Source organism: Arvicola amphibius, chromosome 2 (assembly GCF_903992535.2).
Source record: "Arvicola amphibius chromosome 2, mArvAmp1.2, whole genome shotgun sequence".
Taxonomy (NCBI): Eukaryota; Metazoa; Chordata; class Mammalia; order Rodentia; family Cricetidae; genus Arvicola; species Arvicola amphibius.
Window position 1 is genome coordinate 177542592 of NC_052048.2, and position 67551 is coordinate 177610142.

A 67551-nucleotide genomic window follows, 5' to 3' on the forward strand; every position below is an offset into this window, starting at 1 on the left:
CAGGTGGCCGTTAGAAGCCAGGCTCCTAGCCCATCCTCGAGAGGCCCCGCAGGAGCTCTGGCCCCTTTCCCTCCGCCAGCTGTGCAGCCTGGCATGGAGTCGTACCCAGGAGGGCCTACTGCGCATGCAGCTGCCCAAGGGACTGGATGCATGACTCATTCTCCCGCTTGCTAATCAGTCCCCTGTCCTCTGCCTGGCTTCTCTCACAGCCTGCCGGCCCCTGCAGGAAAGCATGCCCATCTGACACCTACCGCGTGCCCTCAGCTCTCCTGGCCCATTCATCTGCCCTTCTGGCGGCATCTACGCTGTGCAGTCTCCGTGCCCAGCCTGTCTCCTGCTGTTCTTTCTTGTCTTTCCAGGGTATAGTGTGCCCTGTCCCATCCAGTTCCTTCAGGGTGAATCTACCCAGCAAGCAGGCTGTGCTAAACCAGGAAGCCTTCAAGTAGCCTTTCCAACCACCTCAGCACACGGGACAGGATGCCCAGCCTGGAAACATCTTTGGAGTGAATAGCAGAGTGTAGTGGTCAGCACCTACCTTCTCAGTTCTTCCCACGACTCCTCTCAAGGGAAACAAGGACTAGAACAATCTAACCCAAGCTGGCAATGGAGACCCTGAGAATATCAGATGACATCCATGATGGGGTGCCACGAAGCCAGCCGGGTGGGAAGGAAGGGAAAGAGGAAGCCCCCTCGGCTGGTTCCTGGCAGATAGGCCCTGGATGGCCGCACCCAGCAAGGGCGCTCCACACCTTCTGGGCTTCTGCAGAATGAGGCAGTTGATCAGCTTGAGCTCCAACCATTCTAAGCTTTCAGAGTCATGACAAGAAGGGGGAATTCTCACGGAAAAGCTGGAGCACTGAGAAAAGCCAACACTACTTGTGTGTTTTCCTTCATAAATATGAACAGAGCCTGTCTTTTAAAAAATATTTATTTATTATGTATGCAATGTTCTGTCTGTGTATGTCTGCAGGCCAGAAGAGGGCACCAGACCTCATTACCGATGGTTGTGAGCCACCATGTGGCTGCTGGGAATTGAACTCAGGACCTTTGGAAGAGCAGGCAATGCTCTTAACCACTGAGCCATCTCTCCAGCCCCCAGAGCCTGTCTTAGGACACAGATTTGGCTTCACAGGCCTGCAACTTGGGCAGGCTTATGGGACCCTGCCCTTGGGAAGAGCTTGGCTTGGTTTAATGCTCCTCTGTGGCTGTCTTGATGGTCTACAAGGAGCTCCACTTAAAACTTTGCTCAAGACCTGTGAATTACACAACTGATGTAGCTCAGAATACTTAGACAATTGGTCAACAGGAAACACTATGGACACACGTGCAGTTGACCTCTGAATGACAAAATCCTCAGACGTTTCCTCACTTCCAGTGCCCAAAGAAAGAGAGTGAGCTGCTTAGCAAAGTGCTCGGTGAGAACGACATCTTTCAGCTGGGCTGACCAATCCTACATCCACAGCAGTTCATCAACGCTGGAAATGAGGCACCGTCAAAGCTCTATGCACACATTCAGACACATCTCTTAGTGACAGACTGCTATGCCATATTATATCCATCCATAGTGCCAGGGGTTAGCAGCTGGCCATGGCATGACCATGGAAAACTGAAACATTTCCCAGACTCCCTTGCAGCTAGATGTGTCCATGGGATAAAGTGCTGATCAATAGGATGTGTGTGGAAGTAACTGTTACCACTGATACTTTAAGAAACAGCTGATGTGTTCCTCTCTTGTTTTGTTTATTGAGACAGGGTTTCCCTGTATAGCCCTGGCCATGCTAGAACTAGCTCTGTAGACCAGGCTGGCCTCGAACTCGGAGTTTCACCGACCTCAAACTCAAGAAATCCACTTGGCACTGCCTCCTAAGTGCTGGTATTAAGACGTGTGCCACCACCACCTGGTGTGCTCATTTTCTTTGGGGTTGTAGTTTATTCTCGTATATCTGTATACAATTTGTGTGCTGTGCCCAGGGAAGCCAGAAGAGAGCACTGAGTCTCCTGGAACTGGAGCTACAGAACGCTGTGAGCCATCATGTGGGTGCTAGGAACCAAATCTAGACCCTCTGCAAGAAGAAATGCTTTTAATCACTGAGAGTTCTCTCTCCAGCCCCTTGGGTTGTAGTTTTGACTTCTACTATAGCAGAAAAGTTTTAAACCCTTGGATTACAAAGTCAGAAAAAAAATATTGTTCACCTTATTGAACGTTCCACAGTAGAAATTTATAGAGGGGATTAGCAGTAGATAACTGCTGTCTAACTCCCGATTCCTCCAACAGAAAGGGAAGGTCGGTGCACCATTTCTGTGCGGGAGAAACACAAGGAAGCAGGTGAGTCCCCTCGTGTGTGGACAACAGCAGAGTGGGTAAGGATATACTGCAAGATAGGACTCTATTGCAGGAGGGCAAGGAACGGAATTGTGTTAGGGACACCTTGTTGCTGTGACTCAAGACCCTACAGGAGAGGAGAGGTTTACTCTTACAGCTTGATGACCTGATCTGTCCTGGGAGGAAGGCCTGGCCGTGGGAATGTGAGGCAGCTGTTTGCTCCCATTTCAACAGAAACGAGACAGGAAGCACGGCGGAGTTGTAAACCTCCCAGCCTATGCTGGCCCCATCTCCTCCCATAACAGTGTCATCCTCTGTGGTTATATACACACGGGGTGCTGCCCTTTATATTCAAACCCCAGCAGTTATGGAGAGGCAACATCTGGACAGATCTTACTATAGACAGGAAAGAGTACCACTGGCTGCCACCCCAGCTCCAGGGAACCTGAACGCCCCCTTCTGGCCTTTGTGGGTACCTGCAATCCGTACTTACCCACCCACAGAAATGTGAACATGTACACACATTATTTAACTTTTTGTCTCTTTTTTTTAATCAAATATCTCTTCATTAAATAGCAGTTTATTTGATTAGTTTGTGGAAACATTTTACAGCAAACTATTAATTAAAAATAAATTTTATTTTTGCTTCTAATTTTTTGTCTCTTTATATTCCATAAAACATTACAGAAAAGCTTGTTTCAATAAAGACTATCATTTTAGCAACTCTGCCACTAATGAATTTCTGAATAAATTTTAAGAGCAAATACCGTCTTTAAATTTCTTTTTCTTTTCACAAAAACAGAACTATTAAAAATGAAGGCAAATTTAAAAAAATAAAAAGAAATTTTAAAAATGATGGACAAATTAGTTAAAAATTTAAAGCATTCTTTTCAACTTTTAACTTTATAATAGATTACAAGATTCTTACGAAACAAATATAACATTTGTTTCAGTATATGTCCTTAAAAGATAGACTTATAAGTATATAAACAACTACATAATAAAGAACTTCCAAATATATCCTGTAAGAATTTTTTTCTTGTTTTTTTTCAAGACAGGGTTTCTCTGTAGCTTTAGAGCCTGTTCTGGAACTCACTTGGTAGACCAGGCTGCCCTCGAACTCACAGAGGGCCACTTGCCTCTGCCTCCCGAGTGCTGGAATTAAAGGTGTGCACCACCACCGCCTGCGTCTGTAAGAAATTCCAAGGCTGGACCTTGGTAGCACATGTCTTTAATTCCAGCACACGGGAGGCAGAGGCAGGTGGATCTCTGAGTTCTAGTTCAGCCTCATCTACAAGGTGAGTTCCAGGACAGTAAATGTTACACAGAAAAACCCTGTCTTGTAAAATAAAACCAACCAACCAACCAAACAAACAAAAACCCCCATTTTTTTAAAAAATAAAATGAGTTCTTCTAAAAAGTAATATACGCCGGGTGGTGGTGGTGCAAGTCTTTAATCCCAGCACTTGCGAGGCAGAGGCAGGAGAATCTTTGTGAGTTCAAGGCCAGCCTGGTCTACAGAGTGAGTTCCAGGATTGGTTCCATAGCTACAGAGAAACCAAGAAAAAAAAGTAATATACATTTGACAAGCACTTAAAATAATGAACACCAACAGTCCTCTAGATTCTTACCTGAACAAGTGAGTTTAAACTTGTATATTCTCTATTAACTAAAGGTGTCTTAGTTAGGGTTTCTATTGCTGTGAAGAGACACATGGCAACTCTTACAAAGGAAAATGTTTGAGTTGGCTTACTTATAGTTCCTAGGTTCAGTCTGTTATCATCATGGAGGGACATGGCGGCGTGCAGGCAGACATGGTGCTGGAGAGATAGCTGAGAGTCCTACATCTTGCAGGCAACAGGAAATGGTTTGAGGGTCACACTGAGCAAAGTTTGAGCGAGAGACCTCAAAGCCTGCCCCCCAGGGACACACTTCCTCCAACACGGCCACACTTCCTATTAACACCACTCCCTAGGAGCTTATGGGGCCAATTCCATTCAAACTACTACAATGTGCATGGTTTCAGAGAATTAGCTACTTCTGTCCAGCCCCTCCTCAACCTACAGTCTTTTCAAAGCTGCAGGAGTACTAACAAGGGGTCACTCTATACTTAGGAGAACCACCACAGCCATTCAAACTACTACAATGTGCATGGTTTCAGAGAATTAGCTACTTCTGTCCAGCCCCTCCTCAACCTACAGTCTTTTCAAAGCTGCAGGAGTACTAACAAGGGGTCACTCTATACTTAGGAGAACCACCACAGCATCTCTAGGGGAAATATGAGCGGACTCACTGCAACTTACTGACTCGGTACTGCACACTAGGATGGGTTTTTGTTAATGGTTACACTACTTGAGGTTAAGAAAGTATCTTTGGGGCTGGAGAGATGGTTCAGAGGTTAAGAGCACTGGCTGCTCTTCCAGAGGGCCTGAGTTCAATTCCCAGCAACCACATGGTGACTCACAACCATATATGGAGAGATCTGGCGCCCTCTTCTGTCAAGGAGGTGTCCAGGCAGGCAGAACTCTACAGAGAAATTTATCTTTTTTAAAAATAAAAACCATCTTCAGTCCTTTTTTCATCCTTAGCACCTAGCATAAATTACCTTAATATTGGGTGGATTAATAGTGAATAAATGCATATTGTGGCTGGGACCGGAGGCACAGGACTATAATCCCAGCTACTTAGGAGGGTGAGGCAGAATTATGAATTCAGGGTCAGGTTGTAGCAATTTAGCAAGACTCTCCGATTTTAAAAGGGTGTGGTGGGGCACTGGTACGGCAGTTGGTGAATGGTTCTTGTCAAGCATGTGCAAGCCTGAGCTGGATTCCCAGTGATACAAAAATAAAAGTTAATAACACAATAAACCCACACAATGAACACTTTTAGATCCAACTACTTTTGTGTTGATTATATTCTTAGAATAAATTTCCCTGCTATCAATGAATCATATTTGGCATTGCATATTACAGCAGATTGTATTTTCCAAAGACAGCCACGCAGATGTCCATGTGCCTATGTTTTTGGTGAGTAAAATCTACCATCTAGGTTACCTACTTGTAACGCGGGGCATTCTTCTCCGCGGTGTTGTAGGTTGGTAGAGGGCTATGCCCTTCCCCTTGAAGCTTTGTTCCTGCCTTGGCAGAAACAGCAGAAGAAATGCTGGAACTTCCAGGGCTTTGAAGTTCCTGTCTCCCTTGCCTTCTTTTCTCAAGGCACTGTCTTTGGATTTCAGCCAGCACACTATGAGGAAGACCAAGTAGCACACAGAGGCTGGGTGTGGGTACTCTGCGAATGTCCTTCCTGTGACAATCCTCGGTAATGGGCACCAACTGCTGGACCCCGAGTGCACAGCCTATGCTCGTCTTCCAAGCCCAGACACTGTGGTGCAGACAGAACCTGTCCCCACTTAGTCTGCACCCCCGACGCTGGGAGAAGTGAAGAACAGTCAGGGTTCGACTGGAACACACGCAGGTCCACTTTTGTACTGGCTACAGTCACCAGCCGTAGAGGAGTGTGACAGATTCCCCGTGAGTCCATCCTTCTCCCCAGATCAAACTTGACATCTGCACTCCTTGAGGGGGAATCAATCATTTATTGTTGCTCCCAGTTCTTAGCAGAGTCTCTAGTTGGCACTAGGTGTGGGTGTGTTCGTGTATTTGATCAAAGTACCAGTGTCTGTAAGATTATGGCCGGGTCACACTGGACTTGGTTTCTCCAATCAAAGAAAGCATCTCAGAAAGCCAGTATCTGGTGTCTACATGTGCCATGGTGTGTGCACACACACACACACAACACAGATAAAAGTCATTTAAAAAGTGTCAGTGAGGGAGCTGTGCAGATGTCCGTTTCATGACCCTCCTAGGACAGATGCTCTAGTCTCATTCAGGGCACATGATCACGGTGTCCTGGACCGGATGAGAGCGTCCTCATCCTCACTGCATCTTCCCCCACCTAGCACTGACTGAGATGGCACTCGAGATGCTGAGCCCAGGGACCCACAGCTCCAGATGGCCTTGTTCTTCACAGCCATCTGCGGACCTTTCACTACTGAATCCATTCTCCTATCATCCAGTGAAGTGGTAGAGGGGGTGGAGCCCTCCAGCCTATCCTACGGATCTGGATTCAGCTTCTCTCCTCAACCACCCTGGTCACTGTGGCATCCTCTGTGGCCTTCAGCACAGAGGTGCATTCACAGCACACAAAGCTCAGTCAACGGTTTATATAGCCCAGTTATTAACTCAGCAGATACTTACCGAGCACCTCACATGCATTTGGTCTAAGACTTCCAAGGACTCTGTCTATGGGAGACCGATTTTCCTCCATTTGTTCAAGGAATGCCTGCCAGGAGGGTCATGAAAGACACCTGCAGACCCTACGCTGACAAGTTTTGGAAATGACATTTATTCGTGTGTATGTGGGCACACACACCATTGCACACGTGGGCAGAGGACGACTTGCAGGAGTCAGGTCTCTTCCACCATGTTGGGCCTGGGGTTGAACTCAGTTGGTCAGGCTTGGTGGCAAACACCTTTACCCATTGAGCCATCCCACCTTCCCCCCACTGACATTAAACAGCCCTGGCAGTGGGTGCGCTGGGAGGGAAACCGATGTAATGAGCTCAGATACAGCACTGGGTTCAAATGAATGAGCTGCTGGCTACACAGAAACATCTGTCAGCATCCATCAAAGGACCGTGTTAGGACATGGTTTTTCCTCCTAGTTTGATCCAAGCCACTCAGCACAGAGAGATCTGAGCACTGCTTTAAGGTCCTTCACTCCAGGAATCCCTAAGACAGCATCCAAAAGCCGTTCATTAAGAAGCTGTGGAGAAGGCTGACCTGAAGGGAGTCCATTGTGCTGAGCTGACTGGGAAGGACGGTCAACTCATGAGGGCAGCCATGCAAACCCTCCTCAAAGCCCCAGCTCTGGGGCCCATGGCTTCAGGTCTCCCCCTAGTGAGCAGGACATGTCCAGCCATGAGGTGGTCGGGTGATACCCTTCCCGTAAAACACACAAGGGGCCTTTCTTTGTAGCTGGAGACTCAGCCAAAACCATCAGAGCTGTTCTCGAGCCATTTATTGAGAAAGTTGTGCCTGGTTGCTGCCCTCACCGGGCCAGACTGCCACCTTCTAACTTTCCCCTGTGGGAAACAGCTTATGAAAGCAGTCTGATTCGGGGCTGTTGTTTTTTCCTTCTAGTTTAGAAGCGGAAGGAAAGGGGCCATTTCCTTGGTACGCCAGAAAGCTCAGCCTGGGCAGCCAGGGCTGGGTGTGTAAGGAGAGCGGAGGGCGGAAAGGCTGGGAGTGCAGTGGAGGTGGGATGTGAGCCACCAACGCCACTAAAGATGTACGCCCCAGTAAGTCCAACACAAGAGTTGTTTTCCAATACCAAGAGAGCTGATTTGGGTACTTTGAAAGACTCTGCCCTTCTCCTTACTAAAAGCACTGTCGGCTCCTTCACTTCTAGTCTACCTTACAATCAGAAATCAGTGTGGAGCCAGGCACGGTGACGTACACCTGTCTGCAATCCCAGCACCATAGGGGCCAAGGCTCCTGGATTTCACGAGTTTATAGTAAACATGGACTACACAGTGACACTGTGCTTTTAAAAAAGGCAGTCGGTGATGGCACACGCCTTTAATCCCAGCACTTGAGAGGCAGAGGCAGGCGGATCTCTGAATTTGTGGCCAGCCTGGGATACTGAATGAGTTCCAGGACAGCCAGGGCTAGGCAGAGAAACCCTGTCTTGAAAAACAAAAAACAAACAATTGCTTTGCTGCAACAGTATTCGTTCGTTCTGGCAAGTGTCTCTCCTAAGGAGATTCTGGAATATTCACTTTGGTTTTAGGGGCAGGGCTCAACTTATTTACTTATGGAGACAGGGTCTGTCTGTGGAGAATGAGCTGGTTTCAGCCTGCCTGCATAGCACTGGAATTAAAGGCATGGGACACCACGTGAGTGGCAGGAAGTATCTGTGGGGTCAATCCTAACCTTGGTGGTGGACTTGGGCCACTCCCACCTTGCATGGGCCTCTTCTTCCTGACTCCATGGGATCCATCACAAACCCTCATTCATTCAGGGTAGAAAAAAAATAGAATTACTGATATCTACTGAGACCCAGCTCACGCCTGATAATGTATCTGGTTATTCTACAGACTTGGTGGGCAGCTTACTCGGCAGTCAGTGGGGCCCTGGTTGTGCCTTCCCACCCTAGGTGGTCAGACAAGACAGGCCTCCCAGAAGCCTTCCTTCCAGAGAGCCTGCTAATGTTCAGATTCTGACACAGGCCAGCCAGACTCTGCTAGGTCCTCACTGCTGTCTTCTCGGGGACAGAGTGCTGCTGTGGCCACATCCCAGGCTGCTGAGGAAGCCTGCACAGCACATGGACTTGGTCCTGGGGCATCACTAACTGACTTACTTTCTCAGCAGTGCTGTGTAGCAGATACGGGTCTGGGAATACTTCTGCATTAGGAAAGCCTGTGTCTGATTGGCTTTCCTGGGGTACCTCTAGCCATAAAAGGTATCCCTGAACAGTGTCCCCAGCTCCTACTTGTCACCCACAGTCCTTGTGTGAAGAAAGCCATTCAGCCATTTCCAAATCTGTTGGTAGAAAAGCTGATTGCCGAAGGACACGGGTCTCAGTTTCTAGAGGAAAATGTTGGTTAGCTGGCATGGTTAGGACCGGATCCAAACAGGTTTAGTCAGAGTGAGTCTCACGGGGGGGGGGGGGGGGGGGGGGGAAGGGGCTTGTAACAGGAACATTCCCAAAGAGCGCAGAGGAAGGGATGAGCAGAGACAGTCAAAAGAATGGCACAGGAGGAAGCAGGAAACAGCCTACACTGGCTAGAGATATGGGGACAGAAGGCCCAGCTGGGGCCAGATTGTGGAGGGCTTTAAATGTCAGGCTAAGAAATTTATCAAGGGAATGAAACGATCAAACAGGTGCTTCAGGAGGATAAATTTGAAGCGAATGTGCAGGATGAACAGGAAAATCTGGAATCATGGCAACAATTAAAAAGCTATGAGATTAATTAGGCCGCCGCAGCAGCCCTGGGTGAGTTAATAAGGGTGTAAATGAAAGGAGTGTGGCAGAAACGGAAGGGACAGCTGCAAGACACATTGTGAACAAAGGACGGGTAAGGTCTGCTGCCTGATTGGACCGGGGACCCAGGGAGCTCCAGCGTCACAGTTGTAGGCTTGGGCGACTGGTGGTACGATGGGCAGAGAGAAGGGTGTTCAAAGACGTGCCTGGAGTCAGATGCAGGGCCACAGGGTGCCAACCGCAGATGCCTGACCGGAGCTCAGGAGAGAGGTAGTACATATTAACGAATTTGGGAATCAGGCTGAGCAATGACGCGTGAAGCTGTAGAATGAACATGCTCACCGAGGAGACTGTCCAGTGGAGCAGAGGACCAAAGGCTGCCTGCCTTCTGTGGCTGTCACACAGGAGGGTCCGTTACTGCAAAGCCACAGTGAGAAAGGCCACTCTGCCGACCTTTTTGCCATTCAAATATCAGCTTGAAGAATATATTAGTTTGAGAAAACCAAGTAACGTAGCACATTTGTCTCAGTGGAAACTAAATTATGAATGCCTTTAGCATGCTCTAAAACAAATTTGGTTTAAGTAAAGGCTGGTATTGATAAAGAAAAGATAAATGTCACCGTGAACATCATCTAGATTCATGGATCTGAGTTAAGCAATAAAAAGGAACACGTGACACATATCCTAGGGCTAACATTTGATTTGCGGTATTAGTAGATATTGACTCATTTTAATACAAGAAATTGCTATATCGGAGGCTGGGGATATAGCTCGGTGGTACAATGTTAGATGTACCCTGGGTTCAATTCCTAGTAATAAAAACAAAAACCCAAACAGAACAAAAAAATGATGTTATATTTGCAGCACATTTTCTGTATAATAAATTCAAACTATTTCATCAGTGCAGATAATTATTTTATTGTTTTACCTTTATGCAAGGTTATTACTATGTAGCCTGGTTGGCCTTGAACTAATGATCCTCCCACCTCATTCTCATGCGCAGTTGAGGTTCCCGGCCTATCCCACCATGTCTTTACCAAATCTGTTTATTTATAAAGAAGTTGCTATAAGAACTTTACAGCAACCCACACTAAGTATATAGACAACTTTTCTTTTTACACAGTCAAGTATTCTTACATGCATTTATTATATGATATATTTTGATGGTTACCATACAAACAAGGCTGGTGGTATTTGATGCACTGTTAATTCTCTGGGGCTTTTAGTACAGTCTATGCAGTTGTACCCTCTATAGCATAGGAACCGATTCCACGGTATTCAAAATCACAGATTTAAATTGTAACATGTCCTTATATTTATTTAGTGAGTTAAGTGACATGTTCTTTTGTTTTTTTAGGTATGAAATTTTTTTTCTAAATTCTTCTTTCTGTCCCATACCAGATGGCTCTTGACATGAGACAGAAACTCTGAATTTTTTTCTTTCTTTTTTTAAGTTTATTTAAACTTTTTTTCCAAGTGATATGTTCTTAAATGGGGTATTAGCACCTATTGAGAGCTATTGACAGTGCCTTTCTTTTGAAAATCACCTTTTAAGCTTACGGTCAACCTTCTTAACTTAAAAAAAAAATTTCAAACCATACAAAATGGGATGCACACATCACTTGTCTAAACACAGGTGATGGAAGCAATCTTTAAAGACACATGCGACTATTAATTAGTTCATATGCACCTAAGACAAGATGGAGCACCAATACGCTATACTCCACCTAAAAACCAGACATGGGAAGGCTATACCATTGGGATCTCAGAGAAGGGAGTGGTAGGATGCCTAATGATGCCCTACAGGGACTCAGGTTCAGGCCCCAGCACACAGACATACAGAGACAGACAGACAGACACCCACACCCACGCACACATGCCCTCTTCCCACAGTGGGCAGGAAAGAGGTGCTAATCAAAGCAGTAACAGTTTTCTTGATGTCCTTAGTCATTTAACTAAAGTTTAATTTTATCAGCTAAATTTAATGCAAGTGTGACCTTTCAAGACCAATATTATCAAATCTCTTTTAATATTAAAAAAAAAATCCAACAGGGGTCTGGGGAGAAGGCTCAGCAGGATTAAGTACTACATCACTTAGAAATTAATTTCATTTCAGCTTTAGGCCGACTTGTAGAACACTGGGGAAATACAGAGACACAACAAAGAAAGCTAGCAAGGTTCATTTTGAGTACTTACACTACTATACAACAATGAAATAGTTAGTGATGGTGAAGGATGAAGGGTCGATTCTCACTGGAGTTACAATGGAGAGGATGCACTAGGTCACACCAGGGTTGGGGTTTTAGAGTCATCCAATGGAATTACTATTTTGTGGGGTAGAAAACACAGGTGCTGTTATATCATAAGAAGCTTCCTGAGAGCGAGTGCGTTCTTGTTACATCTAACAAGTCTGCAGAGCACACATCCTATTTCAGAAGAGGCGCTTACTCGTAGATGTTGGGCTCCAACTTCTTCCAGGACAAATAAAACCAAAGTCCAAATGTTTGAGATTAAATGATGGACTACTCTCCAAAAATCCATAAAATATTCACACCAGAGAGCCCAAGATTAACTCTCCTACAAAGAAAGAAAGAAAGAAAGAAAGAAAGAAAGAAAGAAAGAAAAAAAGAAAAAAGCTTTAGTTGAATTGCTTGTGCAAGTATCTAAGGTCTGGTTCTAGTAAGAACACTGTCTAACGAGACCAGCTGAAGTGACTCAGCAGCAGAGCCAGCCACACAGCTCAGCAGGGGAGTTCAAGTACTGGTGACGATTCTAGGAACTGTTTAAAAGATATGTTTAGAAACAATAGGTTTATAGGGTGCTGAAAATTAATTTTTCAGTCAATGGTGGCGGCGCACACATTTAATCCCAGCACTTGGGAGGCAGAAGAGGCAGAGATCTCTGAGTTCGAGGCCACCCTGGTCTACAGCACTAGTTCTAGGACAACCAGAGCTACACAGAGAAACCATGTCCCCCCAAGTCCCCCCAAAACAAAAAACCCACAATCCTCCTGCCTCAGTTTCCAATGCTGGGATTATAGGTATATACCACCACAGCTGGCCTTAACTATCTGCTACGTTTTTTTTTTTTTTTTAAAAAAAAGCATTTAAAAGGATTTATTGTTTTATTTTTAAAGATTTTATTTTTATTTTATGTGCATTGGTGCTCTGTCTGTATGTTGTGTGAGGGTGACAGATTCCCCCAGAACTAGAGTTACAGACAGTCGTGAGCTGCCATGTGGGTGCTGGGAATTGAACCTGGGTCCTCTGAAGAGCAGCCAGTGTTCTTAACCACTGACCCACCTCTCCAGCCCCTCACTGTTTTATTTCTGTGTGTATGTACATTATGTTTCCTGAAGCATGATGAGCTGCCTGGTGTGGATGCTGGGAAGTCAACTTGGGTCCTGTGGAAAAGCAGCAAGTAATTTTAATTTCCAAGCTGGCTGAAAAATATTAATACTTTTAAAGAATTTTTTTCTTGATTAAAAAAATAAACCACGAGGGAGGATGAAGAGATGGCTCAGTGGGTAAAGACCTTTTTGTAACCATGAAGCCTAGAGGTCAGATCCTCAGCACTCCCGCAACTGCCAACTGGGCATGGCAGCTTGTCTGCAATCCCAGTGTGGGCACGGGAAACCTGGGCAAGTTGGCTAGCCAGCCCATCCAAATGTTGAACTCTAGGTTCAAGCGGGAAACCCCAATATACTGGATAGAATGTTGGGGGAAGATATACAGAATCAACTTCTGGTCTCTACACACACCCACATACATATACATGTGAACACACACACTGAAACATGCACACATACCACACATACATACACAGGTTAACAAACAAGAAATAAAAAAAATAAAAATGAAGATTTAGGGGCCGAGGGTGTACCTCAGTGGTAAAGAAATTGCCTACCTCGGTTCAATACCCAGCACACACACAAACACATACAAATAAAAAGAGATAAGCATTTTTAAACTATACAAGTTCTTTTTGGCCTTAAATTACTGCTCAATAAAGTTCTTGAGGGTTTTTTTTCTTTTTTTTTTCAAGACAGGATTTCACTGTGTAGCTCTGGTTGTCCTAGAAGTCACAGAAATCTGTCTGCCTCTGCTTCTTGAGTGCTGGGATTAAAGGTGTGTGCCACCACAGCCCAGTGAAGTTCTTTTTATGCATGCTATTAAAATCAATCAATTACTACATCAAAATAGTAATATGGATATTTAGAGGAAAATAAAAATTTCAGAGTGCAACAGAACACACCCAATGTTTTCTGCTGTCCATGAGTGTGTTCAAGGGTACACACATTCCCTCCCCCAACACACACCAATTTAAACTCCAGACTGGGAAACTGGGCATGATGGTGCTCTCCTGGAACTCTGGACGGAGGTGGAAACAGGAAGACGGTAAATTCAGGGACAGTGTGTGGAAAGTGAGGCATGGACTAAAACAAAACAAAACAAAACAAAAAAAAAACCCCAAAAATCTCTTCTAAAACATTAAGAAGTCCATGCTAGAGTCAGAAGATACTGAGCACGAACGAAGCTCTGGTTCACTGCGCAGCACTGCCAAATGTCCCAACGACCTAAGTCCTCACAAGCTAAAAGCTCAGCAGGTATTTAATATTTTCAATTTAATTCATCACATGCAAATAGTCTTTCAGGAGTCAAGCACAGTAGCACACACCTTTAATCCCAGTACTCTGGAGCCAGAGGACCTCTGAGCTCAAAGGCAGGACATCCAGGGCTACACAGAGAAACCCTGTCTCAAACAAACAAACCTCCAGCCTTTCAGAAACACTAAGTAGAATCAATGATTTTTTTCTTATTTAAATTTTAACTTTTTCCTGGGTCTGAGTGACGTAGGATATCCTTCTGTACACTACAAAATGTGTTGCTTTTGGACTGGAGAGATGGCTCAGAGGCTAAGAACACTGGCTGTCCTCCCAGAGGTCCTGAGTTCAATTCCCAGCAACCACATTGTGGCTCACAACCATCTGTAATGAGATCTGGTGCCCTCTTCTGGCCTGCAAACATACATGCAGACAGACACTGTGTACATAATAATAAATAAATCTTAAATTTAAAAAAAAATGTGCTGCTTTTATTGGCTGATGAATAGAACTGTTTTGGCCTATGGCAGGGCAGAATATAGCCAGGTGGGAAGGCCAAACTGAATACAGGGAGAAAGAAGGGAAAGTTGAGAGGGACGCCAGCCAGTTGCCTAAGGAGCAACATGCCAACAGACCAGTAATGCACGGCCACATGGCAATACTTAGAGTAATAGAAATGGGTTAATTTAAATGTAAGAGCTAGCTAGTAATAAATCTGAGCCATCAGCCAAACTTTTTTTTTTTTTAATTTTTTTTTTATTTTTTTGGTTTTTTGAGACAGGGTTTCCCTGTAGTTTCTAGAGCCTGTCCTGGAACTAGCTCTTGTAGACCAGGCTGGCCTCGAACTCAGAGATCCTCCTGCCTCTGCCTCCCGAGTGCTGGGATTAAAGGTGTGCGCCACCACCGTTTTATAATTAATATTAAGCCCCTGAGTAGTTATTTGGGGGGCAGGAGAGAAACTTCCGGTTACATCTAAATGTTGTGCCTGCATGTATGTATGTGTATTGTGTGCATGCCTACTGTCTGTGGAAGCCAGAACAAGGTGTCATATCCCCAGGAACTGGAGTTAGACAGCTATGAGCTACCATGGAGGCTCTGGAAATTTAACCAGGGCTCTTAATAACTGAGCCATCTCCAGTTTCAACAACGATTTTGTATATTAACAATACACTTGCTGCAAATTACATATCCCAATCTATATATGCACACACACACATATATATATATTTACAATGAAACCTTATGAGAAATTTTAGAAAAAAATATGTACCTACTGATACTGACAAATGCCTATGACACATCATAAAATTAAAAGTCAGCTCAAACAGGATAAGTTTGGGTGTAATTCATTTTTAAACAAGGTGAAAGATACAAACTCATTCCTCAGAGTTGTCTGGATAGTGAAAACCTGGCACTCTGGGCACTTTGTGCAGATCAATGGAGAGGCTGAATAGGAAGGTATTTTCATTTTCTGGTGTATACTGTTATGTCATTCAAGTATTTCTATATTAAACAAGCATTATTTTTGCAATTGAAAAATAATGAAAAACCTTCTTAGTTTAGATGCTTTCCGCAATGATTTTCCTTTTTAATCTTCCTTATATTGAAAAATACGATGCAAGAAATGAATAAGGGCTGGTGAGATGGCTGGGGGAAGGTAGCTGCCGCCAAGCCTGATGACCTGAATTTAACCCCCGACTGCCGTGGTAGTAGTGAACTGACTCCTGCAGCTTGTCTCTGACCTCCATGCGTGTGTCTTGGCGTCTGTACTCTCCTCCCCACGACAAACAAACGTCAGAAAAGTCAAGGCAGAGAACTGTCTCTGTCTATGAGCTTCTGCTGACATCTGTTGAATCTTTTACCTGTAACAAACACGTCTGGGACAGAGCTTTGCCTTCACTAAGGCAGTGCATTCCACAAGAGGAAGAGCGTGATGCCATGTGCACACACCGCTTCACACCAGTAGACACCCAGTGTGTGAACAGCATACAACTCATGTCAGCAGATAACTACCTCTTTCAGTGAAACCTGATACTCGATTTGCCTTTTAGGGTGATTCAGTTCACAAGTCATGCCCTCAGTATTGGTGGCACATGTACCCACGGCTACAGTGCTGGCAGCACACTCTGACATGCCCACCAGAGTGGAACCAGCCACAGATGTCCTCTGAAGCAAGTACTTCCCTTGACATTTCATTATTTTTAGGTGCTTTTTATGACAGCTGGGCCCCCAGAAGCTCTCAAATTATACATTACCAGATTTCCTCAGCCCTGGGAGTGGCCCGCTTATTTCAAACAGTATTTGAAATACGGAATCACTGAATCATAGACATGACAACATGGTAATTCTGAATTTGTAAATAATGTGAGCTTCATTACTGATTTCATAAACAACTTCAACAGACTATTTTTCATCCCAATTAGCAATATTTGGAATAGGTACAGACTAGGCCCTTTGGAAGTATACAGACTTTGTGGAATGCTTTGTATCTAAAATGGAATGGTTTGGAAAGCAGACTCCAAGTTTCTGCTTTTATACTGTCAAGTGGCAAGAGTCTGATTTTTATCCTATTTCAGGGGACATACTGAAAAGTTGACCGGATGGTCTTTAGTTGACTTTACTGACAGGAAAATGGAAGTTCTGAAGCCTGAATGGACGAGACTCTGATCTAGAGTTCCGCCCACAATCTTTTGGTATATGTGTTACCTCCTGCAGAATCTTAACACAGAAAGAAAAACTCTTAACTAAGTTAAGTACTTAACCTTAAAATCATAAATACCTACCCAAGCATTCCTGACTCTTTGGTCTTTATGATGTAAAGGAACATCAACAATGTGTGAAACATGTTATTTCTGCCCTAGAATCAAGACAAAAACAGTATAAATCTTACTACAAAGATTCAGTCATGTAGGCAAATGCAGCTCTTACCGTTTACACCCAGCAGTTTAGAATTTTACATAATTCAGAGTTTTATTCATTCAACACACAACGCCTACTGCGAAGAGACAGAAAACATCATGGAACAGAGTTGAACATGGAGTAGGAAAGGCAGAAGTGTGAGGGGAAGCCGGACGCTAGAGGAACACAGAGCAGCCTCTAACCTAGACTGGAGAGGCAGAAAATGGCTTCCTAAAAGCAAGAATGTAAAACAGACGTTGACAGACTGGTGGGGCGGGAGAGGGCCACACATGCAGAACCAAAGCCATGGTGAAGTGTGGAAAGAAGAAAACATTTCTGACGTTGATGGGTCACACATAAGACATGCTCTGTCCCCCAAGGGAACAGTCACAGGAGTGTCAGGATTATCAAGAGTTTGTGAAGTGATTTTACTGGTAATGCAGTCGGGCAATCTTTGCCAGTTCTGAAACCCAACTGTTACACCTAACTGTTGGGCTACAAAACCCCTCTGTTGATGTATCAGATATTACTTGCCTTTGGGTGTTTGCGTAGGAATCTGAGGATATATGAATTTTATAAGATAGTATTTCTCTATTATACAAAAATAAGGGGTTGGCATGGGGGAGCAACAGGAACCTCTGTGGCTCAAAATACTTATGCATTTACAAAAGTAAAATTAAACCAGAAAGAAATGAAATTATTATGTCTGCTAGGAACTAATGGAGAACTCATTGTATAATTATAGTCAACAGTTCTGTATGGAGGAGCCTGCCTGAAGTCCTAGTAATCAGGAAGCCGAGGCACGCAGGCCTGAGCACTGGAAGCCAGTCTGAGCTACATGTTGAGATCAGCTCCCCCTCCCCCGGCAACTAGAAATCAACAAAAAGAAATTGCAGCCAATGTAAAATTTCTTAGTAAAGATGCTGGTTAAGAAAAAAAATCTCAAAGGTCTGAGGCCAGCTTTGTCTCAAGGACAGACAGAACTGCTACACAGAGAAGCACTGTCTTGAAAACCTAAGAGAAAAACAAAATAAAACAAAACAAAACCCCACCAAAACAAAACGAACCAGAAAGCTAGGAAGGTGCACATCTTCACTCTCTGAGTTTGAGGCCAACTGGGTCTACAAAATTGAGTTCTAGGACAACCAGACACTCTCTCAAACAAAACACAACACAAAGCCCCAAATGAAGCGTCCAGAAGGTAACCTGACAAGATGCTAACAGCAGCAGCTTCTCCATGAGTGGTTTTCTTTATACTCCCAAATTAAACACTACTGTGTTCACGGCACACAGAACACAAGACCATGTGCTGTCTCATACAGGTAATCACAGCTCTTGCGAAGAGGGTGCAGGATCACCAAAAACTTTAGGCCAGCCTGGGTTATAAAGTGAGACCTTGCCTCAAAAACAAAAAACCAAACCCAGAATCAATTTTTAAATGTTATCAAAATGCCATCATGACAAGCTCGTTAGGGTTGGGAATGCAGTTCAATAGTAGAGTATTGCCCAGTATACATGAGGTCCTGAGATCAACCCTAGAATTGAAAACAAGAAATACCTTTGGAAGATTGTAGACATGTCGCTGATAGATTAGCTCATAATGTGGAGGGTTGACAGCACTCTGATAAATACAAAACACATTTTCATTCGTAACATCTGTAAAGAAAATATGACATGTTAAAAAACTAAGCCATAGCCGAGCAGTGGTGGCGCATTACTTTAATCCCAGCACTCGGGAGGCAGAGGCTGCTGGATCTCTGTGAGTTCGAGGCCAGCCTGGTCTACAAGAGCTAGTTCCAGGACAGCCAAGGGTACACAGAGAAACCGCGTCAGAAAAACAAAACCAACAAACAAAACCCCAAATAAACCCCCCCCCCAAACAAAGTAAAAACCCCACAACATAAACCATAAAGGTATTTCAGGTGACAATCTCAACATGTTCTTTTTGGAGTTAGTACCTGGTTTATTTGGCGTCTGAACGAAGTGCTGGGAAGTAAATGTTTTCCCGTCAGGGTACTTGGGGTGTGGAGGCAACCTGGAGTCCAGGTAGGTGCAAAACACATGCAGGATGATCTGAGGAGAGAAAACAGTCACTCAAAGTTAGAACGGCAACCCAGCACAGAAACACAGCTTTAAAAAGGCCTGTACTTATAAAAATTATTATTTTTGTTTCATTTTGTTTTTTTAAGACAGGGTTTCTCTGTGTAGCCCTGGCTGTCCTAGAACTCTCTCTGTAGACCAGGCTGTGCTCAAATTCACAGAGATCTGCCTGCCTTTGCCTCCCAAGTGCTGGGATTAAAGGCATACGTTACCACCACCTGGTTAAAAAAATTTATACATAAAAAAAAGAAATGAACTTAAATCACAAAAGAATTTAGTGTGTTGATAAGGCGAAGTTTATAGTTCAAACAATCTACTCCAGGGCTGTATGTGTCCAGTGGATAGAGCACCTGCCCTGGCTGAAATCTTCAGCAGCCCCCTCAAAAATTTCAATATATTTGCATATGGGGTGGGACAATTTAAACACCAAACTTACTTCGTCTTCATTTTTGTTTTTTTTAGAGCAATCAAAAGCAGAACATTCCTCCTCCCTCACCCTCGTATGCATGCTTGAGATGCGTGCATGTGTGTGAATGTGCATTTCAAGACTCTACCTGGAGTGGCAAGCATAGGCAAATGTTCTGTCACAGGTCTGTACCCCTAGCCCTTTTTTATTTTGATATAAAGTCTCATTAAGCTATTCCGGCTGGCCTTGATCTCACTCCGTAGCAGTTCAGGCAGGCCTTGAACCGAACTTGCAATCCTTCTGCCTCAGGCTTTTAAGTAGTAGGGATTATAGATCTACACTTGACCTGGCTCCTTATTTTCTGTTACTTAGAGAATTTGCAACCATGCAGTTGCCAGCAAAACCAAGAAAATCTGCATATATTTAATTCTCAATTGAATATAAACATCAAAAATTAATTTTCATGTAAATAATACAAAAAATAACACAATTTTGAAAAACACAAACTTTAAAGCTCTTTGATTTACTAAGTGTGATGGTAGCAATCTTTCCTAAAGTAATAATTCCATATAAGAAAGAATGTGTTGGGGCTGGAGAGATGGCTCAGTGGTTAAGAGCACTGACTGTTCTTCCAGAGGTCCTGAGTTCAATTCCCAGCAACAACATGGTGGCTCACAGCCATCTGTAATAAGATCTGATGCCCTCTTCTGTCCTACAAGGACACATGCAAGCAGAATACTGTATACATAATGAATACATAAATCTAAAAAAAAAAAAGAAAGAAAGAATGGGTCAGTCAGGTGGTGGTGGTGCATACCTTTAATCAATACTTGGGAGGCAAGAGAGAGGCAGGTGGATCTCAGTGAGTTTGAGCCAGCCTGGTCTACAAAGAGAGTTCCAGGACAGTCAGGAATGTTACACAGAGAAACCCTGTCTTGAACCCCCCCGCCACAAAAAAAGAAAGAAAGAAAGAAAGAAAGAAAGAAAGAAAGAAAGAAAGAAAGAAAGAAAGAAAAGATGTCATAATATTCTTTGCTACATTATTTAACAAATTCTTTTCCATCACCACTTTATCATCTTTTAAGTCCAATACAGAACAATTAAACAATGGTACCTAATCATGAAAAATGCCTAAATAGCAGAGCAAAGAGGGGAACAGAAGTGTTCCTGCAGCCATGTTTAGGAACTTGAAATATTAGCACCACTTGGCCAAACAAAGTCTTCACAGTGGATGGGCACGATGCTGATGGTACTTAGTTTTAAATCCTTTCTAACTAATATTTGTAAGGGAAAAATAAAACCATGTTAATATAATAACAAATTTATCAGGCTAAAAAATAATGAAAGACGTACGGCAGAATCAGTGGGCAGGTCTGTATCCCACTTGCGTCCTTTGAAGTCTCCACCTCTGTTCCATCGGAACGAACTCATACAGCCTCCCTGGGAAAGTTCTGTGCAACAAAAGCCAAGATTAAGATGCTTAAGACATATTAAAAACAAAAAAAAGAAAGAAAAAAACAAGCCAAAAAAGAAAAGAAGCCAGTGGATCACAGTAGAAAAAGTACAGTTAAACACCACTACATAGAATCAACTGATACTCTGGAGTCTTCATCGCTGCAGTTAGAATGTCGTGCATGGCTGCTGACATAGATGCTCTTAGTGTGTGAGAACTGCACTGTGGGTGTGTAAAGCCATGAGTTTCATTGCAGCTGGTGCGTGATGGTGCATGTTGGGAGGCAGAGGCAGGTGGATCTCTGAGTTTGAAGCTAGCCTGATCTACAGAGTGAGCTGCACAAGAGCCAGGATAACAGAGAAATCCTGTCTTGAAAAAAAACAAAACAAAACAAAAACCAAACAAACAAAAAGGGCATTCACTGCATTTCATTTCTTATATCAATGATACCTCATACACATATTTTCAATTTATATGTAAAAATACTATCAATAAGCCAAGATTACCAAAATATTTGAATGTGAATTTATAGAAAATACATGGATATATTCACAAGCCCCAACTGTATAAGACAATAATCTAGCTCTTACAACAAATACCTTGCAAAGATTTAAAAAAGGATGGACAGGAAAACTACAACTTAAAAGAAACAGATTAGTTTATCATAATACATGATAGTATTTGAATCCTGCTTCAAACAAACGATATTTAAAATATGAGCTGGTAGGATATTTAAACACACACTGGATATTTCATAAAATAAGGGAAATATCACAAATATGTCAGCTAATATGTGCTAACCCCATGGTAGCACTGTATAACACTTTATGTTTTAGAGATACATTAGGAAAATATTATAGGGGGCTGGAGAGATGGTTCAGTGGTTAATAGCACCAGCAGCCCTTCCAGGACCTGGGTTCAATTCCCAGCACCCACATGGCAGCTCACAACTGTCTATAATTCCAGTTCCAGGGTATTCGACACCCTCATACAGATATTCATGCAGGCAAAACACCACTGCACATGAAAATAAAGAAACCATTCAAAAAAAACCCACACACACACACACGTTACAGATGAACTGACAACTGAAACGAGAAGTTTTACAATCAGATGCTGGCACGAGACAGAAGGAAGGAAACAGCTGGGGTAATACAGGGCAGGGAGGCCTGAGCAGACAGATGTGTAGTGCGGGGCTGTGGGCTGCTTTCCTGCAGCCCTGCTCCTGATCGCCGGGCTAGCTTGTGCCCCAAAATAATTACACAGAAACTGTATTCTTTTAAATACTGCCTGGCCCATTATTTTCAGCCTCTTACTCACATCTTGACTAACCCATATCTAATAATCTGTGTAACACCACAAAGTGGTGCCTTACCAGGTAGATTCTAGCGTGTGTCCATCTTGGGCTGGAGCTTCATCGCATCTGGCATCTCTGAGGAGAGGCAGGGCAGTCTGTCTAACTTAGGAGAGGCGTAGCATCTGACTGAGCCATCTACCTCACTTCCTTCTTCCTGTTCTGTCTACTCCGCCCACCTAAGGGCTGGCCAATCAAATGGGCCAGGCAGTTTCTTTATTAGCCAATGGGAATCCTCCATCACAGATGTTCTGAACTGGGTGATATTTATGTTTTAGGAGGTTGTAGCTGTGTGATTTTTTTAAAGACTTATTTATTTTATGTATATACAGTGTTCTGTCTGCACGTACACCTGCACACTGGAAGAGGGCGCCAGATCTTGTTACAGATGGCTGTGAGCCACCATGTGGTTCCTGGGAATTGAACTCAGGACCTATGAAAGAGCAACCAGTGCTCTTAACTGCTAAGCCATCTCTCCAGCCTTCCCTGATTCCACTTTTTTTTTTGAGGTGCTGGGCACTGAGTAGGCAATCCAGGTAAGTGCTAAATCACCAACTTTCATCTAGAGTTCCATGTATGCTTGAAATTCTCCTTATGCGTTAAGCTCTAGACAGTCATGAAAAAAAATGCTTATTCCTAAATCTGAATCCAAGCACGGGTTAAAGCAGAGGACTCTAACACTTTCCAGTTAAAATGCATGAAAATTTTGAATACTGAAATACTATTTTTAAAACTTGCTTTAATGCCGGGCGGTGGTGGTGCACGCCTTTAATCCCAGCACTTGGGAGGCAGAGGCAGGTGGATCTCTGTGAGTTTGAGACCAGCCTGGTCTACGAGAGCTAGTTCCAGGACAGGCTCCAAAGCCACAGAGAAACCCTGCCTCGAAAAACCAAAACCAAAACAACAACAACAACATAAAACAAACAAACTTGCTTTAACAAAGAAACATTTTACAGTCTGTCCCAATGAAACTAACCCTAACTTTATGAATTGTTCTTTAAGTAGAGAGGCACAATGAAGGGAGCGTATGGGCGAGCTTGGGAGGTTGACCTTCCCGATTCCAGGTCAGTCTCCTCAGATCCCATCTCCCCCAGTCCTAAGCACATAACAGAAACCAGAAATTAAATACAAAAGTGACAAGATTCAGACCGGCACGCTGGTGTCACAGGGACTGTCACTGTGGCTCCCAGTTCTCGGGCTGGTGTCACAGGGACTGTCACTGTGGCTCCCAGTTCTCGGCAGGCTTAGGAGCGGAAAAGGAGCCTAGCCTGTTCAACTCATATTAAGTTTCTTACACAGGATAAAATGATTAAACTCTTAGGGATAGTCTTTTGACAGTTCTTAGTGTATTATAGACGACTGAAAAGTTCTTCAAGTACAAGCCTTCATTAGCCCAACTTAAATACACTTATAAAATACAGGACCATGATTATATTTTTTACTTTCTTTTTTCAAAATAATGTCTTTCCTTGTTATCTTTCATTACAAAAGCCCTAATGTTATAAAAGAGCTTTCATTTTTCCTCTTCAAATCAAGTTACCTTTGATTCTCTCAAACAAGTACTCCTGATTTGGTGTTAGGTCTAAATACTGCACAATTGCATTCAGAGTTGGAATGAGAGGAGCTTTGACCAGGGCAGCTTGCTTCAGGCTGGTAACACTCGCCTCTGTTAAAACACAAAGAACACAGATTACTTATCACAGAGACTCTCAATAAACTTCAAAGTTTTCTCTTGCCTGTTTTCAAATAGCTGGTTCCTCACTGCCTTTGAGGTCCTACACAAGTGGGCGATGTCTTCCTTCACATTCGAGCTCACAGCTCCTGCCCAGCACAAAGATGACTACTCCGATGCTGTCTTTCTGTCCTAGCTCTGTCTTCTACCCTGCCCGTCTGTCTCATCTATTAGGAAGAAAGCTCGACCAAGGCAAGGGCTTCTGTCATTTTCTGCAGTGCTCTACTGTATCAATGCCTATAATCGTACCCGGCACATTGTAGGTGCTCAATATTTGTTTTTTTTTTTTTTTTTATTTTTTATTTTTTGAGACAGGGTTTCTCTGTGGTTTTGGAGCCTGTCCTAGAACTTGCTCTTGTACACCAGGCTGGCCACAGAGATCCACCTGCCTCTGCCTCCCGAGTGCTGGGATTAAAGGTGTGCGCCACCACCGCCTGACTCTCAATATTTGTTAAAAGAACAAAGAAGAGCAATAATTTATCTTTTTAAAAAAGATTTATTTTATGATTTTTTTTTTTATAAGTATGAATGTCTTGCCTACATGTATATTGGTGTATCACATATATACCTGGTGCCTTCTAAGGTCAGAAGAGGGATGTCAGGCCCTCAGGAACTGGGTTACATTTGGTTGTAAGCTGCCATATAGGTGATAGGAACTGAGCCTGGGTCCTCTGACCACTGGACCATCTTTCCGGCGTGTCTGTGTGTAATGAGCACAAGAGTGCAGGAGCCATGGAAACCACTCCTGGGGCTGGATTTACAGGCTGGTAAATGTGGGAACTGAACCTAGGTCACCTGCCAGAGCGCTGTGTGCTCTCTACTACTCAGCCCCCTCTCCAGCCAGAAAGAACATACCTTAACTTGCAGTAACTAGTTTACAGTTAAGAGGGGAAAAAAGGCAGCCTAAGCACCTAAGTAGCACCTGATGTTAGAAGGATCTTCCGCCGGGCAGTGGTGGCGCACACCTTTAATCCCAGCACTCGGGAGGCAGAGGCAGGCGGATCTCTGTGAGTTTGAGACCAGCCTGGTCTACAAAAGCTAGTTCCAGGTCAGGCTCCAAAGCTACAGAGAAACCCTGTCTTGAAAAACAAAAAAAAAAAAAAAAAAAAAAAAAAGAAAGGAAGGAAGGAAGGAAGGAAGGAAGGAAGGAAGGAAGAAAGAAAGAAAGATCTTCCAAGGGCATAGAAGATACAGCATCAACTGTCATATGCTTTTCGAAGGAAATGTATATTGAAAATCTTATTCACAGCAGCATTATTTATAGGAAATAATCCAAATGACAATCAACCAATGAATGGGTAAATAAAATGTAGAAGGTGTATTCTGATTATTAGTTGGACATACGAAGAAATAAAGAAACTGAAAAACATTATGTCAAGTGAAAGAAGCCAGTCACAAAGGACCACATAGTGACATGAACTAGCCCAGACAGCAAAGGCTGGTGCTCACACAAGGCTGAGGGAGTGTATGGAAAGGAGAGACCACTGAAGGGTGTGGGGGAGATGAAACAGTGTAAAATTAGCCGGGGGGAGGATGGTTCAAGCCAATATGGACTGTCCACTTAACAGGCAAACTGTATAGGCAAGTGTATGTTTAAGTATACCTCAAATAAATCTGCTACATTTAAAAAAACAATTACAAGCCGGGAGGAGGTGGCGCACGCCTTTAATCCCAGCACTCGGGAGGCAGAGGCAGGCAGATCTCTGTGAGTTCGAGGCCAGCCTGGTCTACAAGAGCTAGTTCCAGGACAGGCTCTAAAAAAGCTGCAGAGAAACCCTGTCTCGAAAAACCAAAAAAAAAGAAAAAAGAAAAAAAAAGAAAAAACAATTACAAGCATTTTCTTCTTCACCCGAAGATAACGAAAGCTGTCCAACAGCCCATCACAAGAAGATATTTTCCATTTAAACAGTGTACTGAAGTAAACCCAGGCAGGTCTGCTTCACATACCTCCGATCTGTAGCTCTGGACAGCCCATTCGTCTCATCTGAGTGCTGACAGACTCAATCTCCTGCACAAGAGGCACTAATATTGTCTCATTGATCCACTAGGAAGGAATGAAGAATAGCTTCTATAGTTATCATTCTAAAGAATTTCTGAAGTCATTATTTTTCCTTTTTTCCGGCAACTTTTCTGTCTTCCACTTGACTAAGAGAATCATAAAACACGGTGCGAGAGAATGCTGAGAGAGCAGATAAGCTGCCACACACAAATCAAGCTACATTCTTAAGTCACATACAATTTTTATTTCAGAAAATGTTAAACTTTCAGCTAGATATTAATTTTTTTTCTAAATTTCTGTTTTCAAGATGGACACAGTGGCTTATGCCTGTAATCTGCGTACTTGGGACGTGAGGCAGCAGAATTTTTGAGGAAGTTTGAGTCCAGCGGGCCTACATATCAAGTACCACATCAGCCAGAGCTTTATTATAAGACCTGTCTCCAAAACAAAACCCTTCTAACTGTTATCCTTGGCTAAAAGGAAACATAAGCATCAGCCTACACTTCTAGAGGTAATTATCCACACATTACCATATCACTTATACTGGTTTATAATCAGTAAGACAGTTTTCAAGCTAGGGTAACTGATTAACTCACTAGAGGCTTGCCCATACCTTAGCTGCAGATACACACCGATTTATTACATTTAAAATCAGTTTGTAAATATCACAGCGTTACCTTTAAAGATTGGGAACTTCAAATCCCCCTCTGTGGCTAGTATCAAACTATTTGGGGGTGTGAAAGGCTGCACGAAGGGAATGTCTGGGGTGTCTGTGTGACTGTTCTGTGTTTGCAGTGATCCTGACCACCACCTCTATTCCTAAGCTTTTGTTAACTACGAAAGATGAAAATGTTTCAGACGAAATACTAATTCACAATTCCTTATGAGAAGTCTGAACTAGAAAGTCTTTGAAAATTGAAAGCCCGTCCTTCCTTTTCTGTATTATATATTTTTAATTGTGTGTGCATGTCCATGAGTAGAGGCGCTTGCACAAGCCACAGGCAATGAACACCCTCAGCTGCAGTTACAGGTGACTGCGAGCTGCCTGACATGGGTCTGGGAACCGACTCAGGTGCTGTAAAAGAGCAGACGTGCTCACAACTGCTACCCATCTCTCCAGCTCCTGCAAGCCTGGGAAAAGCTAAAATACCTGACAGATCTTTTGACTTTAAATACTACATTCCAGTCTTTTGTTTGTTTGTTTTTCAAGACAGGGTTTCTCTGTAGCTTTTGGAACCTGTCCTGGAACTAGCTCTAGTAGACCAGGCTGGCCTCAAACTCACAGAGATCTGCCTGCCTCTGCCTCCCGAGTGCTGGGATTAAAAGTGTGGGCCACCACAGCCTGGCTCAGTCTTTCTTGTAACTGGAAGTGTAACAAAGTAACAGTTCCAAGGACATCCTGCCACTCATTCTTCTTAACATTATTACATGCAAACAACTTGCTACCTACTCTCTGGCTACAACAAAACCACCTAGTTAAAAGAGATACAGTACTCATCCCCGAAAATTCTGAATGAGAATGATGGTACCGGACTCAAAATATTGCATTTATTTTATTTTATTCTTGAAACAATGGCCCACTCTCTCGCCTCAGGCTCTTTAGTACATATTACATGTATGTGCCACCATACTTGGCTAGTCACCTCTTCCTCTTGATACTTGACTTAATAATGAAACATAATTCTTCTAAGGCATCCAAGGGGGTCTGTCACAGAACCTGGGACTCACAGACACTCTGAGAAGCAATGTCTCTGTGTGTGGAGGAGTCGATGTAAACATAAGAGGATTCTAGGGAGATAAGGAAATTGCATGTTTAACAGTGTCAAGTACACCAGTGTTTCTGAGGGCCGCGTTCTTGTCTCCCTCACAATTCTAGGTATATAATACACTGACAGAAAACCTTTTGGGGAAATAGAATTGAAAATTTGGGAAAGGGAAGAAGTTAAAAATCATGGTTTCTTTCTTTTCTCTAGCTACACTGATTAAACACGGAAAGGACTTCTGATCCCGAGAAAACAGCGCTGTAAGGCCACTGCTCCACCACTATACGCGCACCATTACTTTTAGTACTTAACTCCAGCAATCTCACGAAGAACCCCAGTTCATAGTTTGATACTGTCTACAACTGGCACAAGACGCAACTTAACATTTACTTCTTTCCTTTCAAAATTTCTTTAACTTAGTTTTATGTGTGTGTGTATGCATGGATGTACGTCTACCAGCATGTATGTATGTGTGACTGGTGCCCATGGAGGTCAAAAGAGGGCATCAGATCTCCTGGAACTGGAGCTATAGGTGGTTGTGAGTCACCATGGGGCACTGGGAATTGAACCTGGGTCCTTTGAAAGAGCAGCCAGAGCTCTTAAGCGCTGAGCCGTCTCTCCAGTCCACAACTTACATTTCTAAACTTGGCTGTCCACGAGTCCATGTGATCCAGAAGCTGTCTATTCATGGTCACTCTCGCCCAGACCTGTTTAAAAAAGACCCTTCAGAAACACTAATATCCATTTAATTAGCATTCAGTAATTTTCTTATTACTAACTCATGGTTGTTGTTCATGCACAAATATATCTTTAAAAGTTCTTTATTTTGGTTGGGCTAGTAGTGTTAAATGTCTCTGTGTGTTTTGCTTTCAAGTATAAAAAAAGAATAAAAAACCCCGTATCTGATATTAGACTGAAGAACAGACTGGCAAATGTATGTGTTTTAAATCCAACAGTCTGGCCACCGAGAATTTTTTAACAATTATTTATTTTTATTTTATGTGCATTGGTATTTGCCTGCATATATGTCTATGTGAGAATGTCATCTTCTGGAACTAGAGTTACAAACAGTTGTGAGCTGCCATGTAGGTGCTGGGAATTGGACCCAGGTCCTTTGGAAGAGCAGCAGTCAGCTCTTAACTGCTGAGTCATCTCTCTAGTCCCGAGAATTTCTTTTTATTTTCCTAATGATTGCAGAAAGTATTATATAGTTAGGGCATTTTAGTCAACTATGTATCATAAACTAAAAATTTCAATGACAAAAGCTATTCCACAGATAAATTTCAAATTTCTATTCCTAAGCAGTAAAAGTGAGGATCACAGGAGAAAAGTCGTCTAGAAATAAAATAGTTTTCTAGTTATCTAAAGGTCTTCGTATATTAAATCTTTTTATTTTCCCTTTACCTCTTCGGCAGCTTGCTTAGAACTGAGATCAGCTTCATCTTTGTTAGCACACGGGGCCTGAGACCTACAGGCAAGCTGATATTGAAACTTCTTTAAGGTCTGTGCATAATCCCCCACAGAACGACTGTAATTCCAGAAGGTAGGGCTGGTGGAAGGAGAGGTGGAATCGGGGCTCCCTGAAATTAAAAATTCAAAGTGTTTTAGTTCTTATAGTCATTTTATACAGCAGTAACCCAGAGACACTAGGCATCTAGGAACTAGGCCACCCGACAATACTCAAGGAACAAAAAGACAAGCACCCCCCAACAGTACTCAAGAAATGTCTCCCCTGGCCCCCAACATTGTCTTCTCTTTGAAGATCACTGGTTAGACATTAAAAAGACCATTTTGAGCACCATCAACTTAAGAGGTCTCGGAATGATGCATGGTTGCAAGTGTCTCTTTCTGCTGGGAAACTCAGCTTGTGTTATGCTCTGCGACGGTCACTGACCAGGGAAAAGCAAGTGTTTGGAAGTTCCTCTGAATGGCGCTAACGGCAGCATCTGTTAAGAAGCTTTCTGGACCACAGGCTATACGAACTGTTCTACATGGCGCCCTGCAGTGACCAGGGCTGATGAAAGCTATCCCACAATGGAAGACGCTGACATCCAGGAGACCACGCCACCAGCAGCAGCACAGCTGGACAAACGAGGCCTCACTAACGAGTGTGCTCATGAAGAGCTCATTCTTTCCGAGTCCGAGACAGGGTTTCCACCCAGCCCACCCAGAATGCACAAAACTCTCCTAAATCTGAAAGGTAAACAACAAAACCACACAAATTTCTAGTAAATGAGACCCGAAGCATAAAAATCAGCCGCAGAAGTATTATTTAGTCTCCAAGAATTTCAGATAATTGAACTGTTGGATTAACTTTGAAAAAGTGGGTTTAATTATCACTGAGGTAGCCAGGCAGTACTGGCGCACACCTTTAATCCCAGCACTTGGGAGGCAGAGGCAGGCGGATCTCTTGAGTTTTGAGGCCAGCATGGTCTACAGAGTGAGTTCCAGGTCAGCCAGGTCTACACAGAGAAGCCATCTCAAAACAAACAAACAAACAAACAAACAAACAAACAAACAAACAAACTCCAACAAAATCAAACCAAAACTGAACATCACTGATGTAGAAAAAAAAGAATTAAAAATAAAAGACTAAAACAAGCTACTCTTAAACACCAGGCATATTCATTCATAACTGGTTTTAAACATAAAGCAAAGAAAACCAGTCTAGAAATCACAATCCCAGAGAACCTAGACAACAATGAGGACCCTAAGAGAGACGTACATGGATCTAATCTACTAGGAAGTAGGAAAAGACAAGATCTCCTGAGTAAATTGGGAACATGGGAACCTTGGGAGAGGGTTGAAGTGGAGGGGAGCAGAAAAAAAAGTAGAACTCAATAAAAATCAATTAAAAAAATCAAGCATATTTGAGAAAAGCTAAACTCTGAGTCCAAAGTGACTAAAAACTGGGCTGAGTGATAAGCAAGGTTGTTTTGTCTTATTTTTTAATTTATTTTATGTACATTGGTGTGAAGATGTCAGATCCCCTGGAACTGGTGCTACAAACAGTTGAGAGCTGCTACATGGGTGCTGGGAATCAAACCTGGATCCTCTGGAAGAGCCGTCAGTGCTCCTAAAACCACTGAACCACTCTCCAGCCCTCAACAAGGTTGTTCTTATGGAAGAATGCCAGATCACTACATGTGGAAGGAACCCACGAGGAAGTCTCTACTTGCAACCATCTTTGCATTAATCCACTTTGGCAAGCCGTCTAGTGGCTCCTGCAGGAAGGGTGGCTGGGAGCCAGAAATCAAAGGGAAACTACTACTAAGGGACCTGCTTGCAACCATCATGACCAAGTGAAGCAATTCTCAATCACCACAGGCCACTGTATCACACATCTCCTAATCTAACACACAGAGACATGCCACTAAGCTGTGTTCCTACCAGAAAACACTTAAAGTTAAAACAACTGGACAAAACCCAATTCTCACACTAGCTAGGTGTCTTTAAAAGATACACATGCACACACCTTCTAGGTTAAAGACCACAAAAGAAGTGTAACTAATTGGAGCAGCCTGCATCAGTAAAAGAAAAGAGTAAGGGCCGGGCGGTGGTGGTGCACGCCTTTAATCCCAGCACTTGGGAGGCAGAGGCAGGCGGATCTCTGTGAGTTTGAGGCCAGCCTGGTCTACATGAGCTAGTTCCAGGACAGGCTCCAAAGCCACAGAGAAGCCCTGTCTCGAAAAACCAAAAAGAAAAGAGTAAGGTCTGGTTTTTTGTTTTTGAAAAAGGTCAGTTATCACTTGTAGGGCCCGGGTCTACCCCTGTTCCTGGGGTTCATCTTGAGGACAGTTTCTGGTCAGCTAACTAAGCATCCTGTTTGTTCCTGTGCTCCCTCTGCCCCGCCTGGTGATTAGCTGTAGGGCATTGTTGACTCCATCGTTGGTGTGGTAATTTCCCACCTGCCTGGGTGGAAATCCTTGAGCAGCAGTGAGGTATATAAGGATTTCCCCAAGGTTAAAAAACGGCATTCGGCTGATCTCCTTTCAAATGACCCAGGTCTCTTGTGTGTTCTTTCAATCTCCAGGCCCTTGCCCAACTCGCGTACGGTACAGTGGTGTGTGAACTGTACCGAGGGGGTAACACAAAATCGGGTGTTACAATCACTGGCTCTGGGTCAACCATATTAAAGTGTCTGAGTTACAGTGGTTTATCAAAGGTAAGAAATTCATTTTGAAGTTATAAGGGGAAATGTCCAGTTCTCAGGAGACACATGTAAAATATTGAGGGAAGAAGTATCACAAAGTCTACAACTTATTTTAAATGACTCAGCAAAAACCTTTGGGCATGTGTGAGGGAGAAACAATACGAATGTATTAATGTGTGCCTAGCTTCTCACTCCTGGGGAGCTGAGTTGTGAATATTTGTCAGCAGTGTGTTCTAAGAACTTGAAATATGATACCTAAGTACAACAGCATGCCCAACACTCAGATATGAACTTCTAAATATATTCTCTAAGAATCCAGTCCCACGGAAAGCAGAGTGGCCCCTGAGCCACCCAGGGAGAGTGCAGGATGAATCTATATTATTTTGTGGATCTAGAAAGTGAGGGGAAAGGAAGACGAGCAAAAATGCGAAAGATGAGGTACAGGTGGGTACAATGTCGAAGAAAAATGTCAAGAATATAGAAGTCTAGCTGGGCGGTGGTGGCGCACACCTTTAATCCCAGCACTCGGGAGGCAGAGGCAGGAGGATCTCTGAGTTTGAGGCCAGCCTGGTCTACAAGAGCTATTTTCAGGACAGGCTCTAGAAACTACAGGGAAACCCTGTCTCGGGAAAAAAAAAAAAAAAAAAAAGAATATAGAAGTCTTTTTTTCTGAGACAAGGTCTCACTCTGTAGCCCTAACTGTCCTGGACTGTGGAGACCAGACTGGGCTGTAACTCCCAGGGATCCACATGCCTCGATCACTAGAGAGGTGAAATTAAAGGAATGTGCCATCATATCCAGCCAAAAATAAATCTTTAAAAAACAAGTCAAGCTGGGCGGTGGTGGCGCACGCCTTTAATCCTAGCACTCGGGAGGCAGAGGCAGGCGGATCTCTGTGAGTTCGAGGCCAGCCTGGTCTACAAGAGCTAGTTCCAGGACAGGCACCAAAAGCCACAGAGAAACCCTGTCTCGAAAAAAAAAAAAAAAAAAAAAAAAAAAAAAAAAAAAAAGAAAAACAAGTCAAGCATTATGGGCCATTGATGCCAGTACCAGGGAAGCCAAGGTAAGTGGATTCCTGGGGCAGCTGGCAAACCGGCTTAACTTAGCTGCCAAGTTTCAGGCCAATAATAGAACCCATGTCAAAAAACACAAAGTGAACAGCAGCCGAGAAAGGATCACCTGAGCTGATCATATACACACACGAGTCCCCCATACAAGCGTATGGGGAAAATAAAGATGAGCTAATACAGTCACAAAGTCCCATACAAACAGGCTTGGCACTCAGGAGACCAAGTCAGAGCACTGTTATGTTTGAAGACTGCCTAGATGACATAATAAATTCCACACCAGCCTACATGACTGTATCAAAAACACAGACATAAAAATCCCCATGAGAACACAGCAATAATTTTGAAAGGAATTTTAAACAATGTTAAAAGTAGCATTAAAATTTATAACAGGATATTTACACAGCCTGAGAGCAAGAAGGTTTGCAATTTTTTTTATAAATTTATGCAGAATATTTAAATTACCTAAAGCCTAAAAACATAGCAGAGAGGTTAAAAGTATAGAAATAGACAGAGACATACCAGGCAAAGAACTAGAGACCATAATTTAGAGTACATGTTCTTTTCAATGTGTCAGAACCGTTCATACAAGAGTGACCAGAGAGCCCCCAAGCAAGTCTAAGATCAAAGAGCCTTCCCTCCACAGAGAAAGAAGAGAAAGCCCAAACGTTAACAGACATGGATCAGAATCTCTGGCCACAGCACTGCTGACTCAGGAGGAACTAAAGCTAACTAGGTCTTGTCCGGCTTGACAAGACAAGGCAACAGCAATAACACTTAAAAACATCGACAACAATCCTTCCCAACGTGAGAGAAAAAGATATAAAAGGAATGAAAAATATCTGAAAATCATAAAAGATATGTATCAATTGTTCTTTGTGCTATTCTATAATTTCCAGTACACTTCAAATACTTTGAAATTTCAAAAAAGACGGAAGTAACAAGATAATATTGATTTGTTTCTTTGACATTTGTGGCACTTGCAGGCAGAATTAAATTAAAACCCCCAGAGAGATTTCAGGCGACACAAAGAGCCATGCTCCAATAACTTGGCTTCTTCACCACGGCCACGCTTCTGCACCTAATGTGTTTTTCTGTGGAAGTTCCTGGGGGGAAAATCATTACTCAGTTCAATAACCTAATTTGGTTTCAAATAATTGACTTTGTAATAATCAAATCCACCTCAAATAGATTAAGACTTGCTAACACTGTTTCCCTAGGTAAACTATAGGCTTTAAGGAATTATTTAGAGACAAATTTTAAAATGGTACTAAAAACACAAAACGAAGCCCAGCAGCACTTTTAGGGGCAATAATGCCCCCCTCTCCCCTGCCCTGCACATCAGTCTTCCAAAAAGACTCGTGGAGAGCTATCGTTTGAATGTACTTTGCTTTACGCTGCTTGAGAACATGCACAAGCACAGTTTAGGGACATTCTACCTTTTGTGAAAGGTTTTTACATTGACCGCAGAGCTCAGGTCGGTCGTGTTTCACCTCCTAAGTTTAGCAGTAGATAGTTAGTCTACTGTCAGTTTAAGGACCATGTAAAGCAACAACACAAATATGTATGTCAGAAGGAAACAAAATGCATACCCAGCTTAACTCTGTGCTGCTTCTCCTCCTCACTTCTGAGGAAGGTGTCCAAAGTCCGCAGGTCCGTCATGTAGTCCTCTTTGTCAGCAGGTGAGTTGTAGACCGAGGGAGAGGAGCGGTAGCGAGATCTCAACCCAGTGCTCTCCACCGGGCCGACAGTGGTAGGGTATGGGGAAGGAGGAGACAGACTAAAGCTCGCCAGCTACACACAAAGAGAGGATGGGATTTACTTTCAATTGAAGTGCAAACATTTATTTTTGATTTTTAAAAGTAATATATGCAAGCTATCTCTGAAATCCTGGCACACAGAAGGTGGAGGCAAGAGGATTGAGTTTAAGACCAGCCCCTGCTACACACAGGCAATTTCAGGCCAGCCTGGCTGCATGAGACTCTATCTAAACAACAACAGTTTAAAAAAAAAAAAAAAAACCAACAGAGGCCAGGAAGATGGCTTAGCAGGTAAAGGTGCTTGCCATCCAAAGACACAAGCCTGACAACTCGAGTATGAGCCACACTAATAAAATAAAAATTATCTCGAGTAATTTTTCAGTTTTAAAATGTATCTAGAAAGAAACTGTGGTTGCATATAATTCCAGTATTTGGGAGATGGAGGCATGAGGATAAGGACTTCAAAGTTCACCATCCTCAGCTACACTGTTGAGTCTGATGCTAGCCTGAGCTACAGGAGACTGTCTATACCTCAAAAGAAAGAAAAGGAAAAAGAAACGAAAAGCCATAATATAGTCTGTTATCCCGATTGTGCTGGGATGGTTGGCTGAGAAAGGAAGATCATCATAAGTACAAGGCTTGACTGGGAAACACATGGAGATTACATAAAATAAACTTTTATGGCTGGAGAGATGGCTCAGAGGTTAAGAGAACTGCTGTTCTGGAGGCCCTGAATTCAATTCCCAGCAACCACATGATGGCTCACACCCACCTATAATGAGATCTGATGCCCAGAACACTATATACATAATAAATAAATTAAAAAAATACCTGCACATTAATTATAAAACTTTTTTAAAAATTATTTTTCATTCTTATTCTGTGGATTTAGACTGCAAGTTTTTGGCTGTTATAACTAATATTAAGAATATCACTGTACATAAAGCCTTGCTTGAATTTTTGATAATTTTAAAAATGAATTTTTATTAAATTTAGGTGGGAGGGGGTGTGTGTCTGCAGTGATGCTCATGTGGCTACAGGGCAGCTGGGTGTGCCCTGAGGACCAAACTCAAGTCCTCAGGCTTGGTGGCAAACACCTTTACCTGCTGAGCCCACTTGCCAGTCCTTTAGAGCTTTCTTTAGGGCAGACTCCTCAAACTGAAATTATTTGGCCAAAGCACAGAACCCTTAAAACTCTTATTTACATCTATTAAATCAAAGTGTTACTGTAAATCATATTCCTGTCAGAAGAGGATGGGGGATCTATTTTGGTGTACGTTCATCAATATTACTACTTTAAAGTGTTTACTTCAGAATTTCTCTCTCTTTTCATCAGATTTGTAAAACAAGCACTTTACTCACTGAGCCATTTCCCTGGCCTAGAAACTTTCAAGGCCAGCCTGGTCTATGCAGCTGGTTCCAGGTCAGCCAGGGGTATGCAGAGAAACCCTGACTCAAAACAACAACAACAACAGTCCCCAAAACACCATACTCAGGAGGGGAAAGAATACAATCAAAATATAGTCCATGTTTTTTAAAAATAAAAAGAAAAAACTATTATTTTCTTAAACAAAAAAACCAGCTGGGCGGTGGTGGCGCACGCCTTTAATCCCAGCACTCGGAAGGCAGAGGCAGGTGGATCTCTGAGAGTTCGAGGCCAGCCTGGGCTATAAGAGCTAGTTCCAGAACAGACTCCAAAGCTACAGAGAAACCCTGTCTCAACACCCCCAAAAAACAACAACAACAACAACAACAACAAAAACCAAACAAACGAAACAAAACAAAAAACCACCTGGAGCTGGAGAGACGGCTCAGTAGTTAAGAGCACTGGCTGCTCTTCCAGAGGACCTGAGTTCAATTCCCAGCAACCACATGGTGGCTCACAACTGTCTGTAACTCCAGTTCTAGGGGATCTAATTCCTTCACACAAATGTGCACATAAATTAAAAATAATACTGAGTTCCAGGACAGCTAGGGACACAGTGAAATCCTGTCTAGAATGCTAGCCTGTGGGTTATAAAGATAACTACACATTTCTCACAGTATTCAACGTCTACAAAATTTTAAAAATTCTACCATCTAACATTGGATTAAGCACAGGATTTCACTTCAAAGCAACGTTATGCAACCGGGCAGAGACAGCTGCTGCTTTCTTTGAAGCAATCTTCTCTTAACATCTCCAGTAGCTAGAGATGTTAGCCCACCACAGCGGTCAGAGCTTCTGACAGACTGCTTCTTTTCTGACACTTTTCTTGCAGCCTTACGGCTTGCAGAATTGAAATTTCAACCCAAAATTTTGCTAGTAATACCCTAAAAACTTAGAGCATCACTGACATTACTAAGGAATTTAAGTATTTCTACCCACGACACAGCAAGCATCCATACTTCAGAACCAAACTGGATGAAGATCCCTGGTTCTAGCTAAGAGGATCAGGCAGGATACAAAGTGTTAAAATTCTACAAAAAAGTGAAGTCTTCACACACGAAAAGCTTAAATAGAGAAAACATGCATAAGAGAAACCAAAGTTTCATATTATTTCAAGACTGTTGAAACTGGCTGGGGACTGTCACGCTTTATCATCTCCAGAAATGCTCACGTTAAGACGCTGTTGAAGAACTCTTGCCGAGTGACAGGAAACGCGGTCTGTTCTTGGCTCTTAACCACTGTTCCTCAGTTCCTCACTAACCAAAGGCAAAATCTGAACTCACTGGGTGATTTTAGCGCAACTCCCAATTCTAAAATAGTATCGCCGGCCAAACAAAGATCATTACCTTATTGTAACCACTGACTGGAGAGTAGGTCACAGCAGGGCTATACGAGCCACTGCCACCTGAGGACAGGCCTTGCAGCTGAGGGCTGTACCCAGTCATACAGCTGGTGGCAAACTTGGGACTGGGGCTGGGTGAACGAGATGGGCTATAACTTAACACACTCTGACCCTGGATTGAAGGGGAAGGTGGAGACGGAGGGACTTGGGTGGCTGCCAGATCCCGGGGAGGCGTAGTCTGCACAACTAGAAGGAAAAGAACATAAGTTACACATACATTATATGTTTAAATTAAAACAAAAAGTCAAAAAATTAGGTCTTATATAATTAAGGCTAGCCTTGACTTTAAGCTCTTTCTGTCTCAGTCTCTTGGGTATAAAGAGAATTATGAAAATGGATTTAAGGGCTGGGTGTGGTGGCACATGCTTTTAATCCCAACACTTGGGAGGCAGAGGCAGGTGGATCTTTGAATTTGAGGTCAGTCCAACCTGGACAGTCAGAGCTATGTAGAAATACCAAAAGAAAGTGACAGAAGGATCTGGCTATTAAATTAAATGAAACATTATCACACAAACACAACTCATCAGCTGTTTACAACCTCCACGATGTTTAAAACAGTAACACATATTTCCAAGAACTTGTATGACAGTCCACTCAATTCATACAAATAACAATGATAATCACAAGACAATTTCCTATACATTGACTAATGCTAACAGATGGCCTATGAGCTCGGATTCTACGGAAAGGGAAAACTAAGAAGCGAGGCCACTGCCTTCCCCACTGCACTCACCGGCCGTCTTCAGCCCCAACAGTGCTTGCTGTCCCGGGCTGACCACCAGACTTGTTGGTGCTACAGTATATTTAAAGTATCTCCAAAAATCAAATAAGGCGTTAAGACTGAAGAGAGATGCCAGGGCAAGTTCTGGAAGAAAACAACAACAACAACTATTATTATTATTATTATTAAAAATATTGTTTTGTTTGTGTGCAGGGAGTGACATGTGGCAGTCAGAGGACAACTTGTGCACGTTTGTTCTCTCCTTTCACTCTATTGGTTCTGGGGAATCAAACTTAGGTCATAATGCCTGCTGGGAGTGGCTTTACCTGATTAAGAACCTCTCCAGCTCCAAATTATTATTAATTATTATTTGGTTTTTCAAGACAGGGTTTCTCTGTGTTGTTCAAGCTCCAAATTATTATTTATTTATTTAGGCTTTTGAAGACAAGGTTTCTTGTGTGGCTCAGGCTGTCCTGGCACTCACTCTGTAGACCAGGCTGTCCTGGAACTTCAAGATCCACCTGCCTGTTTCCCAAATGCTTACATTAAAGGTATACACCACCACTTCTCGGTCAAATCTATTATTTTAAAAAGCAAAAAGGTCTTGGTTCCATTTTCAGCAACTTAACATCAAAAATTAAAAACTAGTTTCTTATTCCTCACAACAGATACCGCCTAACCAAAGTTTAGTAGGTTCAGATCATTCGCTACTGAGTTTTAAACTAATCACTAATTCTTATAAACCCGTATAGCAGATATTTCCACATTTGTTTTAATAGTCAAGTGAGTTTCGGGAGTTCCAGTTCATGGTTCAGTGTGTTAGTGAACCATGACTCTACCAAAGGCGTGATCATCCTGAATCCCTTCCTTTTCCATCTGCCATACCCACTCTGAAAGTTATTTTGTCTGTATTTTGCCCGTACACATTATGTGCACCAAGTCCTCGCCTGGTATAGGCAGGGGCCCAAAGAGGGTGTTAGAACCCTGGTACTGGAGTTGTAAGCCACCATGTGGGAGCCAGGAAAAAAACTGGGTCCTCTGCAAAAGCAGTGTGGCTCTTGACCTCCGAGTCATCTCTATTCCTCCGTGATCGATTTCTTTCTTTCTCTCTTGTTTGTTTTTCCAAGACAAGGTTTCTTTGTACAGCCTGGCTTTCCAGGAACTAGATCTGTAGACCAGGCTGGCCTTGGACAGAGAGGTCCACCTGCCTTTGCCTCCCAAGGGCTGAGATTAAAGCTACTGCTGGCTGTCCACAACTGATTTCAATTTGCATAGGCTACAGATTTATTTTGACATCCCTAGGACTCTTTCTATCCTAAGGTCTGGTATGGCCTCGAAGGTGAAGAAGTGAGAGTGTATTTCAGGAATGGCGAAGGTAAACCTCATCACCCACAAGCTTTAGGACTCCTAGCTACTTATCTCTGTATCGTTTATTAGCTTAGTTTATAGACAAGGTCTCATGTGCCATGTCAGGTTGGCCTCTGACTTCTGATTCTTCTTCCATTTCCCAAGTACTGGGTGGGATTAGATATTTACTGCCAGGCTGTCCTCAAATTTGAAATAATCCTCCTGACGACTCAGTCTCCTACTAGAATGTTCTTCCCATAAAGGTGTTTTCCTAGCTGGGAGGTGGTGGTGCACGCCTTTGATCCCAGCACTTGGGAGGCGGAGACAGGTGAATCTTAGTGAGTTTGAGGCCAGCCTGATCTACAAAGCAAGTTCTAGGACAGCCAGGACTGTTACACAGAAAAACCCTTCCTTGAAAAAAAAAAAAAACAAAGCAAAACAACAACAAAATGTTTTCCTAGTTCCTTCTCTGTTGTTTTCATCATCTTGGGAAACAGAGCAGGTAATTCATTATTTGTCTCTGAATGAAAGAGTGAATCCTAAGCTGAATTAAACTATAAGCAAGTTTTCATTTGTAGTAAATCTAAATTCCAGTGAAAATTAATTACTTACCAATATACCAGAGGGGCCAGTATGTCACATTATAATATGTACTAATTAACTTTCCAGTCCTGAAAAGATTAGAAATGCTATTCAGTTATTTAAAAAAAAACAAAAACAAAAGAAAACCACCCCCTAACTCCATGACAAACCAACCAACCAAGCACTGAAAACCAAAAGAAATATGAAAAGCCACAGAACCAGCCAATGATGGTTTAAAATGTCGCTTTTGGGCTGATTAACTTACATTTCAGTATATATCATTCCAGCCATGGATACATTTAGGAGTCCCCAGGCTAAAACCACTTTCCTAGTTTCTGTTTCCTTTCTCATCTTGATGGTTCTGTCAACAAGAGAAGCACTGGGGCTTACTTCTCCTTGCATCTGTTCAAAAGCAAAGCAGAACAGCCTGGAATTAATCAAAGGAAATCAAAAGTGTCTGTTGTAAAGTATCAACCCCACAGGCTTTTCCTCTTCCCAACTCCTCCTCCCATCCCTCCACCTTAATATTAGTATTTGAAAAGGGTGTCCTAAAATAATTGCCTTCTTTCATACTACAGAGAAATCAACAGAGAACTGGCTGGTTATTTCAGAGCAGTTAATGGCTCCAATGAATTATAATGTCTTGTTTCATAATGTAATGGTTTGTTATTAAGTCTCAAAGAATTCACGGTTTGTCTGACTCGAGGATGTTACTAGGTCTAGATGGAGAGACACAAGATAACCAAATTTTGTCATCACTGTGACAGACTCTAACCCTGACCTTGGACTGCTACAGATCTGGGGTCTCCTTTTGGTGACGAGATTTTAAGGCTTTACTAGTGAGGTGGTCTGGTACTAGCAGGCGAAGGGTCAAGAGAGATAGGGAACACGTGCATTCAGTTTTGGTACAGCGGAATTGTATCTCCTTTGTCTTGCTAGGCTCAGCTCTGCAGTCAGACATGGCAGCTCCTGGAAGTCGTATTCTACAGAGCAGACTAGTATCCTTCCCGCCATCCAGCCCCGCGCCAAAACTCCTGTAGGAGAGCTTCCCTCCCTGGCTACCTCTGAACAAACTTTGTTCATCCTCCTTGTGTCTTTCACAAGGACTTTCGGTTACATCCTCCCCTGGCTGAACCCCAGGCACAACTTTAGGCGAGGAACTCTGAGGGACCGCGTGGACTCCACGTCCAGGAATCACAAAGACAACCCCCCGAAACGCACCATCTTCTTCAGCCGGAAGCCGCGAACTCGCGCCACTCCGCACTGCACATGCGCGAAGCCAAGCCTAAGGCGGCGGCGGGCTAGAAAGACTCCAGTTACCGGAAGGACCGGGCCGGCTGTCTCTTCTCGCGAGAAGGAGGGGTTGGTGCAGAGGGACCAGGGCAGCGATCGTTGCCAGGGAAACGCCCTCGGATTTGTGGCTCCTACTCAGCTACAGGGAGAAAGCTAAGCTGCAAAATTCAGACCACGTTCTGAGCCCTTAGTAAAAAGTAATGATTGTAACAAGCTGAATTTTTAAATATTATTAATTATAGATTTATTTAGGATCCGTATGGGCTCATCTGTAAGCAGGTTTTATTTAGCCGGATGGCTATTTGGTAGGATACAAGCATGCCTGATGTGTTCAGACACAATCAGCAATGACAAAGCATTTTTCCTGCTTTGAAATGTTTACCCCAATTAGTCTGACCCAACGTCAATTCTCAAATATCCACCTAATGGGGAATGAAGCAGTAGGAAGAAAAACTAGAAGGTTCTATTGAAGTTAGTGGTTTTGAGGCTAAAAACAAAACGACAAAACCCCACCTTTGCCCTGAATGTTCTTTCAAAGTACTGAGAAAAGATTCGCCAGGGAGGTGAGTCGGGTTTTACTTAGTAGTTAGTGCCGGTTCCTACAGTGTACCACTGCTCCCGATGTGGACTATGGGGCTGGGGGCTCTCTGGTTATTGCTCCAAAGGGCTTTGTCTGAATCCTACAGGTGAAGTGGAAACAGGGAGATTGAGGGAGGCACATCCAGCACAATCTCAGCTCTGGAAGAGCTTTCTTGGGAGTGGCAACACTGACCCGAGTTAGAGGACTAACGGCCAGTGTACTCAGGGACTCCTTCCAGAGAAGTGTGCCAGCCAGGCATGATGGTACTTGCCTTTAATCCCAGCACTCGGGGGCGGCCAGAGACGTATGGATCTCTGGAGTTCGAAGGCCAGCCGGGACTACATAGTGAGACTGTCTCAGAAAATGTAAATAAATATCAAGATTAAACAGAAAGAAATGAGGTGTCATGGTGGTATTGCATATGAAAACTGGCGGGTTATCGAATGCTCTTAAAGAGCTATTTTTTTTTCCAATGAGATTTTGATCATTTCTATATTGTTTTAGTATGATGTAGTTTGGATCTAGATGTAGATTTAGAGATGGACTAACTTGAAAACTGTTGAAAAAGAAAGTGTTCAATTCAGTGTCCTGTCAAATTAGAATGCCAGGTTCTCATTTCTCCCCATGTAAGTCTATCTAAAAAGAAACTGTATAACTTTGACATGGTTCTTAACAGGGATCTGTTTCCTCCTTTTAAGGTAACAAGCCATTGGGCATTTATTCAAGGCTTATACAACACTTGTCAGATCAGTGTTGATAGTTGCCATTATGTGTTTAGTTACCCTAACACTATATCCCAAAACATGAGTCCTTCCTCCAAGGGGGGAAAAAGAGCGTAGAAGAGTAGGCATTGCTCCCACACACAGCTTGGGAAGATGTCAGCAGGGCTGGAGTCTGCTGAGCCTGGTGCTGTTGGCTTGCAGATGGCCTCACCTTACGCTCTGATGTGGCCTTTCCCTCATGTTGGTGAATCCTTGGTGTCCTCTCCCCTTCTTCGAGACTGTCAATCAGCTAGATTAAGGTTGCACCCTTATGACCTGATCGAGCCTCCATTCTGTCTTGAAGATTTTTTTTGAATTTACATTGATTTATTTTGTGTGCATATGCACATGTGTGTGTGCACAGGTGCCACCATGAACATGTGGAGGTGAGGGTATAGCTTGAGGGAGTCAGTATTCTACTGTGTGAATCCCAGGGGGTTGACCTTGGGTAGAAAGTCATCTGACTTTCCTCTTACCACCTCTGTTCTGGCCTTATCTCAAAATACAAGATGGCTCTGAAGGCATCAACATTTAAACTTTAGGGAACACACAATGCAGCCTGTAATACATTGGAATTGTGTTTGTTAATTTACAGTGGTATGGTACACATTAAAAAAAAAGAGACTGATAAAAAATACCTTAAACACTTAAATATGAAAATTTTATTATTTTATTTTTATTTTCTTTTTTTTTTCTTCTTCTTTTTTTCAAACTGTCTGCCCTGTATCTGTCCATGACGATTTCACTCAATTCGTCCTGGTCATCGAAAGGCAATTTATTTTAGGGAGGTCTAGTGTTAAATATGAAAATAAAGTATATGTAAGTTTTGAAGAAGAAAAGACTTAGGCAGAAGGAAATATACTGAGACATTCAGGAAATAGCATAAACTATTCTAGATCTCATTTAGATAAATCTGCCCATCTAATTCGAGAAGATTTATCAGTTCCTACAACAGTTACTTAAGTGTATGTCATAATAGGTTGCCAGGGAAGTTGTCATAGGCCATGGAGGGAAATCGTTCTCAGCCACCTTCATCCCTTTGAGCATGTCTTATTATTTCCTAAGCAAGAAGCTATTATGGGAGATCTTTTGTCTTTATTCTGGGAGTTGGACCCTCCTCCCATGCCCCTCAGTTTTAGTATTCCAAGACAGGATGCTGAGTGCCGGAAAGACGGGAAAGACGATTCTTGTGGGATAGTAGGAAGTTTTCTGCTTTGGTATTTTGTCATCATACTGATCCTCCTGTTCTTCTCTCGGGCTTCCGTCTGGGTAGGAAATCCTTTCCACTTTAAATCACGTCTTTGTAAGGTTTGATGAAAGTACTTTTTTTTTTTAAAGGTTTTTGTTTTGTTTAAAAAATGATGCATTCTCATGCCAGAAAATCTAAAGATACTGGAAAGGATAAAGAGCATTAAACCCACTCTACTCCATTTAGTAGAGATACAAACTGTTAAATTTGTGGAGAACTCCTTCTAGGTTATTTTTTCCTTGTTTTTCTCGATCTCTCTCTCTTCTCTCTCTTTGCCCTTGCATAATCAAAACTTATATTGTGTGTATTTTCATAGCCTGACTTTTGAGTTAATATTTTGTAAATCCTTCCTCATGGAAGCAGCCTTTTCATTATAAGTTCTCTGTCTTATGGTTGCACTGTGAAAATTCTGCAGTTGAAAATTTAGGCTGTTTACCTTTTGTTTATATGCTATATAATACTGAGATAAAACTCTCCATTGGTTAGTGCCTTCCAAATCCCTCTTATAGCCATGTGGTTCTATTATCTTTAATAAATTATCTTTAATAAATGTTTAGTAAATGTTTAATCTATTATCTTTAATAAATGTTTGGCATTTTGATAGGACACGTGTAGGATTTGGGGAGCGGCTAGAAGGAAACTACATTTTCTGCATAGACTAAGATACAGAATTAAATGAAACAGAGCTAAAGTCAGCACTCTTAGGCACAGAATAGCAAAAGAAAATGCTAGAATCTTAGGAATGGCATAGTCTGCTTTATTAAGTCTGTGGCCCGCAACATACTATGAGCAACCAACCTCTTATAAATTGCTGACACAGAATCTTTTCTGGCCATTAATAATAGACTGGTGATTAATCAAGCCAGCATCATTTAGTGTTCCAGCCAGAGCTCACCACTGGCAGTGGCCAGCTAGATTGAGTGCTATGTTAGTTCTGGATGGAGAAGAGGAGGTTTGTTATTTCGATGCCAGGTAGATTCCATTATAATAATAATAATAAAAAAAAAACCCTCTTCCTCTTACTACCTCCTGGCCAAGAAGTTTTATCTGATGTCTAAATGCTTCTTGAGGTAAATGCTTTGCCAGAAGGAGAATTAGAACAGTGATGGCTTATATGTGTTTTAGACTCCCTAGCTAAGTATATTGAATTTGGCCTGGCAAGAAAAGCTACTTTAGAAAATTAACAAAAAATTGGAATTGATCACTGGCAATTTCATCATGAAGATCATTTAAGAGGTCTAAGCTGTTCTTTTGTCCCCTTGCTTACATCAGCAATTTGGAGCTGTGGAGCTATGCTCCAAGGACTGAAGGAGGCATGCGGTCCAGCCTTCTGTCTGTAAGCAAGTAAAATCTCCATACCCACCTTAGTTTTTTTTTTTGGGGGGGGGGTGATAAAACCCAAAGAATTTAAGTGACTTGTCCAGTGTCACATAAGTGGGTTCGTGACAGAAGGAAGAGGGATCCCGATTTCCTGCCATATTGTTTGTTTACTTCAAAGCATAGTTTGAAATGTTGGATTAAATCTGTTCAGCGCTGATTGAAACCGTAATTATCTTTGGGGTCTCATCTTTCGCTTTGTGCCCTTGTGGCAGCTACAGTTGGTTGGCCTGCTTCTTCTGAAGGGTCCCAGATTTGAAACCTGAGAACTGTCTGAGAGCCAGTCAAGGAGGACAGAATTTCCCCTCTTCTTTGAGCTTGTTCGTTTTCCCTGTGAGACGGGGGTCTCTATCTCCAAACCTTAAAGCAGTGGTAGAGAGCGGTAGGGAATGTGGTGGGAATCGCCCTCCAACAAGCAACGCGCCCATGCCCTTGGGATTCATCGCTTCTTAGAAGACGTGTTTTCTTTTCGTTATCTTTCTGAGACAGGGTTTCTCTGTGTGGCTCCAGCTGTCCAGGAACTCACTCTGTAGACCCAGACTGGTCCTGAACTCAGAGAGATTCTCCTGCTTCTGCTTCCCTGAATGCTGGGATTAAAGGCGTGTACCACCACCGCCTGGCTTCGAGATCCTGTTGAGTTGGCCTGATTGTTTAGCATTTAAGTTTGCTAGTGCTGGTTTTGTTTTTCTAGACCATAGTAGTCTGAAATCCTTGTTTCTGTACGTGTAGAAGTTGAGCTCAGAAGGGATGGAGTGGTATGATGAGACGGGAGAGCTGCAGCGTGCAGAAAGACAGAGTGCAGCCCACCTTTTCTGCCTGCCTGGCCTGGCCCTGCCCTGCAGAGTGACCACTGTCACTACTTTCTCTCACGAAGTCCTGCACAGGGATAGATAATGAAATGCTTGTGGTAACCATAACTCATACGATTCCACTTAGTTTAATGTAAAAATCTTTCCTTTGATTTTGTGGTTGTATTTTGATTTGGCATCCAGTATGGAAGCTCTCAGTGGAAATGATTTTATAAACCTAATAAGTGCTTTTAAATACCTTTTCCCTCAACTACAAAAGTGCCCACTGCAGAGCACAAGATTATAGGAATGTAGACAAAATGTAACAGACACCGCTTCAGATTCCAGATTATATAGACATCACCAACCACTATTAATATCTAGGTTCACAGCCTCCAGTCTTTTAGTAATTCTCTCTATACATGTTAAATTTAAAACATACATGGAGTCCTAAAACATTTTTTAAAAAGTATAACTTTAAGGACTTCAGTCTTGAGATATTTAGAGAATGACTACTGTACCAAGAAAAGAGAGAGAGAGAGAGAGAGAGAGAGAGAGAGAGAGAGAGAGAGAGAAGGAAGTACCCTACTAGAGTCCTAGAGAAAGTATTGAGCCAGGGATCTTGGATTTTGCTGCTAGAACGATCCAAATATGTGTCAGGTATGGTGGCATGCCCCATAATGCCAGTACTTGGGAGGCAGAAGCAGGAAGATCTGTAGGTTCGGGTCATTTTGGCTACAAGGTTAGTTCCAGGCCAACTGCACTACCTGAGGACCGGTCTCTAAAAAGCTAAAAATTTAAAAAGTAATGAACTTAACACATTCGACAGAGCACCTTTCGACCTAACAAGTTTTGATTTTTGTACAAATTGTATTTCTTAATTGTGTACAATTTGGAAGAAGAAGGAATGAAGTCACAATTAATCAATCCATTTTTGAGACAGGGTCTCATTATGAAGTTCTTCCTGATCTGGAACTCGCTGTGTTGACCATGCTGGCTTCACACCTCAGAAATCCACTAGCCTCTGCCTCCTGAGTGCTGGGATTAAAGGTATGTGTCACCACGCCCAGCCATCCTGAGTTCTTAAAGGACTCATTTTAAACTAATGTATAGTTTTTTTGAGACTGGTTCTTGCTATATAACCCGGAGTGGCCAGGAACTCAGGACCTTGAGTGTTGGAATTATAGGGGTGTGCTACCACACTGGGATTCAAATATGGTTTTGGTCTAAATTTATTACGTGTATTATGTGTGGGTTTACACACGTGCCTGAGTGTGAACATGCACAATGGTGTGTATGTGGGGGTCAGAGGACAACTTTTGGGAGTCAGTTCTCCTTTTCTTCCATGCGGTCCCCAGGGATCGAATGCTGGTCGCTGGGCTTAGCATCATGTGCCTTTACTACTGAGCCTTCTTGCCAGGCCCCCAATCCATTTTTTGAGTGATTTCTTTTTAAAAAATTTTACTTTTATTTTATGTGCATTGGTGTTTTGCCTGCACATTTATCTGTCTGAAGGTGTCAGATCCCCTGGAACTGACACCACAGACAATTTTAAGTTGCCATGTAGGTACTAGGAATTGAATCCAGTTCCTCTGGAGAAGCAGCCATTGCTCTTAACCACTGAGCCATCTCTCCAGCCCCTCCCCCTCGTCTGTTTTTAAATGAAACTTCTATGTATTATAAGTGATAGAAAACTTTATCACCTCATGAGCATCATTTTATCTACAGTCTGCTCAGTTTTGCTTGGTTAAACATTTTGGTGGATTCTGCTATAGAAGCATGGTCTTTTGAACTGGCAGTGGAGTAGGTTCCCCATTAGAAAGGCACTCCAGATGTGCCTGTCTGACAGGGTTGACTGTTTAAGGCTAGACCTTAGTAAAGGACCATGAGCGATGATGGTGCTGGTTACGTCGATGTTGCTGCAGTGCAAACTGACTGAGCTCATCACTGTATTCCTGAAACAGATGTCTGCGAGCAAGTGGGATGAAGAGGGTGAGACCAGTGCACCAGTAAGTCAAGGTGAGCATCAAGGTGAGCGTCAAGGTGAGCGTCAAGGCGAGCGTCAAGGCGAGCGAGCGTTCTGGGGACCTCCAAGAGGTGTGTAGAGGCTAGAAGGCCTCTGGGTGAACGCTTTGCTTCCCTCCTCCCAAATGCAGAGACCACGCAGATGCCCCAGCAGAGCCACCACCATAAAGGACAGATTGTGGTAGCCAGAACTCACTTTGCTGTCATTTCTCGGGGCTTGCCTTCACAAAGCTTTGTGAACAGACACATGTGTGTGTGTGTATAATGTTTATACAGTGTATTGATAGGAACATCTGTCCCACAATTTATGAAGTATTTGTGTTAAGTTCTCTGTAGACTACTGATTTCACACACAGTGCTCTCTTTGATTTTTGCCAGACCCTTGCCTCCTAGGTCATCTCATGGTTCAAACTGAGTGACCAGGTGAGTATGATGTCACCATAAATGTCATTGTCCTTGCTGGGCGGTGGTGGTGCACACCTTTAATCCCAGCACTTGGAAGGCAGAGAGGGGCAGATCTCTGTGCGTTTGAGGCCAGCCTGGTCTACAGAGCTAGTTCTAGGACTAACTCCTTAGTGACTGAGAAACCCTGTCTCAAAAAACAAAAACAAACAAACTAACAAACAAAATGTTATTGTCCTCAAAGTTAAAGAATGAAATGGAGGGCTGGAGAGATGGCTCAGTGGTTAAGAGCATTGCCTGCTCTTCCAAGGGTCCTGAGTTCAATTCCCAGCAACCACATGGTGGCCCACAACCATCTGTAATGAGACCTGGTACCCTCTTCTGGCTAGCTGTATACATAATAAATAAATAAATATTTTTTAAAAAAAGAATTAAATGGAATCGAGACATCAGCTTAGCCGTTCATCCGGCTGTTTTGATGAAGTGAATGATAGCTTCAGGACACTGGAAGAGTACACCTTGATTTGGGGTTGCTATTCACAGTTAGGTGGCAGCTGTGACAATCTTCATTAGAAACACAGTCTCCATCATTTTCCTAGCCCCAGGCACTAAGCTCTGGTCTTTTTGCTACTTTCCAGGTAAATGCTCACTCCCATGATGGTCTGGAGCTGGCAGCACATTGTCAGAGAACAGAGTTGGAGACAGATGTACAATAATCCTCCAGTAGGCCTTCACACACCCAGATAAACAGCTCTGAGGGTACACAGCATAACAAACTGTAGTAAGATAATTAGGAAATTATGGGCATTAAATAATTATCACCTTTTTGGTAGATTGTTTTCATTGTAAATTTGTGTAATTTGTTTAGCAATGATGGTTTAACCATCTCACAAAATTTTCAAAGATGTACCAGAGTTTTTGAGCTGGTAAGAGCCAACATCCGCATAGGAAAAAGCATGGGGAGAGGAGAGAGGCTCCTTGCTGTCCGAATCCCTCTCCCCCACACCCTGCAAGCTTTGTGACATTTCTTCTCGGGGAAACCTTCCCATTTGGTACCATATTCAGGGCTTACAAAGGTTGAGCAGTCGTGTGTCCTCCCCTCTCTGTGGGGTGGAGTGCGGCCACTTCGTTTTACCGGCATTAGCGAGTGATTGAGGAAGGCAGTGATTTGACCCCTGGGTAAGACTTTCTTGGGTAATGTGAAGTTGTTAGCCGAGGCCCCATCATTTTGAAAAGTGCCATTTTGAAGAGTTCTAGCAGTTTCCTGAAACCATAGTTATCAACATTCAGGAATACAAAAAGTAGTTTACTTCCCTAGGTTCCTGCCACCATCCCCACTGAAGACCCTGATGGGTGGTCAGATGACTAATTTAGTTAATTAGATAGGGTCTTACTATGTAACCCTTATCTGACCTAGAATTCAACTTTGTAGGTGAGGCTGGCCTTGAACTCAATAGAGATCCTCCTGCTTCCCCAATGCTGGCCTTAAAGGCGTGTACTACCATGTCTGACTGTAGGACCTAACACTCAACTGATTACTCACAGGTTATGGCCAACAAGGGCCAACTGCAAACCAAAAACAAAACTTTGAAATCTCCTTCCCTGTCCCAGGTCCTCTGTCCTGTAACTATGCCAATTTATAAGCAGAAGGCAGGCTCTGGCCCTACAGACACCTTCTGTAGGGCCCCCAAAGCTGTCTGTCTGTCCTCACTGACCTCCCTCTCCCCCCACCCTCTCTCTCTCTCTCTCTCTCTCTCTCTCTCTCTCTCTCTCTCTCTCTCTCTCTCTCTCTCCCTTCCTTTCTTTCTTTTTCTTTGTTTTTCAAGACAGGGTTTCTCTGTGTATCCTTGGCTGTCCTGGAACTCTCTCTGTAGAGTGGGCTGGCCTCAAACTCATGAGATCTGCCTGCCTCTGCCTCTTGAGTGCTATGACTAAAAGTGTGGGCTAGCACTGCCTGGCTTAATTGATCTTTCTATAACAACCAATTATTAATGACTATTCTTGCCTAACTTGTTGATCTGTTTTCTTGGTTAGCAAGTAAAGAAACTTTCTATAAGCAACAAAGTAAAGACGAATCCTGGGACTATTCACAAGTGATGAAGAAACCAAAGCAGAACCAACTTTCTGCCGTAACTGACTCCGAAATAGCTTTGGTCAGTGCCTACCTTGAACATAGACGAGCTAGGCGCCATTCCCAATTCTACCGGAAGAATCAGATCCAGCAAGACAGCGATAGCACTGAGCGTGACAGTGAGGAATCCAACTCTGGAGCGTCCTCGTGGAAGGAGAGCGAGAGCGAACAGCCTCTGTCGCCCGCCAGTGTCAAGAGGAGAAAGGCAGTGTTGAGGCCAAGGGATCTGGAAAACTACCAAGTCAGAGAAAGGCCCTGCCTCCACTGCAAAGCCATGAGAACCAAAGAATGGTTGTCGCGTCACTTCCCAGCAAGTACTTCCGTAACAACCCCCGTGACGGAAGAGATTCAACAGGAGCGTCTGACACCTGGCATCAACACAACATTAAGTAAATTTTGAATTTCGGCATCCTTACCTTACTTGAAATCTAAAGAAGGAGAATGAATAAAACATGAAATCAGGGTTGTGGGTGAGGAAACCTTTACAATAAAGCCTCTTTGCTAAGGACGAAAGTGGAATTGGAACCCAAGAGGTGGAATTTCCCACAAAGTCATTGTTCAAAACAAGGGCGGAGAATTTGTTCATGCCACCATAGGAATATGGAAGACTTGTATCTTCTGTAATCTTTTTTTTTTTTTAAGTCAGAGAGCCCAGGGTAGATAGTCCATACCCCAAGTGTATGTACTTTGTTTATGTCGATGATACAAAAACTATGACTCTTTGAAATTACATTTAGTTGGGTGGTGGTGGTGCACGCCACCACCTTGGAAGGCAGAGGCAGGCGGATCTCTGAGTTCGAGGCCAGCCTCATCTACAAGAGCTAGTTCCAGGACAGGCTCTGAAGCCACAGAGAAACCCTGTCTTGAAAAAAAAAAAAAAAAACCATTTATGCTGAGAAACCATTTAAATATATGCCTATATTTTGATGGTCTGACTGAGTAAACCGTTGAGGTGGCAGGGCAGACGGTTGGTTTGTTAATAGTTGAGGCGACTCTGCCAGAGCTGTCTTGGTTGGGATATTGAGTCCACTGAGGGCTGTTGAGGAAAGAGCTTAAGGGCCTGGAGTACAACCATATTTCTCGAGTCATCAGGAAGACAGGGAGTATGACTCTGAAGGCAGCCGGGTTGTGGCTTGTCCTCGGTTGTTGTCCCAAGACCATGGCAAGAGTTAAAACTTTTTTCTCACACTTGTTAAGATAAGGAGAAAATTTTTATTTGACACTATTATAATAGAGATCAATAAAGGAGCTACATAGAAATGAAAGCCTAATACAAGATAAGTGATATATAGCCAGGGGCAGGGTGAGGAGGGTCATTGGTTGGAAACCTACTAAAGGATAAAGGATAATCCCTTTTAAACTTTACCTAACACTGTTTTTGGAGATATGGTTTCTCTAGGTAGCCTTGGCTGGCCTGGAACTCATTATATAGTCTAGGCTGGCCTCAAACTCAGAGATCAGCCTGCCTCAGCATCCTGGGTACTGTGCTTAACAGTGTGGGCCACCACGGCAGGCCTCCAACATAATTCGTGGTGAAGGTGGGACTTAACCATCACAAGTATGGTCAGCTATCAACTTAACAGGATTCTTGCTAAACCAGCTCAGTAGCTCAGACAGAACAGGACCAAGTTGAAACTTGGTCAAGAGGAGGACTCAGAAAAGCCTGTCTGAAAGTTGGTAGAAGAGAGGACCTTTAGAACAAGTAGCTGAAATCTAGGCAAACTTGGGACTAGATTTTTCATTTACATTGGGGACCCTAGCGCTGGGCAGTGGTGGCGCCAATGAAGAGTTTGTCTAAAATGGATGGGTAGCCATTCTATGGATCACTTTCCAGGTGGATGGCAGGCATCCAGCTGTGTTATAAAATAAGGCTCAGATCCTGGAGAGGGCTATCAAGGACAAGAAGATACGACATGATCTCTGGTCATGGGGCTAGAGTTGAAACAAGGGGAGAATGGAGCAAGGCCTTGAGGGGGGCAAGGACTTGATTACCATCTGTGGTGGATCATTGCAGCCTGATACTAAGGACTAAGACTTTCATGAGGGGCAGGGAAAGGACTAGCATGGAGAACAGACAGGCTGTGACTTGGGACCCAGGATTCCCCTTGGCAAGAGCTGATTCCTTAAGTAGTTATAGCAAAGACTCTGGAACCAATGTAGATGTCTCCACCACTGGGGTCTAACTAGGATAACCAGTGTGAACATCAACAGAAAACAGAGGTAGATAGAGTGGCTTGGCAGGATACATGAATAGCATGCGTGAGGCTTTGGGTTCCATCCCCTGCACTACATAGACCAGGTATGGAGGCACCTGCCTGTGATCCCAGCACTAAGGAGGTAGAGGCAAGAGGGTCAGGAGTTCAAGGAGTCCTAGATCAGCCTGGGATACAGGAGACCCTGTCTTAAAACAAACAACACTAAACAGAGGTGGGAAGATATCTAAGGAGAGAGTTGCCCCAAACCAAATGAGACGTAGATGAGGTTAGATAAGAAACAAAAGCACAGACAACGAGATTGGGACTAAAGAGGACAGTGCAGAATTGGCGAGGTAGGAAATTGCTCATGAAACCAAGGCTGTAAGTGCCGGTCATAGTTGATATTGCCTTCATGCGAAGCCCAGTGCCACCCTCAGGGTGGGACTCCAGGCCAGCATGATAGTTGTAGCGGATTAAGTAAAATGCTGCAGATCCTCGAGTGGCTGCGGCAGCAGAAACGCTGCAAGTCCCCAAGCAGCGGCAGTGGGCAGCGGGTGCCGAGAGCAGCCAGTCCCAGGCAGGGATGGCACTGTTCCCAAGTGGCTGCAGTGGGCCAGAGGGGCAGTGAGTTCCATAAGGAGATACAGATGGGCATGCCACGAGACCATGAGGTCTCGGAAGGCAGCTGGTGCCAGGCAGGGAGCCACATGGTGGGCGAGATAGGCACGCCATGTGGAGTGAGGCTGGATATTTATTTAGTGGGTTATGGAAGGGAAGGGGTGAGGGGGTAAGGAGAGAAGGGGGAAGAGCAGAAAGAAACAGAGACAGAGATAGAGAGAGATGGGGGAGAAGTGGGGAGAATGGAGCAAGGCCTTGAGGGGGGCAAGATGGAAAAGGGAGGGACTCAGGCTAGAAGCTGAAGATCAGCTTGCCTCAGCAGATGGGGGGTGTGTGGGTGCGGCTTGTCTCTTAAAGGGACAGCAGACCATTACAGTTATCTCCTCTTCAGTCTCTCCTAGGGATAAGCGGGCCTCTGATGCTTATGGTCAAAGGCTGTCACCTGTTTGGCGGGCTGGCTTGAGGGAAGGCTTGCCTTCATTTGGTGAATCATCCATGCAGTTTCAGAACTGACCTCCAGCCACTGGTGATGCATGCCTTTAATCCCAGCATTCTGGAGGAGGAGGCAGGTAGATCTCTGAGTTTTAGGCCAGCCTGGTCTACAGAGCGAGTTCCAAGACTGGTTTCATAGCTACTAAGAAAAACCTGTTTTGAAAAACCAATTAAAAAACAAAACAAAAACAAAAAACCCAAGTCACAGCTGACCTCCATAACAACTACATCAAGTATCAATCACAGTTCTCTGGAACTGAGAGGCAGGGAACTGTCGGAAGCAGGGAAGGTTCTGACTCAAATGGATGCCTTGAAGGAGGTCATGTATGCAGGTGGTATTTGCAGAAAGATAGGGAATGAGGTGGCAGGGATCATGGATTACCGGGTGGTCAGTCTCTATCTCTGCTTGCCAAATTGGGTGATGTGGCTTTGCTTGGTGCCAGTAGGCACCTTAATTCCCTTAATCTTTTGCAGCCTTGACTCAGGTAAAACCAGATCCTTCAACCTCAGAAAAGAATTGAAGGGGAAGCCAGAGGAAGCAGGGTTGAAGCTGAGTGAAAATAGAAAAGTGGTACCCATGGCGGAGGTGGACACACCTCAGACATGGGGATTGGCTTCCCAGGGAAGGCTGCACTTACATGTCTTAGCATTGACCGCGATCACCACTTTGGCTCTGAAGTTACCACGCAAAGGGCTGCTAAGAGACTCCAACACTTTCTCTCTTTTTGATAAATGAAATGAAAGGCAATGCCCTAGATATAATCTGAAAAGATAAAACCAGGAGCCGTTGGGGCTGCCCTAGGAGCTCGGGACATATATTTTACTATAAATGGGGTTTCTAGTGAGATTCCTAAAAAATTATAGGTTTATAGAGGAGAAAGGAGAAAGGCCTTAAGGAAATATTAATTTATCAGAGTTCTTCTCATCTGGTCAAGATGGCAGATTCCTAGGTGAGGGATTCCTTTTCTGCTCATGTCCACGTGATTTTCTCTGTCTTTCGCTTCTGCTTCAGGGTAAATCTAAGTAACAGAAACATCATAATGTTGTTATTGGGGGACATTTAGAGAATGTTTGCTATAGTTCAGGCACATATGAGCATCTATAAAAACTAGTTTTCACACATCTGCAAGACAGGTATTTTTGTTCTTAAAAACTTGTGAGTGGCGCAGCTGCCAGCCTAGTGGGCTGGTGTAGCTGTGCGGAGAGACTCGCGGAACACGTGTGACCAGGGCGGCGGGTGAACAGGCGGTGCAGCGGCGGGTTAACGGCCAGACACAGAAAATAGACATAAAGCTTTTATTAAAGGAAAGAGGGAGAGAGAGAGAGAGAGAGAGAGAGAGAGAGAGAGAGAGAGAGAGAGAGAGAGAGAGAGAGAAGAGGGAGAGACAAGCACGTGTGCACATGCAAAAGGGGACAGCGAGTAGAGAGGGGGAAGATAAAAGAATTCAGGATGGCCGGGCGGTGGTGGCGCACACCTTTAATCCCAGCACTCGGGAGGCAGAGGCAGGCGAATCTCTGTGAGTTCGAGGCCAGCCTGGTCTACAAGAGCTAGTTCCAGGACAGGCTCTAAAAAAAAAAAAAAAAAAAAAGCTGCAGAGAAACCCTGTCTCGAAAAACCAAAAACAGAAAAAGAAGAAAAAAAAAAGAATTCAGGATGACTCTGAAAGACCGGAGGTCGCTGGGAGTGGGCGTGGCAAGGGGCGGGGACCAAAAGAATAACAGGTATTATGCCAACCTGGCAAATGGTGAAACCAAGGCAAGGGGAAAGATTGGTAACTGTGGAAGACCTGGGTTTGGGGTCATATCTAACCACCATGATAATACATTATCCATTTTATTTTCTTTTTTACGTATGTGTGTGTGTGTGTATGTGTGTGTGTGCATGTTCATAGTATGTGGAAATCAGAGGACAACTTGCTGAATGAAATCTATCCTCTCTTTCCACTGCTTGGGTTCTAGGGTTGAACTGAGTTTATGAGGCTTGGTAGTGAGCACCTTCACTCTTTGAGCCGTCTTGCCTGCCCTTATCCTTGTTCTTCTTTTTAAAGATATATTTTATGTGTAAAAATGTTTTGAATTTTTGAGTGTATGTATGTACACCTTGGTGCCCACAGAGATCAGAAGAGGGCTTCAAATCCCCTGTAACTGGAAGTATGGATGGTTGTGAGCCACCATATAGGTGCTGGAAATTGAATCTAGGTCCTCTGCAGGAGTTAAGCGCCACCTCGCCAGCCCCGTTCCGTGTTTGTTGTTGTTTGAGATAGGGTCTCACTATACAACCCTGGATGGCCTTGAACTCAGAGATCTGCCTACCAGGGGCTCCTGAACCCCGGGATTCGAGGCATTCACCACCATACCTGGCTTCTAGTGTGAAAATTTGGCACACGAAATAGCAAATAGAGATTAGAGGAGCTAGGAGGGAAATGCAGCCAAGAGTCAGAAACTGAATAGAGCGAGGAGCCAGGGCTCACCTGTTTGGTAGAAAAACTCCTCACAGCTTCCACTTGCCTCGGCTTCTATGAGAAAGCCTGGTTTGGCTCACGACAACAGGAGGAAAAGCCTGTTAATGCTGAGCTGAAGCCATGGGAAGCTGAATGAGTGAGACTAAGTGCTGAATAGCAAGAGGCAGCAGGAACTAGAAAACAGCCAGGATCTGAGAGGAGGAGACGAGAGGCGCTGACTTAGAAGGGTAGTGAGTAGGGATCCTCTCTACGCCATCTCAGAGCAGGGAGGCTCCCGAAGGCAGCCAACCACCTACTCAAGAAACCCAGTTAACAGCTGCAGGATTCCAGACAGCTGGGAAGGAATGCTCTCATCTCCCAGCTGTCCTAGGAAGGTGATTTCAAAACGGCTCTCCTCTGTGGCTTCAGGCTTCACGGTCAACCACCGTAGATACTGAACATTGGTAGTTTTTTATTGTTCTGGGTTTGTTTTTCATTTTTTATTTATTTCAGGACAGGGTTTCTCTGTGAAGCCCTGGCTGTCCTGGGAACTAAACTAAACTCTGTAGACCAGACTGGCCTCAAACTCATCGAGGTCCCCCTGCCTCTGCCTCCCGAGTGTTGGGATTTAAGGGGTGCCCCAGCACCACCCAGCTAATTATTGATTTCTTACTGTGCCTAATTTATAAACAAAACAACTTCACTCCTCCTCCACCTCATCCTTCTCCAAGAAAATTTGACTATCCAGTAAAGAGTAACCGAGGGTGTGGGAACAATAGAACTGCCAAATAGACCCTTTGTTTTTCTGCAGCAGTACAGATAGAACCCAGGGCCTTGTTCATGCTTGACAAGGACTCTACCTAAATGAAATTTTATCATAGGTACACACAACATACACAGGAAAAATCATATATGCATAAAGTTTCCACACCCTCTGGGAACAATCCTCCATGGTAAGGGTAGGGGCTATTGTAATGAGAAGTGGAATCAATTAGTGGTTGTAACCAGCACTTATCAAAAAATAATAGAGGGTAGCAGGATTGTTTGAGGAGAATTGTTTCTGTCTCAGGGTGCATGGACTGAGTTACAGCACGAAATGTGCTTCTTGCTATGTTAAGGCAAAGAACAAAAGCCTTCTGCTGGATGGGAGTTTTCTTCTTAGATTTTCCCTTAATATGCTGCCACACCGCTAAGTTAGCGAGAAGAATCGTCGCTCCACGCATTCCAGACTCGCCACATGCTAGCAATTAGTAAATCCTCACCGCACTGTAGGATGGACCCACTGTTTAGGTCAGTGAAAAGCGTGAATTGAATCGTGTTACTTTAGAGGAACTACAGGTTTTTATTTGTAAATACAGTAAGCTAACCAACTGTGGCCAGTGCACAGGGATGGGCTTTGCTTGGAGACTAGACAAGAGTAATTTGTAATTGACATTTCAAAGAAGCCTAAGAAACAGGCCAGCCTTTGTTTAAATCGTAATTACCCTGTTTGTATGTAAAAGGATACTTCTATAGAAAGCTTTTCAAAACAACTGGCTCTTTTAAGTAGATAATTATTCCCCGTCTAATCTTGTTTATACTGTGCAGAACTTCAGTGAACTCTTTATTCCCCCACAAAGGTTAACTTCAGCCAGCCCTTCCTCAAATTATCACAAATTCCCAATTAGTGAATTCTGAAAGGGTTTCCCTGCAACAATATGCCAGGGACTCGTCTGCTGTGTTCTTTATTGCTCTGAGTAACGTCTGACAGGTTTCCCAGCGCCAGGCCACCTGGACATTCTCTCTGTCAGGAACACGTGGTCAAGGAGGTGGACAGCGGTTCAAGGGGAGCAGCAAATGAGTCCCAAACCTCCGGAGGTGGTGGAGGAAGAAAAGGGGCACAGTATGTTTCTTATGAACTCCATAATCAATTCTAGGCCCTTTTGGGTGTAAGGAGGAACTTGGTAACCTAGGCAGGAAAAAGAAAATTAAACTTTTATTTACTTATTTATTTTTAACGGAGAGCAGATTGTTAAGCCTAGAGAATCTCCTAAGAGAGGTGTCTTAAATCAATTCCTCTTGTGCTTTCTTTGATCAACACCCCCAGCCAGTTCTCCAGCACTGAACTACCTATTTCCAGTTGAAAGTTTCTACTCAGCGCTCAAAATTCAATGCACGAAATACTTTTTAAAAGTAATAAGTTTTAACCCCAACAATACTGTTTTCCGACTTTTATCACTTGGCTTCTGAGCTTGACTTCTTTTGCAGGCAGATTAGAGGGGCCTGCAGTCTGTAACGACCTTTGTTTATTAGTGTCACCGTCACAGTAAAGTTTCATATGTTCAAAATCTTGATTTAGCGGCGAAAATGCCAGGCAGGGAGCCAGCTCTGCTACTAATTAGAATAAATCAAAAGGGGGAAACGGGGGAGATAAAAACCAGGTTCCGGTGGGCGGATCCACTGGATTTGGTCTGAGGAAGAAATAAGGGACTAAAATGGCCGGAGTAACGCCTGCTAGGGCCGGAGCACTGCGTGTTGTCTGATTGCAGGGCTTCAGAGTCAGGGTCCCAGCTGCCCCTGCTGCCCCTGCTGATTGCTCCCCTTCCGTCCATTCTAGCAGACCCTCATTCTGCCCCGTTGTACACTGTCTCTTACAGGAGGTCTTGATTGCTCTGAGCCAATCATGGCAGTACCAGTCCCCTTTGTCTACGAGTGGTTCAAGCAGGCAGGGGGTGTCCCTTCTTTCTGGGGAGAAGTTAGCTGGTGGGGACATTCTTCAGAGTTTCTTCCCTCTGAAAACAGACACACAGAGAGAGGAAATGGCCTCTCTTCTTTCGGTGGACATCTCCGAGTCTGCAGGGGATGGCAGCACGTGTCCACCGAGGCGCAAAGTGGGAGGATGGAATGAATAGGTCCAGAGCTGCTGAGCTGACAAAAGCTGGAGCAATACTTTGGATTTTTTTTTTTTTTTTTTTTTTTTTTTTTTTTTTTTTTTTTTTTTGTAGCCCAGACTTGGCTGAAATTTGCCATCTGCCTGCTTCAGCCTCCTGTAATGTACTGGGATTGCAGGGTGTGCCACTGGGCCTGGCACCGTGCAGGCAAGGTAATTTTTTCCTAAAACAAGTTCTTACTAGGTAGCCTTATCTGGCCCGGAACTCTGTGTGGATCCGCCTGCCTCTGCCTCCAGGGTTCTGAGTTTAAAGATATGCCCCGCCAACATATTTATTTTTAAAAACTGACCCTGGCTGGGTGTGGTAGTGCACACCTTTAATCTCATCACCGAGCAGGCAGAGACAGGTTGACGTGAGTTCAAGGCTAGTGTTTAGTCTAAGGCTGGAGTTCCAGGCCAGCCAAGACTGCGTAGTGAGGCGTCGTCTCAACAAATAAACAGCAAGACTCCCCCAACAAAGCACTTCTATCTGTATAGTTTTTTTTTTTGTTTCTTTGCTTTTCTTTTTCTTAAAGACGGGATCTTTTGTAGCCTGCGCTTACCTCAAACTTGCCATAACTGTGACCTTGTGTATGATGACCCTGACCTTCCATCCTCCTGCCCCTGCCTCCTGAGTGCAAGAACTATACCACCACCCCCAGTCTATGGTGCTGGGACTGGAACCATGTATATTAGGGCGCTCCTCTGCCAACCAAGCAAAATTCTCAAGCAAAGTTCTCAGCCTTCAGGGACAGCTATGTGGTTTTTTTGTTTTTTTTTTTTTTTTGTAGTGTTTTTTCTTTTTTTCTTTCTTTCTTTTTTTTTTTTTTTTGGTTTTTCGAGACAGGGTTTCTCTGCAGCTTTTTTAGAGCCTGTCCTGGAACTAGCTCTTGTAGACCAGGCTGGCCTTGAACTCACAGAGATCCTCCTGCCTCTGCCTCCCGAGTGCTGGGATTAAAGGCGTGTGCCACCACCGCCCGGCTTGTTATTGTTTTTTTGAGACAGGGTTTGTCTGTGTAACAGCCTTAGCTGTCCTGAAACTCAGTCTGTAGACCAGGCTGGTATCGAACTCCCAGAGATCCACCTGCCTCCTCCTCCCGAGTGCTGGGATTAAAGGCGTGCGCTGCCACCACCGCCTGGCTGGTAACTATTTTTGAGCATTCTCAGTGAGATTTCCTGTTTCTTGCAGGTGATTTAGGATCTTCCTCCGTGAACTCTAGAACAGAGCCTTTCACCTGGGAAGTGCTTTGCAATGCTGAAGTCGCTAAAGACAGACCTGAATACACTGTTGCCTTTCCCCGTATCCACAGTGGGATGGATGCAGAAGGCCTTTCCAGCCGGGGACATGATGTGCATCCTAGAACGTTCACAATACCTAGCACAATGCAAGGAGATGTCCATAGCTGTTATTTGTGTTTGGGAACAGTGACAAGGGGAGAGTCTGAAAGTGTCAGAGATGAACACCATCCTCCCAATGTCTCTGGGTAACCTGTAGCTGCATCAGGGGAAATGAGTGAGGGCTCTCGCGGATGCTAGAAAAGTCTTTGCCAGGGCTTTGGTCTTTCGGTTGTGCTGCCGGCCCCAGTTTTGCTCAGTCCCACCTACTCTGCCTTGGCCAGGCCTTAACTGCGGCAGAATTTTCTTCCATTTTAAGTCCCTGCCTGAGAAGCTGGACTTGGAACCAAGACAGATGTCAGTTTCCCAGGGAAACTGGACTCAGAGCAGGTCTCTTCCAGGTCCGGTGTGCTCTCCAGGTAGGTTAGGAGCGGGGAAAGAAGGTTGTTGGAGGAAGAAAAGCATGGTAAACAGAGAAGAGGGAAGAGCAGCGGTGATTTTCAAGTTCCCAGTCTCAGCTCCTTCCTGAGGCCCTCCGTCACCCCCTCATCAGCGCCTCGGCACCTCACCAGCAGAATCGTGTGATAACTTCCCCCGTTCACTTCTGCCAGCTCAAGTGGGTCTCTGTTACTGGAAACCAGAAGAACCTCCTCCCCAGTGGCGTGCTGGAATGTTTGACAGTGTGCGCAGTGTTAACAGCCTGGCTGTGCAGCACGCCGCTTTCCCTGGTATAAATACCCACACTGTTGCCAGTCTCAAAGCTGCCAAAGGTACTGCTGAGTGAAAGTTGGGAAGAGATGAGAATATTGGCTCCAGCACATCCCCGGGTAAAATGAATACAGCGTGCAACACGCTTCTCAGCCACATACGAGGTTCAAGGACACATGCGGATAGCCTCTCAGTTAGGAATTACGGGACACAAATCTTTTTAATTAGTTTCAAATGTGCAACGTCTTAGGGCTCAGGGAGTAGAGGATGTAGGATCAAGCTTTTAAATCATCGTGGTGAAAAAAAAACCCCACCTTTTTAGTATAAGGCTTTTGTGTGTACTGGGAATTGGAGGCAGGGGAAGGGTTCATATTGAGGTCAGAAAGGAAGTTAGAAGTGCAGCTGGGGAGGTGTGGAAGGCAACCTTGGTGAAGGCCCACATCAGGCCTTGACAGAATAGCTTTCTGCAGGTAAGGACGCCTGGAACCAGGCCACAGAAGATTAAATTAGTCCTTCGCCATTCAGCCACCAGTAAAATTCCTGACCCGATTCGCGTTTTTTATATGTGGTGCCTGAAGTTGAACATAGGGCCTTGAGTGTACTGGGCAAATCTAATCCTCGACCACTGATAGGGTCTTGGTTGGTTTGTCTTTTACCGGCTTTGTAGACCAGACTGACCTCACGTTCACGGCTAGTCCTCTTGCTTCTACCTCTCAAGTCCCGGGCTTTGCTTTTTGTCTTTTTTTTTCTTTCCCATCCAGGAGACAAAGGCCTATTATCTCACAATTAGAGCTAAAAAGACAGACAAATATGATCTGGGTTGGAGAGATGGCTCAGGGAGCAGGTAAAGGAGCCTGCTGCCAAGCCAGACAACCTGAGTTCAGTCCTCAGAACCTACGGTGTAGAGAGAGCCAGCTGCGAAAGCTTGGCCTTAGCGTAGGCTTGTTCTCAACCACTCATAACTTAAATTAACTTGTTTATATTAATCTACGTTCTGCCATGTGGCTCGTTACCTCTCTTCCATACTGTACACTGGACTCCCTTTACATCTTGCTGGTGGGAAGGAGTTCCTCTCTTTTCCCGGAAGTCCTGCCTATCCCCCTCCTGCCAAGCCATTGGTTGTTCAGCTCTTTATTAAGCCAATCAGAAGGTGCCTTGTCAGAGGCATAGCTTTACAGTATACAAAAAGGTTATCCCACGACACACACATGTAAAAATTATGCACATCGGGGCAAAGTAAGGTAATACTTTATTACTGATGAAGACAATTGGCAAGAATCAAGTGGCTGACAGTAGAGCCTGTCTTGCTTTAATGAAAGTTTGGGAGGCACGGGGAGAGGTGGTTTGCATGGGCTTCAAGGAGGCACCATTCCAGCTACTTTATGTGCCATTCCTCTGCCAGAAAGCTACTTATCAGGTATTTAATTGACCTCTCCAGAGGCCAGTACCTCCTCAGGTTTTTGTTTGTTTGTTTTTTTGTTTTTCGAGACAGGGTTTCTTTGTAGCTATGGAGCCAGTCCTGGAACTTGCTCTGCAGACTAGGCTGGCCTTGAACTCACAGAGATCTGCCCGTCTCTGCCTCCTGAGTGCTGGGATTAAAGGCATGCACCACTGACTCCCCCTCAGTTTTAAGACAATCTTCCAGAATTATTCTCTGTAACATTTTTATTCTTTCAAGGAGTTGGCTCCCCACTGGGTGTCATTCATGGACACCGCTAAACTCTCAGAGTTTAGATCTGTGTATTTGAATTCATGAGCGACTATTTTGTATAATCACATTGTTTAGTTTCAACTGCAAAAGTACCTGTGTGCACTGGTGTTTGGACACTTAGTGTATTTGACTGTTCAGTCCCTGAGAATTTAATATGTTGATGTCAGTAAGAAGAAGATTTTATAGCCTTAGTTTAGTTGAAACAAAGCAGAAAATACACTGTAAGGGTACATTTTGGCATTGATCTTGTATTTGGATATAAGCCTACCAACTTTATTTGTGAAAACAAAAACCCACCAAAAATTAAAGAACACAGTAGTAAAAAGATATCTTCCTTTAAAATTATTTGATTTGGGGGCTGGAGCGATGGCTCAGTGGTTAACTGCTTTTGTATAGATACAAACTCAGGTTCAGTTTTCGGCACCCACATGATGGCTCGTGTTCATCTGTAACTCTGGTTCTGGAGATCCATTGCCCTCTTCTGGCCTCTGTGAGCACTGCATGCACATGGTGCACAGACACACATGCAGACAACACCCATTCACAGAAAATAATTTAATAATTTAAGAAAGAAAATTAGTTTATTTTAACTAGCTTACAAAGTAATAGATTTCCTTAGGGATTGTCACACATCTGACTCACTGTCCCCTCCCGATATATTCTTGAGGAAGTCATCTGAAAAGTGGCATGAACTAATTATTATATGAAAAATCAGTTCTGTATAGAACAAAATTGAGAGATAATACAAAAAAAGCTTTAAAAGTTCCTGTAGAGAGAAAAATAAAAATCAGTACTTAGTAAATAAAATAAAAAGATAAACAGACATAATATTTTGTCTTTTGGAACATAATATTATAAAGAACTTTAAAAATAAAACAAATCCAAATAGTTTAATAGAAAAATGGCCCAAATAGTTGAATAGAAACCTCACAAATGATAAATTCCAATTGACCAATAAATGCACTAAAGAGATATTCAACTTCCCACATAAAGGAAAATCAATGGATTTTTTTTTAAATTTTAGATTGATGTAGGTCTAATTTCTTTCTTATTTAAAAAAGTGACCTTAGTTTTGGGCAGATGTGGGAAGTGAGCTCTCTGGAAAGCATTCTTCATGATAAAGTTGACAATGTTGGAATATTAAAAATGTTTATACTTCATGACCAGCAATTCCACTACACACCCACAAAAAAAATGCAGCACTTTGACTTCAACAGCAGAAGCGAGATGACAAGGGGTCTTCAGAAGGAGTCTTCAGACAATCATCATTCAGACGTCCCCTCCGTGCAGGCGTGGCTCTTGGACCCGCCGCTCTCAGACCCGCCGCTCTCAGACCCGCCGCTCTCAGAATCAGCCTTCCGTAAATGTGGCAGCCCTGCAAGCCTGAGAGCTGGTATAACTGGAGCACCACAGCACAGGGTCTAAGTGTGACTGGACCGGGCCAGCCAGACACCTAAAACTGTCTGCGGGAGATTCAAGCACGGACTCCGCGAAGGAACAATGACTAAAGGTACAGGGTCACCTATTTCAGTGCCCAGTTCAACTTGAGAATGTCAGTGAGTGGTCATAAAATCAATGTCCTGGTTTCAAAAACTGTAAAGTAATAATAAATAATAATAATACTTCCAGCTGGGCAGTGGTGGCACACACCTTTAATCCCAGCACTTGGGAGGCAGAGGTAGGCAGATCTCTGTTGAGTTTGAGGCCAGCCTGGTCTATAAGAGCTAGTTCCAGGCTGTAACACAGAGAAACCCTGTCTTGAAAAAAAATCAAAAATAAATAAATAAATAAAAATAAAAATAAAAAAATCCAAGACAATTATTTTATTCAGCCACACAAATATAAACACACAGGGGTCTGGAGAGAAGGCTCAGCAGTTAAGAGCACTGACTATTCTTCCAGAGGTCCTGGGTTCAATTTCCAGCTCCCACATGGCAGCTCACAACTGTCTGTGACTCCTGTTCCAAGGGATCTGACACCCTCACACAGACAATCATGCAGGCAAAACATCAGTGTGCATAAATAAAAAGAAACTATTTGTTTGTTTGGTTTTTTTTTTTGAGACAGGGTTTCTCTGTGCCTTTGGAGCCTGTCCTGGAGCTAGCTCTTGTAGACCAGGATGGCCTCAAACTCAGAGATCCACCTGCCTCTGCCTCCCGAGTGCTGGGGTTAAAGGCGTGTGCCTCCACCAACATCCGACTCGGTTCCGTTTTAAATGGGATGTATCTATGCAGCCTATATTGGCCTCCAAGTCATGGTAATCCTCCTGCCTCAGCTTCCTAAATGTTAGACTCATAGCCATGTGCTACTACACCATCTATTTTTTGTTTGTTTTTCATGACCTAATGTTTTAATTAATCAGTACAGACTGAAACTGGGGGCTTTACTGTTAGTGTTTTTAGCCTTAGGAAGTGACAGTCTCATCGTGTGACATCAGGTAACATTACTGCTTCATTTACACTTCAGACTTTTCCACACAATTCCAGGAAACGGTTATGTCTGATGAGACTGCTTGCATAGCCGCCTTTCCCTTTCCTGGACTACTGATGCGCAATAGAAATTTATCACAAACACGTATGTAACTGTACGAGTGTTTGTGGGGGTCAGAGATCATTGGACCCCTGGAGCCAGAGTCACATGAGGTTCTGTGTTGTAGCATGTGGGTGCTGGGAACTGAAGACTGGTCCTCTGGAAGAGCAACAAGTGTTCATTCCAGGCCAACCCGTGACACTTAACTTAAAATTCAAAGAATTTTTTTTTTTTTTTTTAAAAAAAGGAGCCAAGTGTGGTGGCTCTTGACTGTAATCCTAGCATTTGGAAGGCTGAGGCAGGAAGACTGCCATGAGTTTGAGGCTAGTCTGGGCTACTGAGTGTTTCCACACCAATCCTGGCTAAAATTATGTGTGTGTGTGACCTTGCTTACCTCCTACTGCGCGCGGTTCTTGTACTCGAGGACTTAGGACCTGGGCTGCAATTAGTAAAGAATTTGTGGAGATGACATTTTTTTCACTTCCCAATAACTTAATATTAGAAAGTACTTGCATACTTGAAATTTTTGCCTTGCAGTAGCAAAGGCTTTCTTCAGAAGAGGCGAGAGAGACCTTTCAGGAATGACAGTGGCTGTCTGTAGGTAGCAGAAGGGGGCAGCAGAGAGCTGCCAGGGTGGTAAGATCTGGGGTCCCCCAAATCTTACCAAAGGTTGGGTACCGAAATCAGGAGTTCACAGGTCGAAAGGAAAGCCAGGCTGGAAAGTAAGTGTGAGAGAGAAGTCTAGAAAGAATGGGACCAAGGCGTGGTGGGAGGTGCTGGGGATGCTAGGCTTCTAGTATTACTAAAGTAGGTTTGGTCTTGTTCTTTTTACCTAACAAAAATGAAGAAAGTTGACGTTATTGTTCATCACAGGGGTGTTTTGACAGTCGCCAAATCACGTGGCGGATTTCTTTCAGATGCATACTCATCATTTTCTACATGTCTTTTGTTCTATAAGCTGCTTAAAATGTTTTTTTAACTTCTTTTTATGTCTTTAGAATTCTCAGTACTTTAAATGTTTAAAATTTAAATTATATATGTCTGTACGTGCACATGAATGCACTTCCAACAAGAGCCAGAGTTCCGAGCTACCGAGGGCTGTGAGCAGCCTGATGAGGTGTGGTGCTGGGAACTGACTCAGGTCCTCTATAGGAGCAGTCGGAACTCAACGTAACAGCCCTGGATGTCCTGGAATTCACTCTTAGACCAGGCCGGCCTCGAACTCACAGAGATCCACCTGCTTCTGCCTCCCGAGTGCTGGGATTAAAGGTGTGTGCCATCACTGATGAATGATTCATTTATTTTTATTTGATAGTTTTTAAATTTTATTTTATGGTTTTGCTTGTGTGAGATCCCTGAAACTGAGGTTACAGACAGCTGTGAGCTGTCCTGTGGGTTTTGGGAATTGGACCTAGGTCCCCTGGAAGAGAAGTCAGTGCTTAACTGCTGAGCCATCTCTCTAGCCCACCAAATCCTAGTATTTTTTACATTGTGTGTGTGTGTGTGTGTGTGTTTATTTGGTCTGTTTTATTTAACAAATGATCACTTAGAACACACTAAGGATCTTCCACTTTTTCACCATTTTGATGAATATATACCCTAATCAATCTTTGTGTCACTAGAATGATTTTCTTAGAATAAATTCCTAAAGTTGCATGGTTGGTACCAGAGTACTTGAAGTTTCTAGGTCTTAGCCGCCAAAGCTCACTCTAGCAAATGTAGCAGGGTACACTCTGCCCCTGGCCTGTTTTCCCTCACCTCCCACCAACTCTGAGCAGTATTTTCTGTTTTTTGTTTTCTTTTTCCTCCCAAGTAAGCAAGCCATAACAATAAACAAAAAAACAAACCAAATCAACCAACTACACAACAAAACCC

At 43.6% G+C, this 67551-nt stretch overlaps 2 protein-coding genes and 1 non-coding gene across 5 annotated transcripts; 1 reads left to right on the top strand and 2 right to left on the bottom strand.

The window, feature by feature from the left end:
• Positions 1-10265: 10265 nt before the first annotated feature.
• On the bottom strand, positions 10266-41456 carry Tmem209 (transmembrane protein 209). Of its 2 annotated transcripts, none has more exons than XM_038318925.1 (15): positions 41355-41456; positions 40399-40535; positions 40164-40222; positions 38217-38348; positions 37428-37669; positions 34488-34689; positions 29080-29255; positions 28311-28382; positions 25861-25957; positions 23722-23847; positions 20728-20825; positions 18827-18941; positions 18427-18524; positions 16754-16827; positions 10266-11944 (listed from the first exon to the last, which is right to left on the bottom strand). In XM_038318925.1, exons 1-15 carry the CDS (start codon positions 41355-41357, stop codon positions 11890-11892), a joined length of 1686 nt encoding a protein of 561 aa, XP_038174853.1. In that variant the 5' UTR covers positions 41358-41456; the 3' UTR covers positions 10266-11889. The 2 variants fall into 2 exon arrangements, with proteins under 2 accessions (XP_038174853.1, XP_038174852.1); XM_038318924.1 differs by lacking the exon at positions 41355-41456 and adding an exon at positions 41196-41348.
• Positions 41457-41598: 142 nt separating this feature from the next.
• Positions 41599-51247, top strand: Ssmem1 (serine rich single-pass membrane protein 1). Of its 2 annotated transcripts, XR_005284405.1 has the most exons (4): positions 41914-41989; positions 48146-48200; positions 48585-48629; positions 50643-50769. XR_005284405.1 is itself a non-coding variant. In XM_038320628.1 (3 exons), the coding sequence occupies exons 1-3, from the start codon at positions 41951-41953 to the stop codon at positions 51137-51139; spliced, it is 591 nt and encodes a 196-aa protein (XP_038176556.1). In that variant the 5' UTR covers positions 41599-41950; the 3' UTR covers positions 51140-51247. The 2 variants fall into 2 exon arrangements, 1 of the variants encoding a protein (XP_038176556.1); XM_038320628.1 differs by lacking the exon at positions 48585-48629 and having other exon boundaries at positions 41599-41989; positions 50643-51247.
• LOC119808565 lies at positions 43478-43589 on the bottom strand. The gene has a single exon (XR_005284489.1).
• Positions 51248-67551: the final 16304 nt, after the last annotated feature.

What these genes read in the sequence shown, in the direction of transcription:
- Tmem209 (XM_038318924.1), bottom strand. Translation starts at nt 41,216, where the DNA reads ATGAACAAAGTTTGTTCAGAG. An exon ending in GGACAGCCAAGTTTAGAAAT is followed by an intron (nt 25,958 to 28,310) that starts GTAAGTTGTGGA and finishes ATTCCTTCCTAG; the next exon opens with TGGATCAATGAGACAATATT. An exon ending in CTTGTTTGAGAGAATCAAAG is followed by an intron (nt 20,826 to 23,721) that starts GTAACTTGATTT and finishes TTTGTTGCACAG; the next exon opens with AACTTTCCCAGGGAGGCTGT.
- Ssmem1 (XM_038320628.1), top strand. Translation starts at nt 41,951, where the DNA reads ATGTTCTTTCAAAGTACTGAGAAAAGATTCGCCAGGGAG. An exon ending in AGAAAAGATTCGCCAGGGAG is followed by an intron (nt 41,990 to 48,145) that starts GTGAGTCGGGTT and finishes TTCCTGAAACAG; the next exon opens with ATGTCTGCGAGCAAGTGGGA. An exon ending in CAGTGCACCAGTAAGTCAAG is followed by an intron (nt 48,201 to 50,642) that starts GTGAGCATCAAG and finishes TTTCTTGGTTAG; the next exon opens with CAAGTAAAGAAACTTTCTAT.